Source organism: Apostichopus japonicus, chromosome 4, assembly GCF_037975245.1.
Source record: "Apostichopus japonicus isolate 1M-3 chromosome 4, ASM3797524v1, whole genome shotgun sequence".
NCBI lineage: Eukaryota > Metazoa > Echinodermata > Holothuroidea > Aspidochirotida > Stichopodidae > Apostichopus > Apostichopus japonicus.
Genome location: NC_092564.1, coordinates 6,041,657 through 6,113,745, shown reverse-complemented (window position 1 = coordinate 6,113,745; position 72,089 = coordinate 6,041,657). Strand labels below are relative to the sequence as shown.

Here is a 72,089-nt window from a genome sequence, read left to right as displayed (position 1 = left end):
CTGTAAGGAGTCTAGTGGAGTGCTCCCGTATAGAAGTCTTCTATGCGTGGCGAAATAGGGGAAAGAACATGTAAATTATGTTTACATGTCTACTCCCATGCATAGGCCTGCTCCCATCCCATACCTCACTCAAAAATAAATGAAACAAGAAATGGAATATTCAACACATAGTTTAATCATTTTATCTTAAACATAATGTAACCTCACCCCCCCCCCCACCAACCTCACCCCCAAAATTGACTGCTTCGATCTCATTTCTAACAAATATATATTTTTGGTTTTAATGCATATTTAATGGTTTTCAACTCATATCATTTAACTCATATCATTTAACTCATATCATTTCAACTCATATCATTTAAAATCTACACAGAGACCAAACAAAAATCAAGGATTAACTTAGCACCCGTTTTGCTCCTTTTTATGCGTTTCATACATGTCATACATTTTACCTCCCCGTTTTACTATGTTTCATATCTGTATCATTTTAAATATCATCTTTTCTACTTATCTTTAGAAGAAAAAAATTGCTGTTTTTCAGACAGTCTGGGAAACGTAAAAAAAATTGCTTTGAACTATTTTCATCGCTACATATTAGTTACTAACAAATGCCATAGTATAGTTTTTGACTTGATTATCATGACAATAACCTTAGTCTTCACCCTTTAGTTCTTGTAATGTGGAAATATAGTTAAACCGCTCATGCATGTTAATGGAGCCAGCTATCCTAGCTTTAATTAAACCTGTAGTATGGGCTACGGATCCGTGTCGTAAAAGACTACAAAGTGCAGTTAACCCAACAATTTCACACGAACTCTTAAGTGGATATAGTAGAGTTAATTGGAACGTTATTACTGACGACCCTCAGTATGCCATTATATGTATATGTATATATATCTATAGATATATATATCTATAGATATATAGATATATATATGTATATATATATATATATATATTATATATATATATATGTGTATATATATATATATATATATATATATATAAATATATTTATTTATCATATCTAGGTTTCGGTGACGTATACTGGATGTACTATAAGGTTAAACTACCCAAACTTTTTCCTCGCCGCGTGATCTTCTTCGCCTATTACGGTCCAGAGGTTTCCTTTGATGTCATTATATGATAGGTGTCGCCATGTAACATTCTCGATATGTAGATTACTCGTGACTTTGTGACGTACGGTACTCTAGAGAAAATGCTTCTTTCATCGAACAAATTGACCTTGTTGCAAGATGATGAATAATTAAATGTTAGCCCAGAGGCGTAGCCGGACCCAGTCGGTTTTTGGAAGGTGATAGAACTTTTCGGGTGAAACAATTGTGATGTTTTGGTACATACATGTATCGTGATGTCAAGAACATGTATTCAATTAAATCGTTAGATTACATATTATGTCTTTCGTTTGCTTTATACGTAGCTTAATTTACATTCTCAAAATTTCTAAAGTGCTGATGTTTTGACAACTTGGTTAATATTTAAGACTTTAATCCAAAAGCATGGATTGCCACAAATGTGACAACAAATCCAGTTCATAACACAAATTTAAACTATATATCTGGCTGTGAATATTGTATGTATATATGTATTTCAGATCCTCCTGCAAGCAGGAACTCGCGAAGAAGCCATCATTGGCTTATGAAAGCCGCAAGCTGACCGAAGTCAGTCTCTTAGATTCATATTTAACATCCATAATTATGAATTGTCAATTGTCAACAAATCTGTAACTGGACGACATACATTAATCTTGGAGTGACTCGAACTCGGGACCTTATAATTGAAAGGTACCGGCGTTAACCACTGAGCTAACACTCCTATTAAGTTGTATATTGCCTTGCATAGCGTGTTCTAGGATACCGTGACATTTATGGTGTCCTCCTCGTGTTGTGCTTCCCGACTTGCATCGAATTGTGGATTACGGCATTGCATCCCTTCGCGGTTTAATAGATCGGGTTACAATTTTGTCTTATAGCGTATTGCAGTACATTTACGTTCCCTACATTGTATACCGTATACTGATTCTTGTTTTATTGTACTACTGCGCACTGCATTGCATTCCACCGCATTGTTCTACATGGCTTTCACCTTATTGAGTTATACCTGAATTGCATTGCATTTCTTCACAACGGATTACATTACATTGCATTTCTTCACAATGGATTACATTACATTGTATTGCATTGCATTGCATTTCTGCACAATGGATTACATTGCATTGCATTTCTTCACAATGGATTACATTGCATTGCATTGCATTTCATTCATGACTGGATTGCACTTATTGTACTATGCGGGATGGAATTGCATTGAAATTCCGTTGTATTATATTACATTGTTTTGTGTTCTTGTTCTTTTATTGTTATTAATACTACTACTACTTAATTAAACAACAAACACTCATTTGTTTTTACCACCTTAATGCTCATGTGCTTTTAGCTGCAAAATATTTTCACATTATGAGGATACTTTTTCAAGTAAGCTTACTTCATGGTTACTTTAGTCATTTCAAAACAAAATACCACGGACTGAAACAAAACTTTTTACAACTTTTGATAAGCTAATTAGAGTTACTAATTTGGGACTGTCTTGTGTCATAGGTCAAAAAGTCAACCGTATCTACGATTTTGCAAATTTTTAGACACCAGTCTAATGGACGCTGATTATGGCCTATGGCCGTCCGTCAGTTGTCGAGATGGCGCCCTTTCCCTGCTTCAAACTTCCGACAATGCCAGAAAGCTTTTTAGCAAAACAAATTTAATTTCCATTAGAGTTTCAGAAACAGGAAGTTTTAAATATTTCATCCTATCAAGAAAGTCTATTTGATGTCAGTAATAGGGTAGCCAAGAAGTCTGTCCACAAACCCGAGAAACTGTTTTTCAAGATATCGTCCCTTCTCCTTATATCCCCATGCATATCAAATATATAGAAAGCATCAAACCGGCGTGAAAGTTTTTAATAGGACAGACAACATTTAGATTCAAGTCCCATCTGTGCGGGTAATAATGAACAACGTTTAACATGTTTGCTCTTCTTAGCGGTCAAAGGAAATGAACACTTGTAAATTAAGAGGAAGACGGGTTATTATGAGGCAAGAAAAGAAGACGTCAAAGAGAATGAGAAGACTGAGATGAAGACTGAAGAAGAAAGAATAACATAGACTAAAATATAACCAGGAACTTTCGACAAAAGATTCTACACTTTAGTTCTAAGCATTGCGTTAACATTCACAGGTTTAATTGAGAAAATGATTTCCCCTATAATATATTCCATAGAGAAACAATATAAGTCGAAACAGACATTCCTCCCTTATTAAAATATGTTATCGTCTACTACGGCATCTGCCAAGAAGATTTTTTTTTTATGTTTAATTGTTATTGTTCACGGTTTCTTAATGATGATAATTAGAATATCGGACAAAAGCATGATATCATCTTAACGTGCGCTATCCGCCTGTGCTCTGTAACAATGTGTTAAATGACTTAATTATAAAACAATAAAAAAAGATAATATACGATAATTTCACTTTATTATTTTTATAATTAATATCTTTTAGAGTATAAAGTGGTTGAGTTACATAAATAATTGCATTCTAGCAGAGTGCATGAGTTTAGAAATATTGACTGCTATATATATATATATATATATATATATATATATATATATATATATATATATATATATATATGAATACACCGTGGGAGTTTCACGCTATTCTCACCTAGTATGTTACTTGGAGCATGCGTTCATTCGTTATATTTATTTTCCCTCTCATTCTCATGCTCTTTCTCTCTCTACGATCTGCCTTATTGTTGAATAACCAACCTTAGAGGCTTAATGTAATCCTCGTATCGGACATTTTCATCTAATATTTTTCTTGTTGGACAATGAAAAACCAAAGACGGTCTTTTTTCACAATTTTCGTTATAAAACTTAGATAATCTGATCCAATTAAATATTCATTCTATTTTGCTTCTGTGATCGCACTTTTAAAACGGATAAAGTTGTGAAAAATGATCTGCCGTGCACGCTATTAATGCTCCCGTAGTTGGATACAAAAGATTGCCCACGCTTTGAAATGAAGAACGTTGGTAACTCTCATTACTAATTAATATCTCTAATATTTGAGAAAAAACTATGAAGGACACCGAGACAGGGGAAAGAAAAAGAGGAAAGAAATAAAGGCTTGACTTTGATCGTGACAAAAGTCATTGCTAAATTCTACAAAGTGAAGAATAGTAAACATTCCTCTCTTTTTAATCTTAATCACATAGAATATTTCTTCTTCTTCTTCTCTTTTTTTTTTGCTCTCTCTTTTCTTGTTTTTAGGAAATTTTGGACTGTAAATATACAGAATACATTCACGTGGTAAGAAACAATCTCACAGCGTGCATGTGCCTTAACGCAACTACGAAGCTGTATATCGTCTTTGTCCTGGCGATCAGACATATAAAACACTGGCAAAGTGTGTTAAACGAAGCTGATATAAGCACAAACACACACACGCACACACACACAAAAACAGAATAATATTAAAAGGACCGTGAAAGTTATGATTCGTTAACATTTTTGTTAAAAAAAAAATGACGGATGAATGTGTCTTTGAAGAAAAGTTTACTGTACTTTTTTTTTCAATACCGACAGTTACAGAACAACAGATGTCGGTACAGATTTTCCAAACTCTCTTTGTACGAACCTTTGTTGTGTAAGCAAACCTTTTGACACGTTTGCATGCTGATATAATCAACACTAGTTATTCTTCTCTTCTATGTTGCGAATGTGTCTCAGCGGAGGAAGACGCGGAACTCCCAGAGCTGGTTCGACAGACTCTATGCCCTACACATCAGGTACATGTACTTATGGCTTCAATACACAATCCGACTGAACCACTGGTTGAGCTTCTTTTTTTTTCTTTTTTTTTTAAACTTTCAAAATGTGAGATGGCGGGTGGGGGGGGGGGGGCAAGGGGGTGTATCGACTTCACTTCATGACTGAAAACTAATTAATGATATAAACTATCGACAGGTTAAAAGTACAAACCATTCGATCCGGACGGGCAGTGGGGAGCGGTATAGGGACGGGGGTGGGCGCCCTACGCAATGTGACAATAGTTGGTAAGCTTTCTTGTTTCATAATAAGCATCAATGACATCAGATGCATAGTAAATCACGGTATGAATGATGCGTCATTTAATTATAGGTCAAAAATATGGCAACGGGACAACGAATTCAACGGAGTGAACTGTTGAATTGGAGAAGGGGAAGGGTTCGCTGTGCAAGTATCAGAATGTTACGTGACCTTCGTCGCATAGAATTATGTGGCAACCGTTTTCTGGGAATTCTCGAGTTTTCTATGGTCTTTCGGCGACTTGGAAATTGCAGCTTTTCTTCATCGGATTGCGACCTTTCTTCGTATCAATAATAGCATCTAGGAGCTGAATTGTGTATCCCTATTATCAGATGGTTTAAGCCCAAAAGTAAAAAGCAAAATTACTTCTAATAGGAGAGAAATATATGATGTTTGTCAAGTCACTGCTTGCATGCCAAATGAAATTCTGAAATGTTACGGACTTGGGACTAGGTGCAGCTATGATGCTGCCATTATTGACTCCAATAACTATGTATAGCTATATGTAGCTATATATATAGCATCATATAGTTATATATAGCTATATATAGCTATAGGCTATACAGCTATATAAATTCACGGTTTCCTCTTCATCTTCCTCATTTCTTTTTCTGTATTCTTTACATCTTTACAAAAGCTTTGTTATGATTTCTTGCAAGTCACCGAAATAGTACAAATACACAACCATACCAAGATTATCATATAACTAAAAAGAACATAATTATATACTGCCCTCGATATAAAGAATATATAACCTTTTTTGTTAGTAATCGTTTGCACCTTTCATTGAAATAGTTCTCGGAATTATTTCTCACTAATTATATTTCTTTTCTGTTCATTGGTGGCATATATTCACACTCTTTTGTCTTTTGCGGTACCGTTTCGGGCATTATAGCTTCTTATTATTTTGCTTATATTTGCGGTGTTGCTTTGTTCATTGGAGGGAATCGCCCCAAAATAGTCATCTTCAAAACAAGGAATCAAGTTTTCTTTTTGGTCCTTTTCCTTTCATTTTTTTTTTATCTTATTAGATTCACAAAGAGCAAAAAGATATAAGTCTAAAAATTTTTCAAAAGAAGTAATTATTTTGTAACTTTTGTTCGAAAACGACTGACATATGCCTGGCGTTGGTTGATGAAAGAATTCAATTTTGTCGGTAGTCGTTCTATAGTAATTGCAGTGTTGCAAAGCTGCGCATGACGTTTCAGAAATAAGTAACGGGCCTCACATGAATAAAGTGGGCGAAGGAAGGAAAAAGAACGCATTTTTGCACTTTGTTAATTATCAATATAGAATATATATATATATATATATATATATATATATATATATATCTATATCTATATCTATATATATATATATATATAGTGTGTAATTTATAATTGAAAACGTAATGAGTTGGAAAATTTAGAACGGTGAAAACACTTCCAGCCTCCACCGGGATTCGAACCCGGGCCTCCCGCTTTATGTGCGGAGACCCTAACCACTAGGCTATGGACGCTGATTATATGTCCAGAGGTTTGAAACCGGTATAAGGGAGGTCGTAATTCACCTGTATCGAACAATACTAGTTCTGTTTTTGGTGACATATTTGCCTTACTGTAGAGATCAAACATGATTCTAACCAACTCGAAATATTCGTACTCTTTTTCTGTTGTTGTGTCTTATTTTTCATCTTCTCTGATTATTCTGTCTGTTTCTTTTGTATTTTGTACATTTTTTCAGTTTTCATTTATGTTTCATTTTTGCTTGTACCTTTTTTCTCGTTTGTGTATTTCTCTTTGTTTTTATCCTCTCTCTTTCTCCTCCCATTGTCTTTTTTCCCGTTTTTCTTTTCTTTTTTTTTTATTGTTTTTGTTTATCTTTGTTTTTCTTCTTTCCTTTTCGTTCTTTCTTTCTTTCTTTTTTTTCTTTCAGCTTATCATTTTTTAAAGGCCATTCATGTTTTGAAAATTATTTATTATTAAAGATGTTTTTTTTTTTCGTCAACTGACGTAAGATGTCCTAAGGCGCATGCTGCAATAAATTCTTAGCTTCTTGTTGTGCAATACATTTACGATATAAGAATATTTGACTTATCAAATATCACTTTTAAAGCTTGGTCTACGTTTGAATACTCTGCAGTCATATTGTGCTATGAAAATAGGAGAAATTATGTAACATAATGAAATACCACTTTAACAATGCTTTTAGTCTATTATATATTCCTATACCTATTTTGGTTTCCAAGGGGCTAAACATGGCACCTTTTAAAATATGTTTAACTGTCTGGAACTCTCTGTGCTAGCAGTTCGTTTGATGACGTCGGTTCCCTTACGGGTTGCATCAATAATTCATTTCGTCAAAAAAACAATTCTAATAGCTCTGTCAATATATATTCTCCAAAGTTACAGAGTTTTGTTTTAAGTTAACTATACGACTGATAATACTAACCTTCAAAGGTTTGCCAACGAACCAATAAACCAGTTCATTACTACATGTGTGGGACACACACGTTTTCTGGGTTGGATTCAATGGTTACAAACACGCTGATAAGGAACAAATCGTATGATTGAAACATAAACTTATCTTTAAGTTTGATTCAGCATGCCTATAGTTATGCTAAATGTCCCGTAGTTTGGTCAGAATGGTTATGTTAAAACCTAGGAGGCAACACACAGCTTCCATTACCATACAGACATCACGACACACAATAATACGATATTATCCTTTTATTTGACAAGTTTGTAATTCAAATTTATAAATAGTACGGCATTTCGACCAGTGAAGTCAAAACGTTTGTTTTTTATCATAAGGTTCCGATTCGAGACAAAAATTCTTTGATCCTTTTCCAGTTTCCTTTTATTACTTCCCAACTACTTTGCTTTATACTTGTATCAATTTACTTAGTTTAATCAAATTGACTTCGAAGTCATATTTACTTATATGCATGTTTGTTAAGCATTGGAAAATATTGGTAATGGTTTGCGTATGCTAAATTTAGTAGTTCAACCGCCTAGATTGATGAATGATTTTTCGACATTCAAGTTGTTGTGTGTTTTTTTTTTGGGGGGGGGGGAGTGGGGGGAGTTTTTCAATAGTCTGTATCAAACTTAGCTCCTTTTTTTTGCTATACTTCATTCCTTCAAACACCCCTATGTTTAATACAAAAAATGTGGATAGATATTTCTAGATATAAAATTATTTACTTAAATTGATTCAATAATGCATGTCGAATGCAAATAGTCGTTACTACAAATTCATAACTGACACTTTTTTTAATACATAAAGGTATTTTACTATATAATTTCGATCCACATTCAGACAATACACGCAAATGTTTAATATACTTTTATATATATATATATATATATATATATATATATGTATATGTATTTGTATATATATATATATATATATACATATACATATATATATATATATATATATATATATATATATATATATATATATATATATATACTACTAAAACCACACTAATGTCATCCTTAAGTCAACTTGTACACGGAGTTAATATAGAAAAGTAAATTTTCACTATTCCGAATTCAATCATATCCATATAGACAGTAAACGGAAAACCGCCTATGGCATACTTTTAAATATATACATCCCAATAACCGGTCAATTTTAAAAAACTCCGACACAATTTAAGTTTAAAAATTCTCGTCTCAAATTACAGGAAACGTGCTCCCCGTCTAATGATACCCTGTTGGTTTATTTATTGTGGTTTTACTTAGCTCGTAGAGAATAGAAGATTTTTTTATATTATTATTATTATTATTTTTTTTATTTTCGTAAATTAATATCACCTCATTCAAATAACGCTTTCTATACAAATGTCATGAAAATGATTGCTTAAGGGCAAATAGATGTGCCCGATCTGTGGGCAAAGGCACGTGGCTAGCTTCGCCTTCGTAGCTTACCAGCCACGTTTCGACACTGTTGCATGCGCACCTGGCGTTAGATTGAAGTTAGCGAGCAGAGAATATCTCTGCCGTATACATACCGGTATAGCTGTAGCAATAACATTACTACCATAACATCAGAGGGCTAACTGACGTCTAGCCAGCAATTAACAGGAAACAACTTTTGAAGCAGCAACATCGCCAATGACGTCTTTACTAGTTCTATACAACCTCGGACAACATTTCTAACGGCACCCTTCCTCGTATCCAACATATCTACGTCATAATAATTTTACGAAACAATATAAAAGAAAAGTTGTCAAGCTTTCATTCAAAATACTAAGATAAGGAAAACAAATCGATTTTTTTAAAGTATCGATTGCTTCTTCTTTTTTTTTCTTTTTATTATTTTATTTATTTATTTATATTTGAGAGAGACTGAGTTAAAATAACATCATTCATAATTCTATCATTGGTATTTATTTCGTTAAGAAATTTAGTGAGGTGCTTTGGTTTGATTAATTGCAATGATCCGGTACGGTATTTCACCGATATATATATATATATATATATATATATATATATATATATATATATATAGTTGTATATTTGTATATGTAGTTGTATATTTATTGTGTGTGTGTCATAATCTTAACATAATCTAACTGATAGTTAAATCACTAACGTTGAATAATTGTCGTTAAGACATCAGCTTGAATTATCATGGCGCTATTGCAAATTACTTGGTTAGTTTGACATCGTGATTTTTTTGTAGCACTGGCTCACGACGGATGAGCTAAGGAAACAGTAATAGCATCTTGTTGTACTCTTTAATCAAAAAAATAAATTAAACTATAAGATATGCAAACTTAGTAGTGGTTAAGAGGATGGGGAACAACCCAGGGTTATTGATTCGTTTCCAGGAGGTTTAGAGGAGCAAACGTACCGATAGTAAGCAGTTCATAAATACAACAACACTTTATCAGAAGCCTACACAAATTGGGACAACCCCTTTAGCGACTTTTAACTTGCTTAACCTTAGAGTTCACGCTGTATATTTTGCTTTGTTTTGTATATGTTGCATTGTATTCTAATGTTGTGTATATTGCATTGTATTATAATGCGGTATATGTTGTATCGTATTGTATTGTATATGTTGCATTGTATTTTATTAATGTACATGTTGCATTGTACTATATTGCTGTATATGTTGCGTGGTATTGTATTGTATATTTTGCATTGTATTGTGTTGAACATTTTGCATTGTATTGTGTATATTATTTTTGTAATTTGTATGATGCTTTGTGCTGTTTATGTTGCAGTACACTGTGTAGCTTTATATGGTACAATAAATGATGTGATAGCATTGTACCGCACGGCCATTACATGCAACATAAAGGTACATGAAAAAAATAATCTGTTACTTTAGTCGAACAAAAGGGCACTTTAGTCGAACAAAAGGGCACCACGAATGATGAGATTAAGGCATTAGGTATTCTAAAAAAATGACAATATCAAACATAAAATCAACTGTATCGGACACATAATATTCAGTGGTTGCACTACATGTTTAATATAGCTCGCTAATATGAATATCCAAATGTTGAGTACAACCAAACCATGACTATAAGTCTATTTATACCTTAAACGTTTCAGAAGTAACTTCACAAGTACAACCATACAGAGTACACTGGAAGACAACATATATATTATCATCACAGATTTTGCGATAGCCTTTTGCAAAAGGTCAACATTTATATTTTGAAGAATACATTAAATGGTTATGGTGCCATCAAAGCTATTTTATGGACTTTGCACCTGGTAGACAGAAGGAAGTTTGCCATCTAGTGTGTTCTCCAGGCTTATATCGAGGTAAAGTGTAATTGTAGGGATAACACAGTTCCAAAGTCTAAAGAGGATCAAGTTGACAAAACACTTAATATGTATTACATAAGGTTATATACCAAAGCCTTTCCACAGATCAGTCGGTAGCGTCAAAAGGGTAACTTTTTTTGTACCTAACGAGCACTTCCTTCTCATCAAGCCAACTGGTATAATTTTAGAAAGACGAACTGTGCCTTTGCAGAGGCCATCATAGTGGAATCACGTAAGTTATCATTTCTCTTTTATGAATAAATCACAACAGAATAGTCTCTGTATCTTCAGAGACACTTTCCTAGTTGCTTGCTGACGGAGTACAGCATATCTTGTCAAGTATTTTCACGTTGCTGAGCTTATTCTAACGCACCAGTAGAGAGTTCAAATTAAACGTTGATTAGTAAGGACAGTTTCTAGCAATATGATTGATGGTAATATGACATACATTCCTTCTAACAATAGACTAGGGTGTCAACTATGAAGTAATCCAGACCTTCTCAGCACTCCTCCCACCCCCCCCCCATCATCAAACCAACCTCACCCCTACACTGAAGTTTATGTAGAGTCAGGGATCCGGATGGTAACATTTGATTTATATTTAAGTATTTATGAAATCTATAAATAAAATAGGTTTTAGATCTTCTACGTGTCGATTATGTTTCTGTAGTTTGGAAATGAGGATAATAGAAGTCTTAATCTGGTCCAAGAATCCCTTTTTAGATGCACGAGCATACCCTATATATATCGCTGGAATCGTAAACTATAGTGTTACTTATGAAATCAAATATCAGTTCATACTGTTAACACTTTCTCGTTACGAAATCAACCTAGATCAAGTCATCCATTCATGTTGTCATTCATCCAATCCAATAATAAATTAATCCCATGATGTATACCAATGGTCCATCAATTAACTTATCCACGCAACATCCAACAATCCACGCAACCCTCACAACCCATCTTTTCATTCTTATATCGATGGATCAAACCATATTTATCCTTCTCTCTTTTGAATCTCTTTTCTTCTTTCATTTATCAATAGAGATCAATTAATCAATGAGTAAACTATATTAATTTTCATGATTAAAATATTTCCACCTCTCTACAGATTGAACACAAATTAAGAAAACATCCAAACGTCATTATGGAATCTTGTTCTGGATGCGAAAATTCGGATGAAACGGTCAAGTTGAAAAGCCTCTCGTGTGGCCATGGGTTCTGCTCCAAATGTTTGTTTCAAATAACCAGGAATCAGTTTGGTTTCATGCCTTGTCCGAGTTGCAGACATTCTACCCTCTATGCTCTGGTTGCTAGTACTCGCTACCAACAACTAAGTGGAACGCTATGCAAATACCACGCACAGCCACTTGACATTTATTGCCATCTGTGTGCATCCATGATCTGTAGGGTATGCACCATGCTAGAACATCGTCCACATTTTGGTCACATATTGCTCAACAAGAAGAACGAAACGGAAGACCACTTTAAGGACCTCTTCGAAGCTCTCCAAGATGTCCATATCGCACACAAACGGCTAGAGGATACTTCTTACAACATTTTAAGAGGTCTACGGAAACAAACAGATATAATCAACAGAGAAATTCAAGAGATATCTGACCGTATTGTTGACCAACAACACGAAATGTTTCGAATATACTTGTCATCGGAGCAGTCAAGACTCAAAGACACCTACAACATAGTCAACGACTTGAAGAAAAAGGCTTCGGCTGGTGGGATTGACAGTAAAAAATCTACCAATTATCTGAGATCTGTCATCGAAAAGGAGTCTTCCTCGGAAAATCTTCCAGCCACCGGGTGTAAGAGATACATCGAGAGACCATTCTCCTCATTGAGATGTGAGCTACCAAGAGTCAGGCTGTCCGTTACCATGTCCACACCACCGACACATTTCGAAGACTGGCTTGGTAGAGCTATTGGAGTTTTGTGGGCTTTACCAAAACAGCTGTTGCTGGTAGTCGATGAGCGTCTAGGTGGGGGTGAAGACCTATGCATTTATTCATTCAACGCCTCTGATTTAAATAAGGTGGAATGGTCACACATCGTTAAGTTGGATAGTGTTAATTCTCGAGCAGTTCTTTGCCATCAAAGTTATCGACTGTTAGATGAGCTTTGGTTTTGGGTGGGAGTTGGAGACAAACTTTTCCAATTCAAGCTTGATTTGAGAAGCGATGGTTGCCCCATGAAATCAACAAGTCAATTCTGCCTTCAATTACCATCTACTAATTCTGGTATGACCGCCGTTGTTTGTATAGGTAAGGAAACTTACATCGACAACAAATTTATGGTCATAACTTCCTCTACCGGTAATTCGATGTTGACCGCGTTTGGATGGAATGGTAAGCATGAGGAGGATATTGCTTTAGGGAGGCTGTCAAACGTCATAACTGACATGGCAGTTCGTCCCATAGAGATGAGTCTTGTCATTTGCGATGCTGGTTCGTCAATAGTCAGATCATTTCATGAAGTGTCCCTGAGTAGTCTGGAGCAGTACAATTTCACATTAACATTCGGTAAGTCTGATGAAGCTATTCCGATATCTGTGACAAGCAACAGATTTGGAGATGTGTTTATCCTTTGGTTGTCATCTGAGATCCGGAAAGAAGATGTCGTCTACGCAGTATGGAACATCACCGCTCAAGAGCATGAATCTAAACGCACGTTTGTCGTTGCTGTCGGCAGCAGTCTGGAAACAGGAATTCCAGCAGGATTAAGCTGCTGGGATCACGATATCGTCGTCTGCTTCCAAGATGGTAGACTCAGGATATTGAGGAACTTCTCCTCAATGAATGCCAGGGGTGACGATGCCGGTGAAGCAAAGGCGTTGCTCTCAACTCCGAGGAAGACGTCGAGAACTGCGAGAGTATCAACACTTAATTATTCTGCGTCGCTGAAAAGCCCAATAAAATCAACTAAACTTAACTCGAAACTTCGTCTCGGTGAAAGTTTTGATTAAGAAACGCCAAACAATAAGAAATTACCAGTAGTGTAGTTAGTAATAATATCCATGTTGATGAACAAATCCTCACAAAATAAATAAGAAAAATCTTGTTCCGTTTGGTAGATATCATGATTTAAACATTGTGTCAATGGGGTTGCCATTTTCTCAACTTTTGAGGTGAAATGCCAACATAGTGTTATATTAAAATTCAATGATATTGAATCAACATTGGCAAAACCCGAATCCCGTTCGAACTTAAACTTTGTCATCTTTATTTCTCCAAGCTACTTGTTCATTTATCATTTGTTTATATTAGGCAGTCATTTAGTGTATTATAAAAATATATATATATATATATATATATATATATATGCGTCCATGGCCTAGTTGGTTAGGGTGTCCGCGTACAAAAACTGAACTAGTAATGTTCGATACAGGTGACAAACGCATACAGTGGAATAACGACCTTCCTTACCGGTTTCGAACCTCTGGACATACAATCAGCGTCCATAGCCTAGTGGTTAGGGTGTCCGCGTACAAAGCGGGAGGACCGGGTTCGAATCCCGGTGGAGGCTGGAAGTTTTTTCACTGTTCTGGATTTTCCAACTCATTACGTTTTCATTTATATATATTCATTTGCCTTTGTCGTTTACCTCCATTCCATTAACATAAAGTCTGTTCAAAGTATCTCGTTCGAGATCTGGCTTTAGGAATCACAAATGATTTCGAGTTGGTTAGCATCATGTTTGATCTCTAGAGTAAGGCAAAATATGTCACCAAAAACAGAACTAGTAATGTTCGATACAGGTGACAAACGCCTACAGTGGAATTACGACCTTCTTACCGGTTTCGAACCTCTGGACATACAATCAGCGTCCATAGCCTAGTGGTTAGTGGTTATATATATATATATATATATATATGTATATATATATATATATATATATATATATATATATATATGTATATATATATATATATAAATTTATATATATATATATATATATATAGTGTTATTACGTCGCCTTATATATATATATATATATATATATATATATATATATATATATAGTGTTATGACGTCGCCTTATATATTCCTCCCCCCCCCCCCTTCCCTTCCCTTCCTACCACGTCACATTTTATTCCATCCTAGCAAAATTTGGGGCTTTTTGTTTGGATACAGTGGTTCACGATTTATTATTTACTTTTTGTTGTATACTCAGACAACCTAAAAACAATTTTCTTTTTTCTTAAGTAGAATGCGAATGATTTCATGTATATTCGTTTTATTTTGTTTTACTTTATTGAGCGTTGTAAATCACACGAAAGCACTCTGTTTTCTCCTATACCGAAAAATCATTATACCTGAATCAAAATACAAAACATTTCATCTAAGTTAATAAAAAATATATCATAAAAATAATGTATCCCTTAGACTAAGTTACTCTCACATTTTCACGGAAATTTATATGAAAAAAGAAGATATTTGTCAACACCATGATCCTAAAATTACAAGAGAATTTCTCGTTTGGTTTCAAAAAGGCCTAATATTAGGTACACGACGATCAAAACTCTCTGCATTTGTTGATTATCTCCATGACGACCGTATCGTTAAATTTCAGTTGATAAGATTAGTGTTAGGTCTAGCTGGGCTTTAGCTTAATCTCTTGCATCGGTGTATAGCAAGATTATCCCAATCACGGCAGATATTATCCTTATTACAGCTCCTTCGTTATAATCTATCATGAGCAAAAGTGACGAAGTTATATTCATGCGACGTAACATTGCCTGCAATAATGATGTTAAATAAATAAATTGGATACTTATTATGAAATGTTGGTATATTTTGTTATTATTAAAGCCAGAACAGCTTTCGCCATACAAACGTTTTCCAAGGTTTTAGGTAAACTTAACAGAAAAAAATACAAGGCAAATCAGAGAGATGATTCCAAATCTGAGCGAATATATGTTAACTTTTGCATGTCATTCATTGGCCAGAAGCTAACTTTACATCCATTAAAACTTGGGGTTGTAGCATATTAGAGGCTACATAGGGAAATTTAAGCAAATTTGCAGCCGATACACACAGATATTACAGTCACTACTATAAATCTTAAAACTATGTAGCAGAGTAAAAGCTGGATCGTGCTGATAAATCTGATAAATCAGTAGCACGTGCTATTAGGATTCCAGTAAGAACTGAGGATATGTGTAATCCGCAAAAATGCATCAAATTGGATTTGTTGCGATTACACATATCCTCAGTTCTTACTGTAATCCTAATATGCACATGCTACCGATTTTTAGCACGATCCAGTTTTTACTGTGGTACAAATTTTAAGATTAATAGTATAGTTACTGTGTTCTCTGTGCTGTGTATCGGGTGAAATTTGTGGGTAAATCGTGAGTGAGAAATAGAAATGTGAACATTTATACGGAATAAAATGTGTGTACGCACATAATATCGCTAAATAACCCTTACAGCAATTTCGTATAACTTATTAGTATAGTTATTTCATTAAGTCAACTACATTTTGTAGTTAAGAAAAATGACAAAATTAAACATGAGTTGGTATAATGAATTGAAAAATATTTCATGATATTGAAACCAAAACGTAATAGCGGGAGTGCATTTTTGTGTATCTATATGTGACTCTATGAAACGATGTTGGAAGACAAAAAAAGTTGTTGATCCCAAGATAACTTTATTAAGAAAAGACACTCATTTAAGAAAGGATTTGGACAAGAAAGACCTAATTAACGTTACTTCACCGAATTGATCCCTTGTTTGTACCTTATTCTCTTTTCATCGAAACTGTAATCACGGGATGAAGAACATAAATTTGTCTAGTTCAGTGTACCTAGATTCGAATAGAACAGTTACTGTACATCATAGAAGCTGGAAGGCCGAGCAGAGAACGAAATGTTGATAATGAACTTAAAACTCATTCTCATATCACGTCAGCCATTCTGTACTCGTATATCAGATAATATCTTCATTTTAACAATGGTCACTGAACACAAACCGTGAGCTAGAAAGATAGGTCCGATATCACGTGTGCACATGTTGGAGCGTTAGCTCAGTGGTTAACGCCGGTGCCTTTCAATCATAAGGTCCCCGGTTCGAGTCACTCCCATATTAATGTATGTCGTCCAGTTACAGAGTTGTTGACAATTAACAATTCATCATCATGGACGTTAAATATGAATGTAAGAGACTGACTTCGGTCAGCTTGCGGCTTTGATAAGCCAATGAGGCTTCTTCGCGAGTTCCTGCTTGCAGGAGGATCTAATATACATACATACATACAATGTTGCCAGTTATAAGTCCGGCCCCTATTACGTCCTTACCCGCCAAGATATGGACGATTATATATCTAGTGAAGCATCATATTAACTAAAAGACAAAATCACTTGTAAATATACGGATTAGTATATTTTAATTACTGAAAATTATTATTTCCGTTTTCCTATATCAGCGAACTTTGTACGCTTATTCCTGACCGCAACTCTCAAACACAAAACATGTGATTTCATAGTGTGTACTCGAATACGTTACGTACTAATAGAATACAACGGAGTCAACAACACACACAAATAACAGAAATACCGCAAAATATGTGAAGGAGAAAACAACAAAAAAGCAGTTTAGTCAAAATAATAAAAATTATACGGTTACCTTTTTCCGTCACCAAAAGATAAGAAAGGTGTGTTTATTTCATAATTTTCTTTTCTCATAAACCAAGACGTATGAAGTAAACTGCGAGACATCGTTGTTTATTTATTACATAAGATGTTACAACAAATCAATGCAGAACAATTTCTCTGTGATTGCGAAACTTTAAATCAAAACATGAATCCGTCTTAAAGCAAATAGAAAAACAATCTTTTACTGTATGTACATCAATTTAAAGATTAGAGAGAAAAATAGGCAAATGGACCAGTTTTGTTCCTGTGCTTCTTGAAGTTTGATAATAAGTGACCATCACTGTGCTTCCTTAGCCTTCCTTGCATATTTGTCGACTTTCTAGCATATTTCTCGATATAAATATCGTACCGATGATCTTCAAAATGTAACTGAGATGATAAATCTGGATCCGAAATATAATTCCTTTGATTCAACTGGATGTACTTTTCAAAGCGAATGAATTAATTACTCCTGAGTTGTGTAAGAGAATGGACCCTTCGCCATCTTCATCATAGCAAACATCCCAGCAGAAACTATCAGCATTCCAAGGAGTAACATACCAAGGGCAAGTCCAACAACGCCACCTGTTAAAGGAAAATTGAAATCAAACATATTATATATTAAAACATTTATATAAAGTTAACGAATTTTTACTGGTCACAAATAAGTTTATGGACATATAAGAAAAAAAAGCCGTTATTGTTTGAGAATTGAGACCTCCGAATTATTGTAGATAATGAAGAGTGTGACATTGCACAATTGGTTAAATATTTATCGCAGTAGAGCAAGGGAAATACTTTGGAGCAGGGAGTCAAATGTTTCTTGAGTTTTGAACAAGAGAGATTATCGTTCGACTCTCCTAGTATATTTAAGGGCAATACAGATGCCATTTAAAACATCGGTATCTATTTCCCTCAAATATTCTGGATTTTACAATACATTTTTAAGGTACAGTGTTATATGGCATATACACAAGTTTCAGTTATTAAGTAAAAATATGACTGACGTATCGTAATGAACACTATGAAAACGTCAATATATACCTGTGCTAATACCGCTACTAGAACCGGAATTGTCACCGGGCAAACCACTCTCTTGCTTCAAACTATTTGTCTTGACGTACAATTGTGTTTGCTGACGTAGAAAGAAAATATAAAACATGATAAATGCAATGACTGACTATACTAAGACAACAAAATTTACTCCTTTCTTTTTGTGCGTGTGTGTATATAGGCTATATATAGGCTATGTATAGGCTATATATTTATATATATATATATATATATATATATATATATATATATATATATATATATATATATATATATATATATATATATATATATATATATATATATATATAGTCATCGGTTGTCCAGATAGAGTGTCAAAATAAAGAAGGAAGAATCAGTATGACGTAACACTGCAGCTACAACGTTCTACATATTATGTTCCATCAAAAGACATCAATCCAATGTGGAGCTAGAAGTTGTACAACTGCACAAGGACATGTGCCAGGTACAGATCAGCTCCTGCCTTTGGAACATGGTGTGTTGTTCTTAGGTAATACTTCATCAACAACCTATCTTCGTTGACCTTAGAAATTTGCGAGTCATCTCCCACTCAAGTCAGAAGTAGCCTATACTATCCAGAACAAAACATAGTCGAGTGCGATTTATAACAAAATTTACATAGGTTTGATACACTTTAGATTAATTGAACACGTTACGCCTTACAGTGACTTGTGCACTTTTCATAGGAACACTATTGTGAAGTATCCTTTTTATTCTCTAAGTCAAATGGATGAAGTTTGCTTGTTGTAGTGTTATAGTATAGCTGTATGGATAAGTGTAGATAGTTCTGATTCAATATGTCCATATTCTCGTCTGGTTTTGCTTTTTTCTTTCCTTAAGCTTTTTGTTCTGTGTTTTGACTTAGTGGAAAAGTAGAGACAATTTCATATTCTAATCTTCCTGTTTCTCTTCTGTTTTGCTTTTGGCTTTATGGACAAAAGTGGAAAATATTCCAGATAACGATTCTCCCAAGTTTCTCATCTTTTCTGTTTGTTTTATTTATTTATTAATGTAATTCTATTTAAGTTTTACTGTTTAGTTTTTGTTATTCATTATTTTTTTCTTTTTGCTGTTGTTGTTGTTGTTTTGTTTCATATGGATACTTAGAGGAAATTACAAAGAGTCATATCTGTATCTTTTACCCCTCCATGGTACTTGAACTGTATGGCTAGTCCTTCCGCAACGGCTAGTTGGATGTTATCGTTGGCTTCTGCTAGTGTTGGTTGAGGCATAGGAGTAGCTGCGTCCCCCTCCACAGACGGGTTTTCCAGGAGTGTGTATGCTATTACCATGACTCCATCGTCGTTCTCACTTGCCTAGTAGCAAAATAAACAAATAACAATTTCAACAACAAAAAAACAACATGGACGAACTGAATCGCTAACTTCTCTCATGGAACCAAGTTATGAAGTAAGTCGATGCTGTTCATAACGTCATCCTTTCATTGTATATAAACTATCTTTGCTTCATAAAAGTATTCTTAATTTATGTAATTATTCTTAATTAATTTAATTAATATAATTATCCTTAATTATATTATCATGTATTTAAGGTTATTAATTATCCTTAATTAAACATTCAAATTAAAAGCAGAACGCGTGTATGTGTGTATCTATATATATACCAGAAACAATCTCGCATTTTGTCGTGTTGACTCAAATCGATTGCGTCCATTCGTTATTTGATTGTTTGCTTGTTTCTTATTTGCTTCTTTGTTTGTTTTACAGTTTCTTCTTTCGTTTGAAAACCAAAACAACCCTTACCCGCAACATGGATACTCTTGAGGATGCCACACCAGCTGCCTGAGCAACACTAGCATGCGCACCAGCATAAAAGTTCGGTTCATTGTGAAGTACGTAGTCGTCATACAAATCTAGAAAAAAAATAATGGGTACATACATGGTTGTAGGTTCTTTATTGAACCATTGTCCACAGCAATGAAAGCACATAAAAGAATAGACATAATTAATAATAAATTATCGTTATTATTGTCTTAATCCATGGTATTTACAAGTTTAAATACATGGACGCAAAAATTCTTTCTAATCTTATTACTTAACATTTCACTTACATTTGCCCTCGACTTCCATTGATAAATGTGTCATTTCGTCTTCTTCAAAACAGGAGCTAACGTCAAAATGGCGGTAATTGACCGGCTCGTTGTTAAACATAAACAGATGGCTTTCATAGTTGAATTTGGTTTCGACTCCTGACATCTACATGAGTAAAACAAAAATATTATGAAATCTCATTAAACCCGAGAAATATCTTCGAAACTGGAATCGGGTACTTGTAACAACTTATTAAATCAAATAATGGTTGCGATTTAACTGAGACACAAGTTTCATATTAATTTCTGATTTTTCTCCTGTAAAAAAAAGTCTGCCAATTTTACAACTAACTTAGCCTATTTGAAGTCCAAAACTGTGAAAATTGACAATTTTAGATATTTTTAGAAATTTAGAAATACAACCTATGGGCTAGTATGAATTATCAATACCACTGTGAGGTGAGATCAGTTACCACAAACAAAGGACAATGCCCAGCGGGGCACGATGTTTCACGATACCAACGTGATATAAAACAACATTGCTTGAAGTAATACGATAGTTTCCAAAAACGTATACGATGCGATTCAAAGCCAAAATTATGTGATACGACACATGCTGGTATTCACAGGGAAAGCACCCCCCCCCCACCCCACCCCTCCGGTGCGGACACCCAGCCCCACATCTCACCTCTCTTCATTTAACTTCTGTCCTCTGTTGTAGCATTTTTATCAGCGTTTGTGTAAATATTGACCTGAAAAGTGAATTTTAAAATACCTTCATGTTCATTTTCAATCGTAGCATAACTGGTATATGGGTTACACCATGGTGATAGCTCGCCTCCGCTGTCCAGTTACCCTATAGTGTTGAAAGAACGAGGCAAACAATTACATAACATATACACAAGCTTTTAATATCTATTTGATATTACCTTTGAAATATATTCATAGTTTTCAACCAGTGGCGGAGAAACAGGGGGGGTTGGGGGGGTTTTAACCCCCCCACTTTTTGAAGAGGGGGGGTTGGCCCACACAATCAACCCCCCCTAGTTTTTGCCAGTAATGTTCTGTTATAGCCTATGTTATGTGCTCCAAATGGCATAATAAATCAAATTATTAAATTTGAAATTGTTAAAGTCATTTCAACCTTTTACCTGGTAGGCTACATCAACAATTAACGACAGAAAACCGAGTTAGAATTGACCCACACATTATTTCTAGCCCCTTTCCCCCACCTTGCGCATTGGAACTTGTAGCTCATAGCGCTAACTTCACCCCACAACAGACATACACAAAATAACGTTTTGCTGTTGAATAGCTTTGGAACTGTATACACTTGCCAACTTCAACGAGGTGAAGGAAGGAAAAGAAAAAGAAGAAAGAGAGAAAAGGAGAAAAGGATGGAGTAGAAAATACGGCAAGAAAACGGGAAGAGAAAGAGGAACAGTGACAAAATTATTCGAATTTGTAAAGCAAACAGCAGATATCACATCATATCAGTGAGCATGAAAATGGCGTTCCACGATAAACAGCCTCCAAACCATGGGCGCAGATCCTAGTGAGGACAGCGGGACGCGTCCCCACCAACTTTTTCAGTAGTGGTGACATGATATACCGTGTCCCCACCAATTTTTCTTGACCAATAGCTGCATTTCAAGTTCCCCTGTATTGAACTTTGGCGCAGTTTGATCCAGCATTATGCAAATGACATGCAGCAGTTCTCATTTTATTGTATTTTATCCAGTTGTTAAATATAGGACGGAAATCGCATTTGCGGCAGTCTATAATTGTCTCTGAGGACCCTAGACCCATCTACTTGGATTATTTGTCCCTGATTTGTTTTCTGCAGACGCCCAAGTATTAACCCAAACTAAATTTCTAAGCCATGAAATCTAAAAGTTAAGGAGGTTTGGGAGCATTATTAGGTCTGGGAAGTGTTATTTCCGGCGATCTGGGAGGTATATTTCCCCCAAAAAAATCGTACGCTACGCGCGAACCCATGGTCGCGCTCCGCTTAGATAGTAATACGCGCCCCTGGGTTAGAAAATCCTGCATACGCCCCTGGTTAAATGCAGCTTTTCAAGGCTTGGGCAATGCCATTTACTGCAATCTGGGAGGCAATATTTGCCAAAAATTTCTTGTGCACTTCGCGCCAACTTATGGTGGCGCTCCACTTAGATAGTGAGCCAGCAGTTATGACTTTTTATTTCATCAATGGCCTGCAACCCCCCCACTTCTGACAAGAAATCTCCGCCACTGTTTTCAACCATCATTTGTATTGCCTGCAATTTTAGCAAACTGAAGAAAAAGTGATAAAAATAATCTTTACTTGAAACAATCAAAACGTATAAGTATCAAAATTAACACACCTTCCGTTTCCCACGCACACACATATATATATATATAAATATATATATATATATATATATATATATATATATATATATATATATATATATATATATATATATATATATATATATATATAACCCTCTCTCTGTCTGTCCCCCCCCCCCCCCCCCTTGTGAAATGAAAGGGAACTGGTGTACAAATCTCACTCTTGTAAAGAAATATTCCCAGGTAGAGTTGACTTCTGTGCCGGGTTGATCAGTGAGGTAAGATGGATAGTCTTGTCGGAAGGCGATCCAGCCCTCTGTTTTCATCCCTCGAACTGTTTCCTGAGAGAGGAATATTACATCGTGTTAAACAGAAGTGAATATAAACTATTGTGTGGCGTGCGTAAATTTGAACATTATATTATTCGACTGCGATATTTTGCGTCAAATTATCTATACGATTACACAGAAACTTCATGTAAAGTAACCCATAATGAACGCCAAATAGTAAAGTCACGCAGTTGTATATACATTCAATATCTGTGCATCACATAGAGCCTATGTGTTTCCTGTATAGTCACTGGCTTCAAAATGTGTTGCTTATACCACAGCCATTTGTCTCTTTAGTATATAATCCGCTTATATATACACAAAACCCCATATTTCATTAAATCCATAAACAAAGTAGTTCTTTGTCGCTCCTTAGTTTTTGTTTTTTGTTTACGATTGAAAATAGCATTTCATGAGGCTGGGCGATACGGAAGGTTACAATGGCTTCTGATAGACACTTTCAGCTAAGGAATGGTTCATTACAGAATACCGCCAACTAAATATTCTGGGTAGTCCAGTTAACAGTATATGAAGCATATATGTATATATATACATGACGTTTTATTGCTGAGGCCGCTATATATATATATTTCGAATCCTGTTTGTATCCAATAATTTCTTTGATCTTCCAAAACTGCTCGTAATTTCCCGTGTGATTCTCTGCTCATAATTTAATTATTAATAATCTGAATCGATTAGAACCAACTACAATCAGTTATAAAGTTAAGAGAGAAAAGTGGGGGTCATAATCTGTTCCCATTGTGTCTCATTGTAACTGTCCCGTGTTTAGAGGGTCAGTATTGCCCTGTTCCTTCCATTGTTTTCTCTCTTTTTGTTTGTATTGGAGATGGGACATTGTCTGTCGTCTCCTTAATCCTATACATCCCCTCCCCCACATCCTCCTTTTCCATTTATTGTCTGCGGGATTACAGTATTGTAGAATAATCTACCAATTATAGTCGCGTGATAATTCCTCCAAGGATGTATAGGGCCATGTCCAAAGGATTTCCTCTTTGTAAACCCCCTATCATCCTTTGTCCGAATGTATCACATCTGAACCACTCTCCGCATTCAAAAGAATAAAATCCCTGCAAGGCACTCTTCAGTAACGACAGAAACCAAATGAATATAGTTTATTGATTAATTTCTAAGTCCTCCCCCTCCCTCCTCCATTTATGACGTCAAACGACGCTTTTCTTTCGAGAGTATCAAGAGTGCAAATGAACATGAGAGAAAAACAGAATAATCGATCACAAAATCGATAACTAATCGAAAGAAATTGTGAGACGGTGTTGTTAATCCTGCACAATTGCAGATTAAGTCTGTTCGGTTGGACATTTGTATTCTCCAGAGAGAACTTAGATGATAGAAAATGCTTTGTCAGGCTGTGAAATTGTTTTTTCTGTTCGCTCGAGAACAGAACAAACGAAGAGCATGCCAGACTTGATTACAGAACATCGCATTACGTTCATCAACAAAGTACCCCTTTTCAACAATATAATTCCCCCCTTGTTAATGACAAGTACCCCGTTTCCATTTTTGTAATGAAAAGTGCAATTTGTTAAAAGTGACATCTTGTTCTTTTTTGAAAGAAATTAAGAGAATTTAAATAGAATGTGGCCTTTTGCATGAAAAATAAGGAAAACAGTTTTGTTAAGATGTGCCGTTTTGTCGAAAGGGAACTTCATTCAAGTTTTTCAAATGCCGGAATCTGTGATACAGAATTCACTGCAGAGAGTCCGTTTTTGTTGTCGGGACGTTCTAAGTCACCCGATACACACAGAGAACACATTTACTACTGTAATTCTTAAAGTTTTGTACTGCAGTAAGAACTGGATCGTGCTATAAATGGGTAGCATGTGCTATTAGGATTACAGTAAGGACCGAGGATATGTGTAATTCCAACAAATCCGATTGGTGGGATTACACATATCCTCAGTTCTTACTGTAAACCTAATAGCACATGCTACCGATTTATCAGATTTGTAAGCACGATCCAGTATTTACTGTGGTACAAGATTCACAGTAGTTACTGTAATCTCTATGTTAATCGGCTGTCTTAGTTGATATTTGCGGTCTTGCGACCTCAAATCAAAGTAAAATGTCTGCTGCCCTTCGAAGTGTCTGCTCTTTATCCCACCTCCACCCAGATTGAATCCTCTACCGCCCCCCCCACCCCTGGTGACTCACCTCTCCTTGCCAAACCCAATAAACTTCATCCAGAAACAAAAGTGAGGCAGAAGATCTCAATGCCACGTGATCATCAGGGGTGATTTCAGCTTCACCGGAGAACTTCGAGATATTCGTTATAGTGCATTCGTCAGTTAGTCGGTTCATCTGGTAGCTAAGCCCTAATATATTATAAACACAAACACACAAACAGACGGACATGAATTCACTCAACAAAAATACAGAAGTCTAAACTAAGAAATTTAATATGCTTAATATCTGTAGATTAATATACCAAAACCTTGGAAATTGCATGCGATATTCAAAGTCAATTTGGTTTCAAGAACACCTTTATTAATCTATGTCAGTTTTTTTTTTATAGGATGCAAATGTTAAGCAATCGATTAAATTTTATTGTTTAGTTGTATATGGAATTTTTTGGACCAATCTAATTTCAACATCTCCTTTCAATGATATCACCTATCTTTTCAAGTAGTAAGTTAATAAATGATAAAAATAAATTAACTTCAAATTATAAAGCGGCAGAAATTATGCCGTTAAGAGGAATCCAGTATTTAATATTATGATGTACGGTAAGCAAAATCGCCAAGTATGTATGTAATAAAATGAAAGAATTCAACAAACAATTTAAAACTTTGAAAGAAATAATCAAATTTTACAAGCATCTTAAACAGATATAACGAGAGTAGCATAATAACATTCTAACACTATTTATGTGTGAGAATGTCCGAGAAGACAACGTTGCTACATGTGGTTACCGATTTTTTTTGGCAGCATTATGGGCCTAAAAATCATAAAATACACTGTAGTATATATTTAGTAGTCTAATTATTCGTCAATGAAGCTTTAAATTAATCAGTGTCAAAATATACCCTCACAATTTATCATTTCTCCTCACCTAAATTATAATCATGGACTTCTCGGATAGGGTCTTCAGGTGCTCCTACTGCACCCCAAGGTTGATACTCAAATGCCATAATCTGAGCTGCATAATTGTAGTATTCCTGTCGGGAATCAAATGTGAAAAGCTGTATTAAAAGGATAGTACACCCAATTGTATTATAGTTATCATATCCTCTGAGAGGTGCGCATGCGTCGTTTATGTGTCATGTTTTGTATTACAATATTTTCCAGACGTTTCCTGCCCACATTAATATTCTCCCTCCTATCTGAACAGGGCAATGATAAACCGCTCCCCTCAGCTCTTTTTTCTTATACACACAACCGTACATGTATATAGCTTCCAATTCCCCATTCCACGCCCAACCCTCCATATATATGTATTGCAAGACTAGCTGAGCAATGATCAAATTATGGTTAGTATAGGAATCAATCAAGTTGAAACATTGGGTATACCTAATGATGCATGATGGATGTCATATATTCGCTAACAACTGATAAGAAATCCGTGATGGAGAAAGAGAGGCAATGGACAGGTCAAGTTGAATACCAGTTCTCCCACTGACGATGAAAATGCGTCCCATATCCCCTCCCCCTTTTTTCATCCCACCATCACCACCTCCACCTTCTCTTCAAAATGAGGAAGAGAAGAAAGGGGGTGGGGGTAGATATATAACGATCGCTACAAACTAGAGACTGGATGGCTCAGTTGGTAGAGCAAAATGATTGCAATGCTGGGGTTACAGCAGGGTTCGCATCCCCTTCTGGTAAAAAACATCCCATTTTTCTTGGTTCATTTATTGATAACAAGCAACAGTTTATGGTAAAGAAGATATTTTATCAAAGTTTTCCTATGTAAACGGTCTTTATCCCCCAACCATCACCCACCCTCCCTGTTCCCCCCCAACTTTTTTTTACATGCGTTCTCTTCAGCTTAACTACATATTTATCGCATATTATGTGATGAGAGCTTACCCGGAGGTTATAAGTACGGTTGTATTCTGGGAAATTGACTTCCACGTTTACACTGAATGCATCTGGAAAGGAAGTATCTATTTCCTTATCAGTGACGCGGCCATCGCAGACGACTCCAATGGGTGGCTGTTAAAAATGAATTAAATGAAAATATTAAAGAAACATGGAGGGGTAGGGGAGGGGGTGATGAGAGAGCTACACTTTATAGAAGTATAGATCTAATTGCATACGTTATGTCAAAGAGTAGAGTACTCTTGCTTCGCATTTGCCCCTCCCCCTTTTTTCGTTTTATTTTCTTGCTGCCTCTAAAGAGAGACAAATTAAAATGACTATATCACACACGACTTGGAAGTCTTCATTCTTTTCAACAAACTTACTTTGAATGTCTTTCTATCAAGATACTATACCCTCTTTCAAAAGCTGAGCAAATGTCGTTGCACTCGATGGTAAGCTCCCCCCCCCCCCCTTACCCCAACATTCCACCTCCCTATATGGCGTGTGCTTCCGTCTATCAGCAATGAAGGAAAGTAATAGAGGGACACGATTACCGTACTTATCGCACATCGTACTGCAGATACACATATACGGTACACATATCTAGCGACTGGCGGACAACTTTTGCCAAAGGTTACCCATCAATAAGAAATTATCAGGTGCCGCCTCAGCCCTTTGTTTGGTCAATGCATTCCTTCTTCGGAAAATAACTATCTATGAGATGCATTGTAGAAAACATTCTTCTCTTACTGACCTCAAATTCTCTATCCGTGAATATTGGTTTCGTATCCACACCGATGAATTCGTAAACGTGATTAAAGTATCTCTTTGGTATAATGGAACCGGGCCGATTGGACCCACCTGTGAAAACAATCAGTATATTCCATGAAAAAGAAAATCTAGAAGACTTTTCCGATAATCGAAGTAATATTTGCACACACATGTATCTCTTACAGATAATTCTGATATTATATAGTATCTTTCATATTTATAATTGTTTATGTCCATACTATAAAGATATGTCTCCTGTACCCTCTCTTCCTACTCTGCTTACATGAGGTTTAGACACAAGCCCGTTGCTAGGGGGTGGGGCGTGTCCGTCCCACGTGCAGATGACTTCCCCCTCCCCATCCCACCTGTGACACCATGCGTATAAAAGTTTACGACTTACAGGAATATGAGTATTCTGCCCGTCCTTAACTTATTGGTGCCCCTCCCTCAGAATCCCTGGGTCGGGGCTTGTTGAAGCAACCTTCCCTACCCACAAATTTTACCGTTGGTTTTACTGTCAAGGGAGGCGCTAAAACAATCACCCCCCCCCGTAACCCCCCACCCACTCCCTTTTTTCTGCACGTAGCCCTGTGCATGATACGGTTTAATCAATAGATACATCTCCTAAACGAAATGGCGCCTCTTCGTGTTTTATACTAATGGGCATCATGCGTTTTTCTATATCTTTCAACAGTGATGTGATAACATTCTGTTAATCTGTCGGGGGATGGTGGAGAGATGAGGGGTCAATATCTGTAAGCTGTAAGCTTTTACTTTTCAATAACGTTTCTCAGTATCAGCCTCGGTTCTGCAACCCCTATATACAGATCACTACTCACCTGAGCCATTTAAAGCCGCCCTAACAGGGACCTGTTCTGCTCCGTTCGCCATTTTGTAGCCTGGCTTTGAAAAGTAATAATCCAGAAGGAATGTATCTCCTCCCTGTTCGTTATAGATACAACTCTGCCATCGATCACATTGAATACCACGTATCACTTCCTCCCCCATGTAGGTCTCGCCGAACTAAAAAGACCAAAAAAAAAAAAAAACGGTGACGTCATCACGATAATTATAGACTTACTTGTTGCAAATTATATCTCTTCTTCAGTAACATCATTATATTACCTCTAACTTTTGGGAGTCAGATAATATTGCAAGAAGTTTCCAAAACTAAATGTTATGGAAGATCGAACCGCCTAATTATTCCAAGATATTTGGTAAAGGAGTTTTCTTTACGGCCCGTAACGTCTTAGACTTGAACGCCCTACCCATGCGCATTGCTGGTTTTATTTTGTGGGTTCTCTCAGGGCCTTCTACTCCAATCAATATTTCTCTCAAGCCCTGGTTAAAAAAAATTACTTCAGAACCCTTGACTATAAGATGGTAAATTTAGACAATTTAGTGAGGTAAGATCTAAGGTTCTCGGTGAAGTAAATTCTCTTCAAAGAGGCAGTGAAGCAATGCGTAGAATCTTTGAGAGAGGCTGACTACAAGTTCCCGCCCATCTGGCATGTGAACGCGGACGAGCAGATATCCTCTAGGTTTGTCAAGAAGTATGAACAGGGGGTAGGAAGCTTCCAAAAAGTGGGGGCACAACATCAGAGGGCACTTTCTCATTCCACAACCACCACTCGTTATGCTATAAACCGATACACACCAACCATATCACTTAAATATATATGATGTGATAGTATGCTATCAATACTTACATGGTGCGCTGCAACACTATTTTTTTATGTATTGAGAATGTTTATTGTTAACCGTGCTATAAAAAGATATGGGATGCCATTTTAAAAATAGCATTTACAGACTGAAAATAAATTATTAAAATAAAATATTGAAATTAACAAAGGCTAAAGATATCCAATAGACAGTTCTTCATCAAAGGAGCACATTTTATTTGCCAGTAGGGCACATTTGCTATATTGCAAAAAAAGTGGGGCACGTGCCCCCAGTGCCCCCCCCCCTGGCTATTCCCCCATGAGTATGCATAAGCCCTGTTCTGCTACTTTGCAATAAACCAAATATGCACAGACACATGAAGAAAAATTACCTAGAAAAGGTGTAAAATGTTTCCCCAGACATGTTGGTGTGTTCTTTATTAATTTCAAAGAACTCACCTGTGAACCGAAGGTAAATATATCTTTAACGCCCCCTATATGGCCCGTGCCGTTAATGTTGACGAACCCATACAGGTTGAAGGGAACATCAGTCATATTGTAAACGAAACACTCGTCTGAGAAAAGAGAAGAACATTTTGTTGTAGAATCAAATTATCAGTATTTAATAAAAAAAATTAAGTACATTTTGGAAAACAACCTAGAAGGTTTGTCTTTGTTTGATCCAATTCCAATCTTTTTTTGAGTAATAATAACAATATTTGACGCAGTTCTTTGAAATCTGATTTAATCATGTGATCGAATGCATGTTCTTAAACTGGATTAATTTCCTATCTTTTCGTGGTGTTGTCCATCGAAACTTTAACAGCAGTCCTATAACGTGTGTGACCAGAAATTGAAACGATAGCTGGGAGAGATCGTTTATGGGAAGAATGAGTGAGTTGAACTGAAGTGTGGAGGAGGTGAAGATGTTTGCAACGAATTATCACATGTATAAAACCCAAACGAAATGTCTTAAACTTGTCGTGCTTTATCCAAGGGCGGCGGAACCGGGGGGGGGGGCACAGGGGGCACGTGCCCCCACTTTTCCTCAGGTTAAAAATGTGCCCTTTTTCTACATAAAAATTGAGGTGTCTCAAGTTAGCAAGAGGCCAGGGAACCAGAATGAACACTCGGGAAGGGCCGTTTCCGGCCATCTAAGGGGTTTGTAAAACTAAAAATTTTCTTGTACGCTCCGCGCCAACTGATGGTGGTCCTCCGCTCAGATAGTCGTGCATACAACTTCGCAAATCCTGGCTACGCCCCTGACTTTTAATGAATTTCTGTGGGTCAAACTCAAAGCGATTTTGAATGGAAAAAATTGTTAAGATATTAACAATAAATAAACTCTAATTGGGAAGATACATTAGCAACTAGCATGATTTCACCTCATTTTGTCTCAAAAGAAAACGTGTTCCTTGTTTCCCAATTTGCACATTGGATATTGCAGTGCTAGTATGCATATTTTCCTTGAAGGGGGGGGGGGGTGTTGCTGGAGTGATGTATATACGCAAATAAGATAAAACAATAAGAGTTATAAAGGGTACTAAATATAAGGCTGCATCAGTCTAATCGACTTTGTCGGTGCCCCCCCCCCCCCAGATTAAAAGTGCTTCCGCCTCCCTTGGCTTTATCTTATACTTAATGGAGAAAGTCAGCCGGATCACCCACATTAACCGTGTAACGGTAATTCTATAGCCGAGATGGGGTGGGTGGGAGTAGGGGGTAACGTGGGGGGGGGGGTGACGACTCAAAGAGTATAAACACAACTTCATACCCTCAACTTTTAACTTCTATCACCAAGGTCTAAATATAATGCTATACCATGCAGTAAACAGGAGCCATTATTAGAGAAGTATACTACAACTTTAACGATTGTTTTGGTTGTGCTAAGAGGAAAATGTAGCGTCATACCGTTTGTCGGTTTCAGAACGAAGGGTAACTTGTTGATAATAAAGAGGAATCTATGGTCCAAAGGTGAACTGGATTAAATGGATTCGCGTAATCACAAGGTTAAAATGAGGTTGGCTTTGTTGGTGATTTACACGATTATGGCCTATTCAGCGATAAAATTGACAAACACGTGATGGAAGATCAGGTGTTCAATCTGCCAGTGAGCTAAAAGCACACAGGATGTAGAAAAACTGGGGGCGGAGCGGGCGGGCGGGACGGGGCGGCCGGCCGGGGAGTGGTTTTTTAATCGACCGTTTCAATTATATTTGAACAATAGAAAAAGGTGTTGAGATCCATAGAAGGGGAGGCCTTTTAGCCCCTTGCACCTCCTCCCGGCATTATGATAGCAGCTGTCTTTAAGTATATTCGAAAGATATGTGTGAACTAGCATTAATATACTGCTGCAGGAAAGTGCACAAACATGATGAACTTTCAGCATGAAACAGAAATCAATTTATCTTTCATTTTAGGGGTTCATAGGAAGCAGATAATATTATTCTTGAAGAAACTTGCAACCGTCCTGTTAGTACCATGGCATGACTATTTTCGTAAAACACAAAAGTCTTCCATCGTTATTTCTTGAAATCTTTGGTAACTTGTTATACAATATGCTAAAACTTTTCAACAATTCCTTTCCTATATGGAGGTCATGACCCTTCCAGACATCGAGGAGGGTCAATTTTGAGAATGGAAAGCCTCAGTAAAGGAACAGTGTTGTGTATTTGGGACGTTAAAATGCGTGTTAAAGTTAGAAAGTTTTAATGCCCAGTCTCTGAAAAGTTAGCATATTTGAGGTAACTTAATTTCAATCACCTCTTTGTTTATATGTATACTTCTTATACTTACTTGTGAAGACGTCAACATTGATACTTTGGCCAGTGTAATAATCGTAAGTGGAGAAGATATACTTCGAATTGGAAATAGAAAACGATGAACCGCGGTTACCGGGCCCGTCATACGTCTCTTCAATCTCGGTACTATAATTCCGGTTGGCGATGTTTGCTTCTACGAATAACCTATATCTGTCGGGTAGCACGGGTAGAGGTGGTCCATCAGTTGATCCGGGACCAGGAGTACAGATATCGGGATCTGGTTCACCGGTTATGCCGAATATGACCGAAGCAATACAAACGAATTTACAGAACCAGTTCCACGTCATCTTGAAGGCTAGTCGTCTAAGTTCCTTGGGTATTATATAGAATGGTAAAGAGTTTAGTTAGTAATACAATTGTGATCCAACAAGCTTATATAAACTCTTTACGAAGTTACTTAGACTTTAAATTGACCATGCACCGAACATACGACAGAAAATGACGATGAGAAAAAAAAGGTATCACCCCCCTCCTCCATTACCCCCACCCCACACCCCTAAAAGTAGAATAATGCGTTAGAATGTATAAAATTTACAGCATATTATTAAACACCGACCCAGGGATTTGGAATGGTGGTAGGGGTCAGGCAAAGGATAGGTTTTTATGTACAGTAACTCGCGAAGAAGCCTCATTGGCTTATCAAAGCCGCAAGCTGACCGAAGTCAGTCTCTTAGATTCATATTTAACGTCTATGATTATGAATTGTCAATTGTCAACAACTCTGTAACTTGACGACATACATTAATCTTGGAGTTACTCGAACCGGGGACCTTATGATTGGAAGGCACCGGCGTTAACCACTGAGCTAACACTTGATGTTGAAGTTGTCCCATGCGACGGCACCATAGACACCGGCTTTAAACTTACCGGAGCCAAAGGCTCCCCCCCCCCGTTACACCATACAACACCCTACACAAGCATAACGTAACTTAATGACACGACCCTTGTTCCTAATTGGCAAATAATATAGTATTCAAGATTCCGTGTGCTACAACTTTTACCTATATAAGGGTATAGGAACAGGTGGGTCAGAAGAGTTACTACCCCCCCCCCCGTCCCCCATTACTTTGAAAATATGGGGGCAGAAGTATGTTTCTGCCACTGATTTCTAATCATGCACCCACAGTCTTGACGGATCATTATGATATGATCCTTTGTATTACAACAAAAAGAGTGCCGAACAATAAAATTATCAATTTTAATTACCGTATGCCTCCTTATCCGTTGAAATTTCAACAAAATTTTGAGAAAAAAATGTCGAACTATAGATATCAAACATTCGGGATATCCCCCCCCCCCACCCCGGGAGAAAAAAAGAAGTAAAACTTACAACCAAAAGAGGTCCAGATTTAGAGGAAATTGTCAAATATTTGTGAGATCAAACGTTCGAAATTTGAGTTAAATATGTGAAAAGTTCAAATGCCCCGTCTTGACCATTGTAAAAAAAAGTCTTCTGTGAAAGATCCTCAAAACCTGCAAGTGTTCTTTCATGCCTCATGTACTATCTAAGGCTTCTTCTTCTACGTCACCACTGTTTTATAATCCAAAAATTACGATATCTTGATCTCGGACTTGACCCAGAAAGATAAACAAAAAAAGTTATTATGAAACTAGGCATGTAAAGTAAAGTACTACATGAAACGATACAAAATAGAACAAGAAAATAACATAAGAAAATAAGAAGCCTTCAAGAAGAGCTTAAGAAAATAGGGTATACTCACCTCGTGTAAATCAAAAGAACTTATTCCGTTTATTTCATGTATATACAATGTATCATCCCCTCGTGACTGCAGAGTATATCACGCAATGTTTACAAGACACGTACAAGTGCTATAAAAGCATAGGATAGTAGTATAGAATCGACTCGTGATTACCAGAGAAAGAATATATAACTCTCGAGTAAACAAAACATACGTAATATCAGCCGATAAAAGGGTTCATGGTCCATTTGTACCGCAAACGACACAAAATCGACCTTTTAATTATTTCCCTTTCTCAACCATTTGGCAGTTATATATCGACAGGACGGTGGACTAGCCAAGCAAGGCGAGGGGTGGGGGGGGGGGACATATAACGGGATATATATATGGCACATTTCTCTGCAAACTGTCCTCATCCCGCAAAACCAGTAGTTGAGAGAATTAAGCCGCCCTGCAGTGTTGATCGTCTATGGTGCATATTCGAGATTTTTTTTCCATCCTGATGTTACGTGACAAACTTAAAAGGGTGACTTTTGGCACAACATTAAACCAGTGGCGTCGCAAAGGGGTGGGGAGGAGGGGTGCCCTCCCAAAACAAAGCGTCCCGCAGGTGCTCCCTACCCCAGATACGACATGTAGTGTTCAAGAAAATACTTAAACAAAAACTTTTTTTACACAAAGGACGAAACGTATTATGTTTTGAAACTTTATTCCACCCACCATCACAATTACCAGTTGTTTTCTCACTAACAAGATCACAGACTCGGAGGCCCAGGCGTGAACCGCTAGTGCTTCAACTTCACCACAACCCTGCATGCTTACATGCAACAGTCTTTTTTTTTTGTTGAAAACATTATTAAAGCAAAAGGGTTAATTCTTAATTAATAATTTTTTATCCACCGAAATTAAAAACATAAATATCGGCGGAGAGTCTAACCCCGAAAATTCTTGAAAATAAAGTTACTACAAGTTACAAAATATAGCACCAGATTGCATCAATAAGGACCCTTAATTCATCAAAAATTTCTCAAAGGGGACGGGGAAGGTATGTAACGGTAAACCTCACATGTTTTGGTTGAGTTAATAGAATTAAAAAAAGTACTGACAAAAATAGTCATTGGTAAACATTAACAGTTAGCAGTGGCGCGCGCAAAGGATGCAATCCGCCCCCCCCCCGCCACCTCCGATAGTAAATCGGAGAGAAATGGTCCAGTCGGGGGGGGGGGGGTTATTGCATATCAGCCGTAGGAGAATTGAACCACTACTTCAGGTATAGCGCCCCCTTCTTTTAAACCTGTTAAATCCTACTAAATAGGAGATGACTTATATGACCCCAGGGCAGCACCCGCGCCTCATTCAACATCCTTGATTCGCCTCTGGCCCTCCCATAAAGGTTAACGCCTCTACCTAAATCAATTTGGGGAATTTAATTTTCCGAGGTCAAAAGTTATTTCTAATATATGACGAGTCAGTCACTCAGAAGGGTTGTTTTTTCCGTTGTCTTTTCATTTATTTTGAATAAGCTTACACGGGTTCGTGATTAATAGGAACAGAGTCACGGGAAACTTGGTCAATGTTCCCTCTCCTCTTCCCCTTCCTTCCCTCCCTTTCATTCCCTCAATTCCCTACCCTCCCCATACCCTCCTCTCCCAGGCTCCACCTCCCCCACCCCTTCCCTTCCCTTCTGACCCTTCCCTTACGACCCACCTTCCCCTTCCATTCCATCCTAACCTTCCCTCCCCACCCTGCTTCCTTTTCTTGCTTTAATTTGTACAGAACGTTTACTAAAGGAAAGGGCATAGCATCTTTATTTTCAAGTTTGCAAGGATAAATGGTCACGTACGGAGTGGTAGGCGTTTGAACTTACTACAAGCTGTTTTATTTGTTGTCATTTCCCGTGTAGCAGTTTTAGATTCTAGTATACCGATCGTATCGTGTGTCTGTGTAAAAGAGTACATGCCCACCACCACCACCCGAGTCCAAATTGCCACTGAATGTTGAGGGTGAATCAATTTCGAGTTAAGGATCACTTCTACCATTAACAATTACTCCTGAAAGGTAAAAAGATACACTAATTTGTGATAACCTAGCTAAGTTATAACGTTAGGTTTAGTACGTGATCGATGCTGTAACACTGAATTAGGCTACTCGTCTGTTTTGACATTTACACTTAGGCCTAGTCATCAACAGGCCAAGGTAAGGTCGAATATCATTTGTGTTACGAGTTGCAGTACTTAACATACGGAGGGTAAGTTTTGCGGAAGACGACCCATGCGAATACATCTTATGATTTCGTTTAAAATATCTGCGTGACCTAGAGAGAGATTACAAAGAGAAATTCCAAAATCGTGCCAATATGAAATAGGGGCCTATAGTATAAGTAAGACTTGGGCAAACTTAGGGCTAAGTCCGTCATGGGCCCTAGGCTAGGCCTATGTCTAACTTACTGTAGATCTACCCGCTTTACACTATTACAGCCACAATTTAAAGGGCAGAAATATCACCACTCGTATCAGTGGCCACAGGTGTGGAACATTTTCCTAAGAGAGTATGCTAAATGTAAAACAAAAGACATGTTGCATTAATTATCTATGATATTTCAAATTGAAGATCTGAGATTTAAAAAAGGAAATTGCTTTCCTTGAACTTGAAGTACAATGTTTTTGGAAGACAAAGTTAAGGGAAGGTGGTGGCATACCAAGTGTATTTGCCTTTACGGAGTAACGACGCTACATCAGAAGCTGGGAATGCATGATCTGCAGGCTTCATCCTTTACACTATGGTAAGGAGTCAATTGGTTGGGGGGGGGAGTGAGGAGGAGGGGACGGAAAGGAAGGAGAAAACAGGGTTGGCAATCTGATCTTAACATGATAGGACAATATCATTTCCTACCTGACATCTACTATGAACAATGATATGTCTCTAGCTCAGCCATTGCCAGATAGTGACACAATGTTATACCAGAAGAGCTATCTTCACAGAAAGACATGGCAACGAGATGTTGTCAACCAAAGATTACATCATAGATTGCATTAACAATATGCAGCAAATGTTGAAAAATGTCAGCTAGTTACCATCAGACAATCTCTTTAACAGCGTATTAGGCTGATCAGCAATGTCACAAAACAATTCAACCACAGTTTTTGTAATCCATCAAAGTAATGATTGTAACACATTGTGTGGTGATTGTTAACCATTTTGGTGAATATGTTCTCCATCAATCTTTATTCACATTAAGGGCGATAATTGTTAAGTCCTTGATAAAGTGTTTTGGGGTTAGGGAAACTGCATTTCATGTTCATGCTGATGGAACTATAATATGATTACTGTAGGTGGCTAAGTCTGCACTTCACAATGCTAAATAGCCATATTTCCAGACTGAATGTGCTGACTGGCTTATATGCTGACTAGCTTGTACCTCTGTCATGCATTTGGTAATACAGGTAGTCCAATTAGCATATTTTGAGGATTACATCACAATTTGCAAAACAGTTTGCTAAGATGTCTTCCTACCGCCTTCATGCACTGTGTAGTTTTACTGCAAAGGCAGCAAAAACTGGTTGGTTTCACATCCCTTTAGTATGTTACATGAATCAGCAGGATTGGGCATGTTTATCACTCCATGTTTTGTGTGAACTGCAATATACTGTAATCATAGGAAGAGCACAAGTGTTGGGGGGGGGGGGGAGATCGCTTATACTAAATGGCAGATCCTAGGAAATTAATTATTTCTTGAAGACTTATTTCTGAGCTAAAATTGTTGATGAGAATTTTCCTGAGGAAAATAAACCAGCAACTTCTATATCCTCCAACGTCTCCCCTCTCCACTGAAGGAATTGAAAGACATAGATAGCATTCCCCAGATCCCAGGCCAGTGATCCAGGTAACCTACATATTAATTACTGTATTAATTACACCCCAAGACAAAGACATTAGAAACCGAATTCATGAAAATATATTGTAACTGTTTGAAAACATATTCTTTGGGAAGGTAAAGTCAAGTTGAGTTAATACTTGAGTGAAACATGGAAGGACAAAACACATAGACTTTTATTTTTTCAAATGAATGATTTCAGGAATAAGATATATGAGTTTTATTGCTGACATAAGGATGGTCCTTGAGTGTACACTTACAATTCCACATCAGTGTACAAGCTGCAAGAGGTCCCTTCTCGATTCATGAAATATTCTAGAAGCCTCTTCTTTCCTCATTTTTGAAGTCTTTAGCAGAGTTTAATTAAGCGCCTACAGACAACTTCGCAAGCTCTTGTATATATTCTGGTATATGGTTTGTATATAGTACCCATAAAGTTCTAAGGACACCTATGTGAAACATTGCCTTAGTCACTCTAATAGGAATTAGAAATCATGAAAATAACTGCAACTCCCATCAAAATTCATCATACTGTAGATTCACCATTTTAGGAGTCTTTCATTAATTCTAGTTTTATTTATAAATACACATTAGCTAATTATGCACATTGTCGTGTATAGGGAGTATATATTGTCTAGTTTTCTGTTATGTTATCCCTTGGTTTTCACAACCTTTGTTTTAAGGACACTGAACACAGGTTTGTGGTCTAAGGATGATTTTTTTGAAATATTTTATTGTCTTCTTTGAAAAGAGGAACATGACATTATTCAATTGATATATGTGGGCTTGTAATTAGGGGTTCACTTATTAAGGGCTAAAATAGAGAAATTTTGATGAGCGCAACACTCCACATCATAGTTTGCACATGTATGTATTTCATGAGTTTCCTAGATTTATCAAAACTTCAAATGTTGGAAACGAAAAGAGCTTACAAAAAATTTCAACAGATTTTGTATGAGATTATCAGACACAACAAGTGTGTCCATAGTACTTTAAAGTACTTGAGTATTTGCAAGGATCTTGGTTAGTGCTATAGGTCACAAAATAAGACTACAGTGCATTATATTCCCCTCAAAGGAGTGTTGCATTAGTTGAATGACAAACCTCAAACTCAGAAAGGTTGCAAACGATAACAGTCATATTAGCTTGGCAACAACAGAGGAAAGTTTCTAAATTTGGCGACGACTTTTGTAACATAACAGGGCTGTTTTTATGCATTTATCAGATGTTATGTGAAACCTAAAGGCCATAAGAGAGTAAAGTCTTGAAGCTCTAAAAGTACTGTTGGGACTCAAGTAGTGATAATGAATAGAATGGTTAAATTATGGCTTATTGCAGCGAGCCATCATTTTGATAACTGCTGTTAGTTTCACCTTACAATTGTTACATAAAATCACTTTCATTCCTTTTTTCTTTTCTTTCTTGGACAGAGAATTTATTACCAGACTTTCAGAGTGACATAAAATATTTAAGGGAAAAGCCCTGTGTAGTTAACATTTGTTGCCATGACGAAGAAGAGCCCATCATCTGATGACATTCATGAGGCTTTGGATTACTATGGCAACCAAGAAGACATTGCAGGTAGCATTGAATTAGTTTCAGTAACGTAACATGTATGTTAAAACCAAACTTTGATAAGTACGGTAGAGTGGTCTACGATTTCTCTGGGAAAGAAAGAGCACGATAATCAGAAAACCCCAGTAATAATAATAATAACAAAACTTATTTATATAGCTCATTATACCAATGCGCTTTACTGGAAACAAAATGAGTACAAAAGTACAGCATAGTAGAACAAAAAACTTAAAGATACTCAAAATGATCGAAAAAATTACAAGGTCCAAATGAGGGTAGCTCGTGAATAAGTGAGTTTTTAAGACGCTCTTAAAATTGTCTATGGTAGGGGCATTCCTAATGTGGGTGGGGAGAGTGTTCCAGAGTTTTGAGGCCCAAAAATTGGAAAGAATGCTCACCCTACGTCTTAGTTTTAATATTTTTGTGGCTTTAGGAGAATAGCACAGTAGAGCAATATAGGTACAGTAACCCATTCCCACCCTCATCATTTGCACCCTTATCTTTGACATTATTTTCAGCAATTGTTACATACAGTATTAGCAATGTGTGGCAGCTGTTCATTTATCATACATGTGCCTACTGTAGGCCTGCCAATAGTAGCAGAGAAACAAACCTGCCTTTCGATGCACTAAGAATCACCTCATGTTGAACTCGATAAAAAATGTATGTATAGTTCGTCACAGAATCTAATGACTACCTTTGTTCACATCTCTACATGTATATACATTCTAAACCTAGCTATGCATTCCAGCTATTTAAACATACATCTATGTCTCACGATGGATTGACAATTTAACCAATTGGTCCGGCCGTTCTGCAGTCCAGCTACTCGAAAATGGCAGGCACCGGATTAACATTATAAAAGGTTACAAACCTAAGATTGTTTATAATCTTCGGGGAGGTCAACGGGCCAATTTGGCTTATGACTATTGACTATAGGTCTCACTTCTTGCCCTAAGTAGCACAGTGACTATTATACAAACTTTACCTGTCTCCTCACAACCAAACTACCAAGCCTAGAGTATTAAACATGGTAACATTTTAAAACTACCCCACTGCCCAAACCTGGCCACTTTGCGGTCTAAACTTTCCTCATGTTACTTGGAATAATCAGACAGCCCACGGTACCTCTGATGAAACTATGAAGCCCCAAATACTGTAAGCTAATATCAAAAACCAATTGAAAATAATGCACGATCATAGATGTACAGTGATTATTATCACTCGGTTTGTTTACATTCCATAACAGTCCTCCATTACTTACTGTATCTCTATTTTTCAAGATGCAATGAAGTCCACCCTGTTACATATACTTGGCAAAAAGTGACAATATGACTCACCTTTATTTTACTAAAACTGTGAAAAACTTTGTACCATGTGACTCTGCCATAAAACCAATTTTTCTGTGCACATTGGCCTGCCAGAATTTTTTTTGTAATGAAACCACCAAAACAATTTTCATGCAATTATAATTTCTTGGGGGGGGGGAATCTGCAGACTTTGTAAATATTTTAGCCTGTGACTTCATTTTCCACCTTGAACCCTTCTTCCAGATCCGTTAAATGCTGCAAGCGTTCGTCCAGATGCGTTAAACGGTCTTAAAAAAGGAGACAGCGGCCTACTAAGTAACGACGACGGGTCAGACTTTCTCGTCGACAACGAGGAAGACAATGATGGAGGGAGTCAGGAAGGGACCATGAGCAAGAGTACATCCACCTCTTACCAGTAAGTACTCATCATTGTTTGTTACAAAACAATGATTTATGTGTGTGGGGGCAAGAGGGGGGAAGGGGGGAAGGGGGGAGGAAGACCTTAGGTGTTTTTAGTATTGCATCAATACTTAAGCAAGCTAAATGATGTTAGAATTTTCTAACTGATTTATTTCCTGGAGGCTCTAACCTTTCAAAGTATTCCTGCTTATTTTATAGGAATGAGAAGGTAAAGCACAAATTACTCAGTGAGGTATATTGTTGTGGTAATGACTGCACAATGCTTGTAAAAGTTTGGAAATTTTGACCTGAAATGCTATTTTTACCGAACTTGCTGTACTATGAGCTAAAATGTCCATGCACATAGTCCATAGAAATTGTCAAAAATTCTTGAAGCTTATAGTCTGTATCTCATATGTGGAGCAAAGTGCGCTCTTCAAGCAAAGTTTGGATGATTTTCTAACTACATACTGAAATAAAATTTCTCTGTTGAATCTCTTCTTCAGTATCGGATACTCCTGTTAGATTTATAATTTATACACTCAAGTTAGCAGATATCTAAAACTTACACTGTACTTAGTAAAGTCCATCCAATAGTTTGGAAAAACTGTTACAAGCCCATTTGGGATGACTTTGAAGGTGTACATGCTTATTTCTCTAAAACCTAAATTCAATAAGAACACAGGATTACATTGAAAACAGCAATTCTAAGAACCCATTTTGAATATAAATGGCTGCTCTGTAGATAAATGAGTTCCTTAAAAGCATAGTTCTAAAAGTTGGCAAGATAGTAGGATTACGTAGATTGTACTTGTTGGTTAATGCACAGAGAGATCAACTCGGAGTGAATAATAATAATAATAATTAGCAAATATTTATAGAGCGCTTTATGCAAAGGCCTCAAAGCGCTTAAACAAGTACACAAATATGCAAGTCAAATCACTGTAAATTTTTGGAATAAATGAGTTTTTAAGAGACCCTTAAAACAGTCAACCGATGGTGCATTGCGAATTGAAGATGGTAGATTGTTCCAGAGATGAGGTGCAGCAGAGATGAAGGCTCTTTCTCCATAAAACTTTGTGTTTGGGGTATGGCTGGTGGCAAGAAGACACTTTGTAGACGAGCGAAGTTGGCGTTGAGGATGATACTGAGGAATTAAATTTGTAATGTAACCAGGGGCAAGGGAGTGTTGTGATTTGTACGTTAAGAGGAGGAGCTTATAAATTGACCGTTGTTTTACTGGAAGCCAATGGAGTGATTGAAGCACTGGAGATATGTGATCATGACGCGATGAACATGATATTAACCGGGCAGCAGAATTCTGAACAGTTTGAAGTTTTTTCAGTGTAGAGTCAGGAAGGCCAAATAAAAGGGAGTTACAGTAGTCAAGCCTGGGCATTATCAAGGAACATACAAGTTTTGTAGTTATATCGTTGGTTAAAAACTTCCGTATCCAGCTGATCTTCCGTACGGCGTTGTATGATGATTTACAAACAGCACTGACCTGTTGTTTCATGCTTAGATGGGGATCCAGTACAACTCCTAGACTCTTGACGTGCGTGGACGGAGTGATGGTGGTCTGATCAATTTTGACTGAAATAGGTTTGATTGTTGTGGATTTAAATTGCGAAGTAGCATGGAGGATTTCAGTCTTTGAGTCATTGATAAAAAGATTGTTTGATATAGCCCATGATTTTACATCTGCACAACAGTTTTGGATTTTTTGAATAGCATCTGCACAATGATCAGGATGGAAAGATGTGAATAACTGAATGTCATCAGCATAAATAACAGTTTGCATATTAGCATCAGCATAAATAACAGTTTGCATATTAGCTGAAATGATTAAATCATGCAATGGAGCTACATACAAGGTGTAAAGTAACGGCCCCAGAACTGAGCCTTGTGGGACTCCAGTTGCAAGCGTAACATCCTTTGACAGATTTTGATCCACAATAACACATTGGGTACGGTTTGCTAAGTATGATTTCATCCAAATCAATGGAACTCCATCAACACCATATCTTTCATGCAAAGGTGTTAAAAGTGTTTGGTGATTAATTGTGTCGAAGACGGATGAGAAATCCAACAGGACTAGTAAAGCATCTTTATGCTCATCAAGGGCACAGAGAAGGCTATTCTGCACATAAAGTTGAGCAGTTTCTGTGCTGTAATTTGCTCGATATGCAGATTGCATTTTCGCATAGAGATCATTGTTTGAAAGATAATCTTGAAACTGTTTGCAAACAATACGTTCGATTAGCTTGGATAGATAAGGGAGGTTTGATATAGGTCTGTAATTTGCAAGATTATTAGCATCAAGCTTGGGTTTTTTAATATGAGGAATTATCACCGCTTGCTTCAGTGAGCATGGTAACTGACCTGAAGTTAAAGAAAGATTAACAATTTTCGTGATGACTGGTAGTAAGTCTGAAATACACTCCTTGAAGACATATGTTGGCAAAGGATCCAAAAAACACGAGGTAATTGGTGACGAAGTGGGTGATCTTTCGAACTATGTATATTCTTAGCTAGTCTTATGAATTCATTTCTAGCAGCAGTGTTTACTTTACTTGAATACTAGCGTTTACTAACTTGAATAAAAAGCAAGCAACAGGAATATACCATGTGCAATCCTATGAGTCTTGAGACTTTTTGCAAGTATGTATGTCAACGCTAAAATACCAAACAGACCAAAGTTAATTTATACTGTAAGTAGTGTATTTGTCCTCCTAGTTTAAACTTAATTGCACTGCTTATTGACTGCAAAATCCTGTGTAGATAAATGCATTATAAAACTACCGTATACCAGGGCCTGATAATTCCACGCTAGGGTGATTATTTTCAGAGGATGCATGGCGTTGGTAGTGCTTCCCAATAATTGAACTATAACGGTCACATATATGCTGACTTAATGCAATATTATGAGTGATACTGTATATATGTAAAGTAGAAAACTTCCTTTTATCAAAGAGAAAGTTCATCTGAACAGGATATTACCTCAAGGGTAAGCAAAGTACCTTAATATATATATCCTTTTACTATGTGAGGTTAAAAATGCTTACAGTGATAAAGACTATCACAAAAAGTTTGTGGCAAGTATATTTCAGAGAGAGAGAAAAACTTTGAACAAAATGGTTGTCTAATGCAAAAGGCCTCATTCTGTAAATATGTTGGCTGTCGAGACATTTCAGTCCTAGCAGGATCTTCTACAAAGATTGAGTACTGTATGTCAATATATGTTGCAATCAGTCATGGCTGAAAAAGGCTTGTAAGAGGCCAGTTTTTGCTTTGGCTAGTTTTTGATGCCACAATGTCACAAGCAGGTGCCAACTTTTATGATACCGTAGCAATAATTGTTGGGCTTGAAGTTTACCAATGAAGGAAGCATACTTACGAATACAAAAAAAATATTGCTTTGTGTTGATTTTCATGAAGCAGTTTCAATTGTTGGATACTAACCTCCATAGTAACGTAGATCAGCATCTGGAGTGACTTCAATTTCATTTCAGATTTAGTGAAAGTGAAAGTTGAAAGAAAATTTAGATTTCCCGTTTAACACGTTAAATGAGTGTTGTCTACTGTAGGTGAGGAAATGTTGCAGTTTATTCGCTCATCACATTTCAGTTCTGTGAAAAATTGTTTAATATTTTGTCAGTTACACAAAGTTGTTGTGAGTAATACTGGGCAGTTGGGTACATTTGAAAGAACTGCAGATCAAACTTAATGAGTTTGCTTACGATTCACCGTCCATAACACTCAACCATGGTCAACTGTTTATAATATGTACGATACGTACAGTTCACACAATAACTACATAGGCCAAACATTACTCTTGTATTTAGAACTTAAGCATGCTTTAAAATTTGCACTTGTCTACATTCTGTGCATAATTGTTACAAGAATTGCACAATCAACGATTATATACCTCTCCTTGATATGCAAAGTAAAAAAAAATCAGCCATTTAGTTAGTGCAGGTTCATATCTTATAGTCAACTTTAATAATAATTTTATCCACAAGTTGATTACATAGCATAACAACTTCGAAAGCTGGAAAACCTAACGGTTCCTAACCATGTTCGAAAAGCGGTAAAGTGTGGATTTTCATTCTCATCTTGACATAACACCGTTGGAACCGAATTCCTAAGAGGCATACAAACTACAAGACCTCTTGTGCTCAATTATGGAAAATGCAAAGTACCTATTGTCAAGCTGCAGCAAACAATTCTCCGAGAGTTACACAGTTAAACATCTAGACATTTCTACCTCGTTTGTATATTTGCTTCCTTCATTCGAATTATTGAAGGTACCGTATGCTGAGTTTCGTCACTTTTTCATACCAGTAAATGTTACCAGCTGGACTTGATAGATAAGCATAATATGGGAATGATAAATTGTAAAATGAAGTTTTTCTGGCATATGTGCTAAGTTGACATTGAGTGAGTTTGTTTCCCATTGAATGAATTCAAAATGTCCAGATGGTAAACGTCTACAGTAAATGGTCTGTTCAGCTATGTAGATGGAAAAGCGCACTTTATCCTATTACAGAGGGAACAGAAAGTTGAATTTTGGATTAAAAACCGAAAGGAATTTTTCGAGTGCAACAATTTTTTTACTGGTACACATGTACATGTACAAAGTGAAAGCATTTCCATCTGCAGTCTGAAAGTGTTAATCTTAACTGAATGCTTTCCAAGTATTTGGTCACAGTCACTCGTAGGATTTGGCATCAGCTTACAGCTGGGGAACTTAACTTACATCTATAGCACTTCATGGCTCAGTTATAAGAATGCACACAGCAGAGATCAAATTCCAGGGAAGTGTTCTACTTTATTAAACCTGAAGGCTTCATCGAACACTTCCTTACAAAAACAATTGTTATAATTATGATTATTATTATATGTTATGTATGAAGCAAGTAGAATGTTTATATACATGTAATATTGTTATGAGAACAAATAAATGAAAGTCTCAATGAATAGATGCTCTGACAGCTTGAAGAAAACGTTAAAGCCCAGGTTGATCAAGTTTTGAACGTGTTTGACTCCTTCTGCCGAAACCTTCCTCTCCACATTACAAGAAACAAAATGGCATCGCATGGTGATTTGGTTGAAAAGGCGGTAAAGGCGGTTTTGGAAGACATCGGGAAGTATGCTCCCGGGGAATTCAAGAAACTGAATGCAGAACCGGCCAAGAAAGAGAAGATTATCCAAGCCGCGAGAGCAACGGCTACCGAAACCCTGAAGCTTACCGATGAGTTGCGCAACCAGCCTGAAGACATCGCTGCACGACTCAGCAAGCACCTCTCCGACGAAAGAATTCAGCTAATTCGAGGAGGGCTTGAAATTCCCACTTTCCGATTGGAAATTGCAAAGAGAGATAATGAGAAGTACTGGTTGGTATTAACCAGGGAAGGAAAACAGTTTCTACCCTCGCGAGCAATTTCAACAGCTCTTGATGTCGATTGGGGAAGCGTCATGCAGTTGGCCAGCATCTCAGTTGAGGCAGTTTTTATCGTCGTGTCTACCGTCGGGATCGAGGTATCTCCGAGTGAAAGAGAGATGGAGCAGGCGGTCAACGAAGCAGCTCGAGCGATTCGAGCCAGCTCAAAACTGCAGAGGGCTCTTGACGATTTTGTGACAGCTTGGGATTCAGCAGGAAGTGCCTACAGTAAAGCTACAGCCCTCTTCTATCTTATCAAGGATAGCTACGCAGCTGGGATTCTGTGGACCATCATCAAATCTCTGTTTAGCAGCATGGCGTGGTATGATTGGCTGGAGACTGCGGCGAAAGTTACTGCTATGATTGTAGCAGTTCTCGCAACAGACGGAGTTGCTCTGATCACTGAAATCGCCCTCATTGTGCTCTATGCAGTAGACTTTGCACGGAAGATTACCAACATAATCCAGCTTTCCGAAATAAAGAAAACCCTTTAAATAAAATTTGTTGATTACACAATATCGTTACTACTTATATACACAACACATGTATCTTTTATAAATCAACGTGGGAACCATTTCATCTTCAATTGCATTAGAAATGTCGTTCATAAAATAATCTAAATGTTAATTAATGCTGTCTCTGTAGTATAGACTACATTGTCCAGTCACTTTAATTGATGAACCTCAGCTGTTTAAAGCATCATGAGATATTGAGATGGGGGTTTCAACTAATAATTTCAAATATTTTTCTCTGATTACCGAAAGACTGTGAAGGACCAAGAAGTTATGAATTTTTGTTTATTAAACAGACTGTCCTGGTTCCAAGGCTCTATGTGGGTCATTTTTCGACTAACAATAACCTTGTTTGTCTTATTTTTAATATTTCTTCAAAAATCCTCCTTTATGTTGACTTACTGATTTAATATACTGCAGCATATCACCCCCCCCCCAAAAAAAAGATAAAAAAGTGTGTTGCTTGTAAACTTTGTGTATGGTACAGACAAGACCCCCTCTTCCCTCTGCCCCCCCCCCCTCCATTTTTTTTAGCGTGATACTGTATGTTCGTACAGTAGTAGCCTACAATACAGATTCTTCAGGGGCAAAGTAGACACTTTAGTTTGCACCTCTTCTAACTGTTTGTAGTCTGCAGTTAGGATTCTCTCATCTACTGTACCTGTTCTATTTAGTATGAGTAACATTCTAGTACAGTGCCGCTTGCCCCAACAATCCCCTTCTTCCTCCCCCCAGCTCCATCCCAGTTGGTGTTTAGACTTTCTTTACCAACTCAGAATTTCACATTATTTTCGGACAAGTTAAAGGCCTTGGCTCACTATTTGTTTGTGCATGTAAACAGTTTCACGTCCGTTGGCTACGTAGCTCCACAAGTGTGTTAATTTGGTGACCAGTAGTTTATTCAGTAGATTGATTTTGTACAAAAGTGTAAACCACTTATAGCAGTAGTTTATACAGTAGATTGATTTTGTAAAAAAGTGTGAACCACTCACAGCAAGGACAAGTGTCCTACTTAACTCGGATGTGGAATAACGAACATTGGTAAACAAGCAAACAGATATCAAAGGCCGAACGACTTTCAATTATAAATATAACTCGGAAACAATAACTTGGTTTTAGTTTATACAAGTTTGCGTTTAAATTTTGCCTGTACATTTATGTGATATGTAAACAGTACATAGGCAACAGTTGCTACAGACTGGAAAACGTTACATACAAGCTAGGGTACCATGAGCAATTGAGTACTCACATTTTGTCTCGCCTGTTTTGAGATAAATAATATATAATAATATATATAATAAATAATAATATAATAATAATGATATGTATTTTATTTTTATATATGATCTTGTAGTTCTCTTACATCCCTCTATTTAGCCATACGTCTGTTGCCCTTTTGTAGTAATTTAGCTAATGTTGCCATTCGATGTACCAGATGAATAATTCCAGGGGTTGACTTCAAATTCCGGCCAAAAGCATAGCCGTTGGCCTACTGTTTTAATGTCTTTTTTATTTCAATTCACTGCTATCGCTACCGGTTCTGACTACTTTTGAAACCTTCCCTGCTAATGTTGCCTTCAAAGCCACAGAGGTTCGGTCTTAAATTTCTGCTACGTATCGTTTTAATTGCTTTTAATATATATCTGTTTCTTTCTTGTAGAGAGGAATGGTTGAGGTTATTTGAATGCAAACATTTTGACAGTTACATACGAAAGGAAGCCATGAAGGGAAAACTACGAAACTGTACGTTCAGAAGTTTGTGCTGGAGAGTGAGTCAAAAACGTTTTTCTTAACTCTATCTGACCGCCGAGATAAAGAAGGGAATGTTATGGGACCAGGTGAAGAGAAGCCTTGGGTTTGACCACGGTATTATGGGTAGTAATTGAATGATTAAAGCAGCTTGTGAAGCAATGTTGAAGTTGATACAATTTTGTGTTATCATGAAATGCTCACTATTTATGAAACTAAATGTATCCTATGATTTGTAGCATATCCTTAACCATAGCTTTGTAACTATATTTTGTGTGAAATCTATTCTCCTTTTCTGTCTCCTTCCCTTCCTCCTCTTTCTCTACTTCCTCTGTCTCCTCCTTCCCCTTCTCCTCCTCCATCTTGGCTTCCTCCTCTTTCTCTACTTCCTCCTATCCTGTCTCCTCCACCTCTGTTTTCTCCTATTCTGCCTCCTCCATCTCATCCGTCTCCTTCTCCTTCTTGGCTCCCTCCTCTTTTTCTACTTTCTCCTCTTTCTCTACTTCCCCTTCTCCTCCTCCTTCTTGGCTTCCTCCTCTTTCTCTACTACTTCTGTCTCCTCTTTCTCCGTCTCCTCCTTCTTGGCTTCCTCCTATTCTCCCTCCTCTGTCTCCTCCTCTGTCTCCTTCTATGTCTCCTCCTACTTGGCTTCCTCCTCTTTCTCTACTTCCTCTCCTCATTCTCTACTTCCTCCTATCCTGTCTCCTCCGCCTCTGTTTTCTCCTAATCTGCCTCCTCCATCTCATCCGTCTCCTCCTCCTTCTTGGCTTCCTCCTCTTTCTCTACTTCCTCTCCTCATTCTCTACTTCCTCCTATCCTGTCTCCTCCACCTCTGTTTTCTCCTATTCTGCCTCCTCCATCTCATCCGTCTCCTCCTCCTACTTGGCTTCCTCCTCTTTCTCTACTTCCTCCTCTTTCTCTACTTCCTCCTCCTATTCTGTTTGCCCACCCTTTGTCTCCTCCCTCTCTGCCTCCTCAATGTTAAGAATTATTTCATTTCCTTATCGATAGGTATTTCTGAAGTGTCTTTCAACCAACGTGTCTAACTGGGGAGCTGAAGTCAAGGCCTCGAGAGACAAATACAACAAACTTCTTCACAGGGTGATGAAGAGCCCTGAATCTGAACTCAAAGATGAATCCTTAGATGTGTCTCTTAATAATCCTCTCTGTCAATCTGAAGATGTAAGTATCACCATGGAAATCATTCTATCCATATGATCCCTCCAGCCTTCCCTCTGCCCATATCCCTTACCCATGCCCCCCCCCACCTACTATGCCCCTTACCATACCCCTTCCCTTCCTTCATTTATTTTTTGGAGGATTCCCTTGTTGCTCCCTACTATTTTATAATAACCTCACAGGACAGAGCTACTGTTGTTTGTACCATTTATGGCTCAATGCAAAATATGCTATGAACTAAATTGAATCTGATGGGGAGGGGGAGGGGAGGAGGTGCCAGAGGGCTCTATATTCTGTCTAGTTGTGCCATAAACACAGTCTGCTCTTATTTGGGATATTAAGAGCACAGTAAACAAATGGATGTTGTGTGCTCAAATTTGTTAAGCAGGAAATTCAGATATACCTCTTGTTTAGTTTTACCGTGAATATTAAACATGAATTGGAAAGAGAAAGTATAAGATACATAAACAAACCTTTTTGCACAATGGACAATTTAAAAAGGGCAAAAAGTATTTCTGTAAATTGATAACAAGATGAAGAAAGGGTAAAAAGGACACAAACGTCATAAACAATGACACTGTTTAGTAAACCTTTCAAGGTTCGATAAATCTGAAAGATTATATCATGAAGAAGTTGTTTGGTTATTGGCTCATTAAATTCTTCTGATGCTATCTTAGAAGTAATGTTACTTCTCTTGTGTTAAGTGTCACCAGTGTTGGTGGGTACATGAAGCACCATAGAGAACAGAAGCACAGAACAGTAGAGAACTTATAAAGAGTTCTTAGCATTCAAATAGGCCAGTGCCAGGCACGTAGCCAAGGAGGGGGGGGGGGGGTAAAGGGGGCGATCGCCCCCCCTCCTTTAAGCATATTTGTTTATGATATCGCTAGTAGTTTTAAAATAGAAAATACTTAGATGCAACTTTCAAGGCCTGGGAAGTGTCATTTCCAGCGATCTGGGAGGCATTTTTGGCCAAAATTTTATTGTGCGCTTCGCGCCAACTCATGGTGGCGCTACGCTTAGATAGTTTGCTTACAGGATTGGCCCCTTCCTTGGCAAATTCCTCGCCATGCCTTGGCCAGTGCGCTAGTTTCTCGAGTCGGTTAGTTTCAGACTCGATGGGTAGTGCACCAATGCTGTGAACTTTGATGGGTAAACTTCAATAACTTCTTGAAAAATTACAAATCTATGGTGATGTTTCAAGTAAAAACACCAGTTATTGTTTGGATGGTTTTAGAAATGGTTTTTTATCTTTTACTGTGTGTCAGCTAAATCAAAAGATCTAGTGATTTACTATGTACTTCTGTTATGTTATTACAGACTTGCATGCATTCCAAACTCCAATACAACTAAATAGTTGAATAAGTGACTGATTCTTGTTAAACATTACCAAAAATAGAGTTGATTATTTCACTTAATTGTCAAAGTGATTTCTGTTTCGATAGTGAGAAATTGTACGTTGGTTTTTCTTGAGTGGGATCTGTCGTAGATCCCTAGAGGAAATTAAATAATGCAAAGATGTACCGGGTTCGTTGACCAATCGATCGGTCCAGCATTCTCTCATTTTACTTAAAATTCACAAATGTCAGACGTCACATCTTTGTTTTTCTGCTTGAAAGAAATCCGGAGTTTGGAGCAATCTTGAAAAGCTAACCAGAGTCATAAAGGCTGAAAGTGGATCTATTAAAACGTTACCTTTTATACATGCTGTTCCAGAACCATGCATTTTACAAACTTAAATTTGGTTTTCTTTGTTTTTAACCCAGAGCCCGTGGCAAAGATTTTTCGAAGACAAGAAGAACAAGGGTGAAATCCAACAAGACATCGACAGGTGTTTTCAAGAGATAGCTTTGTTTCAGAAACCAGCCATGCAGACTATGATGCTAAATATTCTATTTTGTTATGCCAAGGAAAATCCGGAAACAAGTTACAAACAGGTACGTTTGACCTATTTTTATGCATGATTTAACAAATTTACTTCGTTCTGAATAAACATTTTGATATTCATACATGTGTCTTTATATCTCTTAATCTCCAACCATTGACAGAATTATATATGGTTATAACCATTCTACTCTGTAATTAAGGAACCATTTATAGCAATTTTGTCTCTCTCTCTTTCAATATTTTTTTTCTTCTGTGTTTTTTTCTCAGGGTATGCATGAGATATTAGCTCCTCTCATATTTGTTTTACATTCCGATCAACAAGCCTATCTTCATGCCAAAGAAATGGAGTCCCTTCTGTAAGTATATACACATATATGTCTACCTGTTAGAAGTGGTTGTTTCAATATTTATATATACCTATACGTGTGTTGATCCTTACATGTCAAGTGATTTATTAGTAGCTCCTAAATGTCTGCAGAGTGTGTTATGTTATGTTTCATTTCTTGTTAAAGGTTGATGTTTGTGTAGTATTACTTTCAGATAATTGCAAAGTTTCATGTCATTCAGAGGTCTTAATGTGACCTTCTTATAGAGAGATTCCTTTAGTGTGTCATAACCCGTGTTAGTAGTAACTAATAGTAATGGTAATTAGTAATTATTCCTTCTTTTTTTTTTTCTTTTTTTTTTAATTAAAAAATATATTAGTAAAAATCAATAATTAGTAATAGTAATTAAACTAGTAGTAATGCATAGTCTAAAATTGAACCTCCAGATAGCCACGTAACTGTACCAGGGGGACTTGTCCCCTTCACAAGAGCTCGAATCTGAGTCTGGCATTTTTAATGCAGCCCTACTGACCATTACTCAAAATATGAATGTAATTGATCACACCCTCCTTGATGTGTTCAACAAAACTGAGGTTAATGAATGAGTTGTTTATACAGTAATGAATTTAATGCTATCCTCAACATGTCAGCCCCAAGGTCACTTTTCACAGTAATATTAAAAGGATAGTAATCAGGAAAATTGATTTGTACGGCAGTCAGTGAAAAGAAAGACTGTATTATATTATAAGCAACCTGTTGAAAATTTGCACTTTCAAATCTTTTGTACGTTTTCGAGATAATAACAATTTTGAAGTTGACAAGTTTTTGTACCAAAAGTGAACTTGAAGCAAACAGGTGTCATATCATGCTTGCACACAGCCAAATCTGTTTGATGTGTTGCTTTTGAAATCCTCATCCAATTTTCTTCAGACTGTTTCAACAAGATATGAATTTGCACTATAGTCTCTGGGCTATTGATGGCTTCACATCCGTTGAAGTAAAGTTGGAACCTATCCAATCCATGGTCAAAAACAATATTAAAAGTGAAAATGGACAGAAAACCGAAACAGTTTGCTATCAATGTGAAACTGGGACCATGACACCTGTTTGCTTCAAATTCATTGAATCGTACAGACTGTGATGATTTCGACCATAAAGGTCTCCAAAAAAAACCCCCAAAAAAACACAATGTTAGGAAAACTTGCATGCAACTTTCAACATGATATTTTAGTGCATGTTTGTCTTGTTTTAGTGTGAACTAACCTTTTTAAGTGCATTTAAAAGCAAACAGGGAAATTTCTCAATTTTCAACTGTTACTAATCTATTTAATACTTGCACTTTAATTAAAATTAATGATATACAAAGGTATGAAATTTAAGTCTTGAAGAACACTCCTCAAATTTTCAAATTTAACTGAAAAAGCTGCTTTGAAGGTCTTTCTTGGAAAGTCCCTTTGATATAGCCAAAACTTGTTTTGCTTCTGTGCTGTTGATTTGACCCCCAAAATATGCCTGTAGCCTTATGTTGTTGTCTATAACAGTACCCTGTGAAGGTCAAAGTCCTCACCATGGTAAATTTCTTTTTATACAGGCTATTTGACTTTATTACTTTGTACACAGTGTAAACATTTCTTACGGATTTATAAATGAGGTAATGCAAACTTGAGTCCAAAGTACATCCAGTTAGTGAGAAAATCATCATAATAGAAAAGTATAAATGAAAAACAGAAAAGCTGCAGCAGTTATCAGTATTTCGTGACGACCAAACTATATTAGCCTCAGTAGTGCTAGTTTCAAACTGCACACTAAAGTGTTTTTTTTTGATACAACATTTGACAATTTTTCTTTATAAGTTATGATAAAAATCATATGCTCCATCTGCACAAGTTATTAATTATACAGTCTCATTCTGCATTCTGTTATAGACAGAGAATAATTAATACCCATCCTGCCAGCCTAAATGATCTATCTCTTAGAGAATGACACTTTGTTTTCCTAAAGTTGGCTTTCGCTTTTGTCAATAATGGGAAAATGCTTTTATGAAACAAAGTCTGACATAATAACAACAACACAGATTGCTTTTACACAGACAGTGTTGAGCAGTTTGTTATTTATTGTGTCTCAAACTTGTCAAAACTCTAGGTTTGCAATATTGGAGGCTTAGACAGACTTTCCCACAAATAAGTACGGTTGTGAATTTCTGGAGAGGTAATTTGTAATTTGTAAATTGTTTCTTTGTTTCTATCAACTCCCTTGTTGTGGAAGTTTGCCTCCCTGGCTCTGGTTTATAAGTTTTGCATGCTTGATGATATGTAGATTTCGTAATCAACCTGTAACTCAATGTTGTTGATTTTTTGTTGTTGTGTTTTTTGTTTTTTCATTCCTTCTCTCTGTCATTCAAACAGCATTGTTGGACCAGACACAAGGTATATTTCAGATTTGATGTAGGAATGGGGTCTTTTTCTTTGGCTTGTTTAGACGACAGCTTCTTATCAAATAATAAAACATGGAAGCAATCATAGCATGTTGATCATAATAGTCATTTTAAGCTAGATCTAGGACGTTTTCATGGTTGAGGTCATAAAGGTCAAAGGTCAAGAAGTAGTTTTCAGAAAGACTTTTACACACTTCTTAAAGCTGCATTATGCATTGCATTATCACTAAAGTGAAAATTTCATATGTCAATAAGCCGACACATACACTAGCTTGTTTCGTAATCCCACAAGACTAGTCTGTCTGAGTTAACAATTAACTGACTGGAAACATGTGTACAGTTTGTAAACATCATTAATACATGCTCTGAGCGTAATGCGGCTTTCATAGATAGCAGACCATTTCAGCTGTAGAACCATATAGAATAGAAGGGTGCATGCAGGTAAATGCTTCACCTATACTATACAGTCTAACAGTAATGTGAAAACATTATTGCTTCTTTGAAAACTAGACATCATAGATACTGTAGGTAGGTCTGGTTTAATGTTTAAACTTTAAAAATATTGACAGAATTCTTAAGAGGGTTAGGTTGAATATCTCAAGCCCTTGAGCGATATATTACCTTCACTAATGGTAATATAGCAAATCCTACAAAGTGTATTTTTAAAGGGCGGGAAATAAGCCAACGACAGCATTCAGCCATTTCACACTTGTAAAGTGAAATATTCACTGACTGATGTGGTAGCCGTTGTTTGAAAAGATCCCATTCTATCTCTGCATAGTTTTCTAATCATTAATAACTTAATAGCTTGCATCTAACCTACTTAAGCCTGAAGTAGTACTAAAGCACATCAATAGCACATCAATAACTTCTACTTTCCATTTGTTGTGCATGCTGTGGAAAATCACTATTACTTCCAATATATCCTGACTATCCAAGCTATAACTTAAAGTTTGTATGAACTTATGGTCTCATCATTGTATTGTATCATAGATTCAACAGCCTCAGTATAGATATTGTCATATCTTCAGGCATTTATTTTGTATATATATTTGTCTGTTTTATAAAACAGCTACTGTATTTCTGTGGCATGTCAATGTGACACATCCATGGATGAAAAACATATTCTACACTTTGAGTTGAAATGCACTATATTAATATCTTGTTATTCACTCGAGATATGGTTGGTTGAATGTAAACTATTTGTGCCAGAGAAACTCTTCCTTTCTTATGGATGTGGACTATAGTAGCTGATCTATAATGTCATCATGAGTAATTTGTTTATTGTTAGAAAGCATGATTTTCCTGTTACAAAGCTGTTGTTGACCAGTTCAGTTGCCATTCAATTGCCTTCAAGTTGCCATTCAATTGCCATGATGACAAAACAAACTTTGCTGTAACCAAATTATGCATTCATAAAGTTTTGCCAAATTTCCACAAAAAAAATTAAAAATTGTATCTCCGATTTTACAAAATGTTAAAAGGATACATGTGATTTTGATCTGAAGAATGCAAGCTGTTTTCAATAATTATTTGTTTATTTTAAGTATCCAATTAATTTCAGTTAAAACTAAGTTCATTGTAAACAAACATCAGCCATCAGAATACCCCTTTAAGTAGTCCATCTAAACATTCACTGTAGACAATGAGACATTTTAGCATATATACATATATACTGTGTGTAAAGAATGCTCTATAATATTTACGTAAATCTGATTGGCTATCATAGAAACCATTGTTAATCTTTAATCCACCATTCTGATTTTCTCTTTCTTGAACAACATATATAATATTATTTGGAAAAAAAAATTTTTCTTTTACCAAATTTTCTTCTCTTTCACCCATATGAAGTCATGTAGTTCATTGTTGTCATAAGTTTACACATATATCATATACTTCACTGCAGTATTACACATCTGCCTTTCCATAAGTTGTGAATAAAATCTAACTTTTAGTTGAACCTGTTCCACACTCAGCTTGGACTGAGGTGAGAAAAAGTTCAGTTTTATTTACCCAATATGGCATGGCATTTTTTTTACTTGGTATGATTGCCTTCATACTTTTCCACAGACCTCCTACATACTGTACCTCTTTTGCCTCACAGACCCCCTCCCTTCGCACCCGCCCATCCCAACGAGTACAACCAGAGACCAAAAAATTTAAGATCCCACATTGAGAAACATGGCATTAGTAGGCCCTTGAGTGAATGGTAAGCAGAAGTATTGCAAAATCTGCATGGGGCTTAGTGTAAGTGAAATGCACATGGCTGCCCTATTATAGAAAGTTCTCTATTCTCTTCAGTTTAAAACTGTATATACATACACCTGCTATTATTAACCAGCATAATTCCTTTGATTGTCCTTGAAGTTTTAATTGCAGTAGATGTTGGATTATGTAGTAGCGTAGTAATTGCAACCAATGCTCTGGCTATAAAAATAAAACATGATGGTAAGAAATTTGCCGTGTTGAAATATCGTTGTTTCATTCATTGATAAATAGCTGGAAAAGTGATCCCTTGGTCTGAGACTGAAGAGTAATGAGAAAGAGAATAATGACGGGATGTTGGTAGTTTTGTGGCTGCATAATGATTGCAATGGTTAACTGTAGTCTGTGCAATTCCTAAATATCAGAGGATCCCTGGTTAACTATCTAAAGAGAAAAGTTTAATTTGAATATGTAAGCAGTTATAAGCCGTTTTGATATGATTAGAAATAATAATGTGTTTGGGAATGATCTTAATTATTCTACTTTGTGATAGTCATTTGTTATTCCTTTGTCGAGAAGAAATAAAAAATGTATAAAAAATATAATCTAGTTCCTAGCAAGTAAGTAGTTCTGATGAAGCACAGCATGATGGGACATTTGCCCCTTTTCCCCCAGTTAAAAATATAAAGAGCTAGGCTAATCATTTGTATTAGAAACAGTTTCTAATACAATGCATTAATGTGAAAAAATGTCAAATGATAGCACCACTTCTATATGTTATTTTACTTGTAGAAAAATTCCCAAAGGGGAGGGGTAACCCCCTCCCCTTAGACCCTCTCCAATTTATCAGCGTTACATTTTTTCCCCCACCAAATATTTCTGGCCCCCTAGTTGCACTCTCCCCCCCCCCTCCCAGATTGCCTAGTATTTCACTCAGCTTGGAAATCAAAGAAAAGCTTTGGGAGGAATTTTCAGTAGAATTTTCTAGTAGAATTTTCAAAAGGGCAACAGCAGGACCATAACAACTTTTTGGTAATCTGCTCAGTACATTTTGGGAGGGGATGGGGGGGGGGGTGGAGTAACAAATGATGACAGGCAATAAGAAAGGCAATTAGTGCAATTAGCTATTAGTTTTATCATTTTTTGATTTTCAATTTGCCTTAAATTAGAAAATGTTTGTTCCACATTCAAACTTGATTTTAAGAACAAACTGACAGAACATTCCTCATTTGCACTTTAATAACAAAACTTCCATAATTGCAGTTTACTGCTCATTTTTGCTCTCTTTGTCTTTGCAACTCAGTTTAATAACTTTCTCACATCCAAATTGTTATTGTTCTAGCACGAGTATGTCTGGAATATTCATGTCGTCTAAAGTTTCATCGCTTACTCATTTTGTGTTTTAATCTGTCGAAATATCTTTTGAATTCTTTTGACTAATGGACACAAGATTATCTCAACAAAAAGATTCCACAAATCCTGGAGAGGGGGAGGGGGAGCCGTGGGTACTTAAGGTGAAGGGGGCAGAGAATTTCCATAATATTCAGAGGTCACCTAACTGTCAACTGGTGCCATTTAAAATTGTACCATACGATTCTAAAAAATCTGAGATGTTGCAATCATTGACTTTATCCACCTACCCTTGAGAATGCCCTTAACTGCATATGTAAAAGTTACTCGGAAACAGTTATTACCATATAGCAAGCCATAGTGTGTATTTAAGCTGCACAGCGGTACATTGGTATGTGCATTGTCTTGCTCATCATTACTACATCATTATGCATGATCTCATATTTAATTCATAATTCCATAAGTTGCCTTTCAATACATGCATGCAAATTTCAGGCTCATGGAAGCAAAATCTATGTGGTTGTACCTTCACAAACCTTAGCTCTAAATTTCTGCATAGAAATATGCAAATTTAGTGAAGAAATTCTCAATTCAGACATTTGCCATAATAAGTTGCATTGAAACATAGAAATTATACTATGTGATCATGTACAGTTTTTGAAAACGTTATCTCATTCTTCACAACACATCGACACAGTTCCCTATCAATATTGATAAACATGAAGCCTCACCATTATATTAAATCATGCAACTGATCCAAATGCCATAAAATCTCAAAATGTTATCAGTTATTAACTATTTATGTGATGGTAAAAGTTATCAGACATCTGAACAAATTCAGCAAACCTTGTGATGAAGACCTTTCTCTCTGTAAATTTATGAAAGCCTCTCAGGGGACATGTTACCTTTCTTAGTTCAACCTGTTTCTAGTACTGATGTACACACAATATCAGTATGGTTTCATACATATTTATACAGCATTCTGCTCCCCTCTCTACATAAAAAAAAAATCATCACTTAATTGTAGCCAAAAATAAATACAAGCATTTTTTTTCATTTTCGCTAAAGTAAACAAGTTGGTATTGAATTCCGAAATTGAAAGATGATCTGTTTTTTGGTTTTTTTTTGTCAATTAGATTAGTCTGGATTTAGTGAGATTAGACTGGTGTTTATCCTAATGCTGATTATGATGTAAATTCACAATAAATTCATGTAACACTTCTCGAAAGATGGTGAAGTAAAATCAAATATATATATTATCTTCTTCATACCCCAAAAATGATCACTCAACAATCATAGTACCCCAACCACCTCACATCTTTCTGAATAAAACTTGCAAAGGAGAGAGACTCCTTTATGTGGAAGGGAGGGGGCATGGAAGGGGGGGACTTGGTGGCCCCTTCTTCCTGTATTTTTCCCCATTGCATGAAAAATCATTTATACTAGTCTTTTGTACATGTTACATAAATTACACTCTTACAGAAGATTGTAAAATAATCGGTCTCCATTTATTCAAATGCCAGCAAATAGTATAAAATGCAGACAAAGTCATATTTTGTCTCCTTCCATATGTCATTTTGCTATCTCTATTCTGTTTCTTCATTCATGTTCAAGAAGTTTTAGAAATCCTAGAAATGATTTTACGATTAACAGCATCATTTGTTTCTCTGTCATGTACAGGCCTTTAGCCGGTGAAATCCTGGATCCAGCCTTCCTAGAGCATGATTCCTAGTAAGTAAAATGCTTGAATTTATACTGTGAATGGGCAGGTACTGGATGGGGAGGGATGGGGGGTGGGGGAAGGGGTGTAGGATGGGTCACTGTGGGTGCGTAATTCCAAGTCTGTTTTGAAAACCACAATCACGACATGATACACTTTTGCCACTAAGATTCATATATTTAACAATTTGAAATCCCTTGCATTTATTGTTTATTTTGGATTATTGTATTGATCAAGTTAGTTTGTTATTCTGTATACATATAAATTTATAAAGTTGTGGATGAGCAAAATTTCTGCTCGTGCAAAGTAGTAGATATTTATTTAATCATTGTTGTTTGTGTCCCTGTGTATACTTAAGTTCAAAAGAAAGGATAATGTAGTAAAAGTTAAAATAATCTTATGATATAGCTGACGTTTTTGGTAAACATATGTAGATAGCCTAGTGTCTTGTAGGTAACACAATGGGGGATGGAAAGCATTGCCATAGGAAGTGTTTAGACCAGCTGCCTCCACCAAACTGAAGGAGAAAGAATAAAGGAACAATTTTCTAGATACATTTGGGAAGAAAACTACCATTAACTGGTGGGAAGTGAGACCATAAGGAGCTGTGTTAACCCTCAGTTGATCCAGTCATATCTTGCTAACACAATCACCACTATTTTCCTATCCAAAAGTACACTGTTTTCAAGACTCATGGAAACCATGAAGCCGTGGTTCCAGTACGGAAAGTTGGAATCGGGGAACTCGAGACTCAAGAAGCCTGTTCACGCGGCTCCCTTTGCCATGAGCGAAGATGATCTGCTACCCTCCACGCCGCTAGCCATCAAAATTCAGAGAATATATGACGTCATTCTGAAGAAGAACGATGTCGAGTTGTACACACATTTATCTAGGTTGGATATACCGCCGCAGGTCTATGGCTTGTAAGTGATATAGAAACCGTAACCAAACTTGTATTGAAATTAGTGTTTACACGGGTCCAAAAATCGGGAACCAGGTACCCAAGAGCCGTTACCCGTCGGGTATATGGGAACCCGGGAAAAAATTGTTTACCCTTGTGTATCACGATTCTCAAGAAATTACATATTGGATGCTATAATAAATGAATTATATTCTCTACTGACAATGTTTTCATGTTCAAATACGTAGGTGTAAGTAATTTGAAATGCATCTATAAGGAGGCTGCTTGATATAGTATTGTACAATCAGGGGAGAACACGCCCACTTCATTTCCAGCGATCTCTCTTCCCAATCCACTGAAGAAAATAGAGGGATAAAAGAACATTTATCTAAAGCTAAAGTCTTTCTCCTCAATCTCTTACCTTCCACTTCAGTCTCTTTATCCTTACATTTACTTTCTGTTCACTTCCCTCTCTACCTCCATCTCTGTCTTCCCCACTACTTCCTGCTCTGTCTTGCCATCCTCTCCCCTTCCCCCCCCTCGCCTTCCATTCCTTTCCTGTCCCTTCTCACCTCTTGTAAAGAACGATTCTGCGAGTAACTTCTCATTCACAGAGAGTAAGTGGAGAAGCCTTGTATAAAGAGAACTTGACATACTGCATTCTTAGAATTGGTGCCATTATTGGTTCAATCTAAGCTACTGCCCGTTGGTATTAATAACATTCTTTTCAAACTTTGTTTCAGCATTGACCATGTCCTATGATTTCCTTTACTCCATGTTAAGTCTTTTCCTGTTTATCTCTTTTGCACAGAAAGTGGGTTCGACTTCTCTTTGGTCGAGAGTTCATGTTTCAAGATTTGTTAGTTTTATGGGATGCCCTCTTTGCAGATAGTACGTCACTGGAGCTTATTGACTACTTCTTCGTTGCAATGATGATGTTAGTGAGAGAACTCTGTAAGTAATAACCAGGACAGCTTATAAGTTAGGGAGTCTAGTAATGTAGCAATCCCCTACCCTATCAGGAAGGCTTATCAGTAAGAAAACTCTGTAAGGGAAACCAGTCGGTATGCGGCAACGGCAAACCTATATGGATGGATAGAAACAAACACAATCATCATTATTAACTTGGTATTAACATGGTAGAGATGCTTTCATAAATTAAAGATTAAAGTTAGTTTATTCTATTGTGGAAGGTATCATGATTTTGATATTCCTTTCTATACAAGTTTGAAGACTTGAAACAAGTCCAAAAATGACATGACAGGACCGCGATTTTAACAGTCCATTTTATTCAGAAAGTAATTTATTTTCCAAGCTTTGAAGGCTCTGATATTTATCTCTTATAAAATATAGGTGTAGTCAGATCTTGGTTTACTCTGACCATTGACATCAACCAAGATTCCTCTCTGGCCCTCCTCTGAGGGACATAATTGATAACCCCATATCAGTTGCATTTTTGTTTTGATTGCTTTTATCTTCTCTTTTTTTCTTTTTCCAGTACTGGGTGCAGACAGCTTGGCGTGTCTGACTCTTCTGATGCATTTTCCAACGTCGGGCGATATTCATTTTCTAATCAACAAAGCCCTCCATTTGAGAGACCCACTGGTAATATTTTCTACGAGAGACTGCTCCGATATCCATAACAAGTAGCTTGTTGATTTCTATGTGCCGGTATTTCACTATCACTAATAATGTCACTGATGGTGATCTACACTTCCTTGTACAGTCTGCCACATAGCCTTGTCTCGTGTGCTTTTTGATGTCATCAAATATCTATGGACAAATATCATTCTTGGTAATAATTATTTTATGATATACAACATATATATGTAGGTACACACATACATACAGGAACACACATACATAAACGCACACATACACCCACACACGCATATAAGAATATACGCATATACATACACACACACATTATGACACATACAACACACATGAATACATACATACACACATACTTACACACATACATCATACAGACATACACACACACATAGTCGTCTTTTCAGTGAGCCGAGTCTCTCACAAATGGAACTGTGATTTCTCAATCCAATTTCATTTTATATGTTTTACTTTTGATTGTATCTTCAGAACCATGCCAGGCCACACAATTACCAATTCAAAATTTTCCACCAATCCAAGAATGGAAATTACTTTGCCCAAACTCTCCCGAGGAGGATGGAATCTAAAAGGAGCCCCAGCCCGCAGAAGATCGCATTCAAAGATAAAACCAATGCCGCCGTCGCCTCGGGATTCAACAGTCTGAAACGGATGACCAGGACGTCGGCCAGCGAGAGACCTACCAAGGAGGAGAGACCAAACAGGATGGTCAAGTCAAGCACGTATGGAGGTCAGTGCCTTACTTACCTGCTACCTCCCCATCCTCATTATTGCACTCTTATTTTACTGTGCACCTCACTCTATTGTGTACCTGATACACTGTATCCATGACTATACTCCTCAAAGTTTTTTTCAGTCCAGATTTTCTGGGGTCTGTATCATTCATAGTTGTAATAACAGACTCCTTTTCTGTGCCCCATGCTCCCTGTCTGTGATATATTAAGTTTTAAACAAAGAGTCATACTTACTAGCATGAACAATCCTAATCAAACCATACAACTATTCAGGGGACCTGTATGCCTATTTTGGGGGGGGGGGGGTCAGGGGGGTGGCTATAACAATTTCACTTAGTATACCGTCTTGCTTTTATTGTGATATTTTACACAAATTATATGCTAGAAAGCATCGGTTAGTCTGGACTTGAGAGGAAGGGTACTTTTTGGGTACTAAAGGATATCAAGAGGGGGGAGATAAGCAATTAAGTTTGGTTCGGTTTGTGTAATTGAAGATACATCATCCATCTGGGGCTCTCTTCACGATGATCGCACCCTGACTGACTGTAAGTCAACAGTTTATAATTATATTGACCATGTTTGTTGTTTGTTTGTTTGCCCCTCCACAGATATACCACACCCACTCTTCCAGTCCACCGATGAGGATCTACAGGTACAAAGTAAACCATTATCCAAGAAGACCGTAGCAGCGCCTCTGAACAGGGTAGAATCGTTCTTTGGAAAGCCAAGAAGTAACAGCAAAACCAAAGAAAAAGAGGTAACGAATAGCACCACAATTGGGGAGAAATGTAATATATCGCAGATTTCAATTTATGGCAATCCACTTCAAAATTATCACCTTTATGTATCCTCTGACAATTTGGAAACTAACTTAATCTGAGGAACATTGGATTGCTTCTGGAGAAATTGCATAGACTAAACATCTTGCTTACACAGGTCCCCTGGATGCATGAGTTTAAACTGTCAACATTTTGTGGCTATTACCACCCCCACGCACTCCCCGCACTTTCTGGTGAAACCAACGGAGGAAATATCTGCTCCACACAATCCTTGTTCGTTTGTGGTTTACAAATTCATCTATGTTCTGGAGAGATGATACAAAACTACTTACCATTTGTAAAATTTGGAACAATTATGCAGTAGATACAAGTCGCCCTTAAGCGATCATTTACCATTCACTACTTGCATTGTGCTGTTAAGTTATTCTTACAACCAAGGAGCAAATGTCCCATTTTGGTTGTGTAAGGTAAACATGGAAACTTCAGAAGCACACCAACCTTTCGCCAAGATGCAGTAACTTTATTTGGATTAAATGTGTAAATTGTAAAAATCCAGTTCCAAGCTGTTAGCTTATATCGTACTCTGCCCCCATATTTGCCTGGTAAATGAGTTATTGTCGTTTAAAACTGAACGTCTGATTAAAATGGTGTTCTTTCTACGTTAAAGGAAAGCGAATCGCAGAAAGAATTGATGCTACTCAAGGGACGGATGAATGATACACAAAATATGTGCAAGTACTGCGCTACCAAAATGGAAGCTCATATATGTAAGTCTGGATTTATCATGAAAAATACATCAACTAATGATTCTAGATAACCAAAAAAAAAGTGATACTGTTTGAAGAATATAAAAATAATAAAACAAGTAACATGTATGTTCCACGTAAAGTGTATTGTAATAATTGTTAGTAAGCTAGAAAGTTGACAGGCCGATGTAAATCCCTGATGAAAAGGTTAAGTTGATTATTTTCAATAAAAGTATTAAGTGAAAAGCTTACCTTCTTTATTTGGCCCACAACGTTATTGCAGTTGATGCCTATCAAGAGCAATGTCCACACAAACAAGTGCTGTGTTGATAATGATAATGATGTGCAGAATTGATAATTAATTATGATAGTAATTTATGATTGGCTCCCAAGCATTTGCTATGTTTAAATATGTCAGAAGCAGTATTTATCTCTTGCCAGCTTAAATAATAAGTTAACATTAAACCTAGCTATGAGATTTGTTGCACAAAGTGGAAGTGAATAGACCCACATCATTTGGGAACCAAATCTAATCGTACACAGCATTTCAAATGAATAATTACCTGTCGACGCACATTTAGTTTTTCCAAAGACCTTTGTCGATGGCCTTATATTTCCTAGGTGGCATGGAACATCTAGCCATTTATTTTGTTTGCCAAATTTTAACTTCAACTCTAGTGTACCGTGTGTCATCTTTACTGTAGAATCTGTTTCAACTCAAATCACGCATGCAAACAAAATATAATTTCACTTTAAACCTCATAATGGAATTTTATATTCATGCTGTGGATTCTATGTAAGAGAAGCTAAATCTGTCATAAGTTTACTAAGACAGATGCCAGAAGTTTCATTGACAATGAGCTGTGTTTAATTAAACGCAGAGAATTGTTTCAACAGTAACATGCTACTCATTGTTGAGCGATTAATTAGAAAAATACCATATAATACAGGAATATCCATAACAAAGTTTTGGTTACAAGGAAGGTCTAATCACCCTTGAATCTACATATATATATTGGAATTTGTACCCTCTGTGTTGATATCTGTATTTTACACACTAATTTAATATGGTGCATATGTCACATTCAACTTTATCATTAATTTTCTTTTCAGTACAAATACAGGATGCATTGGAGAATCATAAGTTGCCTGAAGAGGACACTTTGCTGATGGCCTTAGCTGGCTTAAAACAGGTAAAGACTAGTAACTTTAGATTCCTTCTGATGGCCTTAGCTGGTCTAAACAAGTAAACATTACATCACCACTGGTGGCAGCTAAATACTACAAACATCGGTTATTTTCAGTTTCACATTTTGTCCCTTCATTGGATGCTACATTCATCCTTTGCCGACTTCCATAATTTGATGTCTGGATCCAGGTGGCTCAACCCCCCCCCCCCTCCCTCACATTAAATAATATCTTTGTATCACCTCTCCTACCTCCCCCCCCCTTTATCTACCTGGTTGTCTAGGTGTCGGATTACCTTTCTTCTGGCCTCCATATCTGTTTTCCAACCACTCTGCCTGTTTACCTATTTGCCTATTGTCTTTGTGAAAGGCCATTTGTTTTGTTTTGTGTTTAAACAATAAAGTTGATTTTAGTAAAACAAGGCTCTCATTTTGCAATGACTTTTCAGGTTAAAGACATCTTGGGTGGCACTCTCAGATTTGCTCAAGGGTCTCTAGAGGAGGACGGGATTAAAATCAGCGATAATTACTTCAGCGAAGAGAGCGACGGGGGTGCATCGGTGAAACATTTCGACCAGTCTAGAGAGACATTCCTCCAAGAAGACGATGATACAGGTGCTACCGACGAAGAGCCTCACGTCAATAGCAACGGACATGTAAACAAGGAGACAGTGGAGGACACTGTGGAGGCTGATCCACTTGGAGTCAATTGATAAAAAAATATATATATATGTAGAAAATGATATTAACCATTCAAAGAATGGTCATTGACACAGAAGCAGACATGCTGAGAGATTTGCATCCTTTTGTGAAGTGGGATATTATAGTGTTCTTCACCCAAGGGTAATAGTTCCCATTCTTAATTAGATGATAAGTTAGCTTGCCTAACACACAAACTGTATGAGGAAAGTGAGGCCTACACTTCACAAAGTAATACTGTAATAGACATTTATAGCTTGTAACGCTGCCAAGGCCATTTGCCAGTGTTAGTGATGTTTCGTTAAGCAGTAGGTAAGAAAATGCTGATGGCTGTTTGCAGAGACGCCTAGCTGGGTTTACTCCTGTGGGAGAACATTTCTGCATTGTTTTTCACCACTTTTTGGTGACATTTTTGTTAGAATAATAACAAAAAATTGTATAGGAAACTTGATGGCCAAGTTTAATGGAACTTCCATTTTCTGCAAATTTGAATGATAGCACAAATATATGCATAAGCATATTAGTGGCCATGAGGTGTTTGAATGTTTCCATAGAAAAGACTTTTTATGTGTTTCTATGTTCCAAGAAGTTGCTCAAATGTTTGTGTCCAATTGAGAAATTGTGATCAACAATAATACAGAGATATCATTATGGCAATTTCTTGGTAGTTAATTAATCTCTCATTAGCAGTCCTGAAGAATTTCTTTTTCTTTCAGTAAACTATTCACAAGATCATATATTAGAAACAAAATTGTTGTTTACTGACACAAAATGTATTGGACTGCAAGAGCCATAGAGACAATGTTTGTAGCCTAAAAAGGTCAATGTTGGGTCAGAGGTAATCAACAAATATGACTTTGTTCTCAATACATCCATTTCCAAATAAAAATCTTAAATTTACTTTATAAATAAAAACTATCACTACAGGAATTTTGGTTTTCACTGAAGTAGAAAAAAAGGTGAGAAACACTGCCATAAAATTGAAAGTATTATTTTGACTCAGTGGTGTTGATCAGTATTGAAGGAGAAATGTATAAAATCATTTGGTTTCACAAATCGTGAATAACAATAACACACATTATAGACAATGTCAAAATAGGAAAGAATAAAAATGTCTTCACATTCAGAAGAAATGTTGAAAATCAAATTACCTATGAGAGCTTTATTTATATGTTTATTTTCTGCTGCAAGGCAAATTTTTTCCTCGATTTTTGACATAACCAAAACTCTCCATAGAGAACAAAGAACAGGATCCTTTATTCATTATTTCAGTTTTATACAAACTTATAGAGAGGGGAATGTAGGGGTCAGGGGATTTATATCAGGAGGGCAAGTGAATTTTCCTAAAGTATTCAAAGGTACTTTCAAATCAATTGGAATGCTCAATTATTCACCTTTGCTTTGAGAGAAAAGGGAGGGAGGGTGAAGGTAGGAGCAGGGGGAGTGAGGGGAGTAGTAATATTTATCTTAGTTGCATTTCATGCATATCAATGTATTAACAAACCTTACATGAAACTTGGTCATGAAAGATCATTAATCCTACTTTAACCTCTTTAAATGCTTTTCCAATGTCCAGCAACGAAACTGAAAATTGATAAAACTATAAAACAAAGCTATCAGGAATTAAAGCAAACACAAGCATCAATTACGAATGTGTATATATAGCTTTAGTGGATTTAACTTCAAGGTTTTCAGCTATTTAATTTATTCTTTGTTAAGTTTGTAAGTGTTTTGTATCTGAGGAATGCATTGTACAGATTTCAAAGGGACTTCCATTAAACTGGGATTTTGCGTTAATATAACTGAAAACCTTATGTTTTGTCACTCTGGTTTATTCCATCCTGAAACATTTTTATATTTATCTTAGTGTTTTCGTGAGAGGTTTGACAATTTGATATACAGTCAGTTTGTTTTGGCTTGAATGTGGTGGCATCTAATAATGTTGACGATCTTCTCATCTTCTGCTTTCTTGCAACCTCATGTGATCGTTCATTATTGTGATAAATAATGATTTTTAGGGATAAAAAGGGAAGACAAAAAAAAAATCAAGTTGTGGTTGTTTAAGGTTGATCATGTCCTGAACATCCCAGCTAATAACATCTAATTATCCACAAAGAAAAAGGGAAAAAAATGTCAATTTGATATTATCTGATTTATACTTTAAGTGATGTCCAATTTATGTTGGTACAATTGATCTGTTAAGATTGTCCATGTGTTAGCGTAATATTCTAAGATTAAATAGAACCTTTCAACCACGAGGACAGTATTATAATTGTCAGTCGTTCTGGTTGGTGAGAGCTTTTAAATTATTTAAAAATGGCTTTCTCCCTTGAAAAAAACAACTTGTGTGTGCAGTTTAACTGTTATGAACAAATTGCATATTTTCATGTTATTTTCTTTACAAGAGGAGATAATAAGTTCCATGTTTGACTGAGTACTTCCAAGTCCTCAATCCAGTTCTTGTTTCATTAATAGAAAAGAATAAATAGGAACCATTAGATAATATATGTTTCAAAAAGAAAAGTGTATAGTTTATATAGGTACTATATTTTATGTGCAATCTTGTCTTTGTTTATAGTTCTCCGCATTTTCTCTCTAAAATAATAAAAAAAACATTTGGAATTATTTCATCTAAGCGTTTGGAAAAAGATGTAACATAGAATCTATAATAAATTTAAGGGGAAAAAATAATAATAATTGTAGTGATTGAGGGTGGTAAGATTCAAGGGTAAATCCCATTTTGCACAATGTGAAACTCAAATCTGAATCACTTTAATGACTTAGGTTTGATATCATTTCATGCTTCTTTTCCCAAATTTTGTTTTCGCTTTTTCTGGGACTTTTTTCACATCTTTGTTTGGGGGAATCCCCTCATGGAGGAAAATTTCTCACGCAGTTAGAGCACTAGCAACTACCACATGACTTTGAAATGAATAATCTCAAATCACTTTGTAGAAAAAAATACTTTTTATAATGTTTCTTACTTTTCTCTCTCATTTCTGTCGGTATTCTAACAGACAGAAATGTCAATAAAACGATCAAACAATGTTATGTTTTCACATTTCATTAAATTAAACATATTTTTTGTTGTTTCTAATGTATAGTCACAAGTACATTACTTATAGGTTAGATTAGTATTTATACTAGAATGGAGGGAGTTTTGCTACTATATCGACCATGGTTAATGTCCAGGCTTGTACCTAGGTCTCCATGAGTGGAAGGGTTAGATGAAGGAAGGGGAGAAGAGGGAGCCTTTATAGTGATTATAAACATCAGACAACTTGGACTGCCTTTCACTGTGTTTTATTCGTGTTGGAAAACGCATCGTTTACATAATAATTCGTAGTTGTAGATTCACGATTTCTCAGAAGACAGGACCCCAGTGGGGTGGAGGGGAGGGGGTGTAGGGGTGGTGGACAAGTATAGGTATAAACACCAAAATTACTACCAAAATGTTTTGGAGAATAGTAGATGATAATAAGGAATGCCTTCTTGTAAAGCATGCTAACTATTTCCACTATTTGTAGTCCAAATCTTTTCTTCAAAAGAGTGGGAGGTTGGTTCTGGTTCCCAACATACTTGTGCATTGTTGGTAATGGATGTAGCACAGTTAGGTAATGTCTCTGGAAGGTCCATGAAAAATGTCATTACTGCCCCAATGAGTGATGCGTTCATTTTAATACAAATCAGTATCTTTTTTTTTTTCTGCAAAAGAGTCAAAACATCTCAAATCTATATTCAATTTATTTCTTTTATAATCATAAAAACTTTCTAAAAGATGGGCACAAAGACAAGTTGACATGTTGAGAGGTTGGGCAGTTCTGAAAGAAGTTGAATTCTATGTAACCTGCAAGAAAATACTTTGGGCAGTTTTTTATCGATATTATATGTGCTACATCATAAGGACAAACCAACTGACCATTAAAATATTGGATGTATTGAACTATTAATTTGTAGTTACCTGAACTTTTGTAGGTTAAGGAAGGATTATAAGATTAAGACACTTATGAATGTTGTTCATCTTAAGTTCCGGCTATATCCAAACTTTTTTTTTCAATAGCACAAATAACAGCTTCGAGTTTAGTTTGTTCTTTGTATGTGAATCAATTGGAAATGTCTCTAGTGAAAGTTATTAAAATTAAAATTTTAAGCCCATACACATGTAGGCTTTTGCAAAGGTGTGGAAAATAGATGTTTAAATGTAAAAAAAATATCACTGAAAGAAACGATCAGGCTAGGAGTAAGTTGCATATGTCATAATAAACCTCTCCTCCTTACCCTTCACCAAAGTACAAATTTCATCTATTTGTGGCCCTACTACCCGACCCCAGCTCACACTTTCAGAGGAAAAGTTGTTGCACTCGCGTCTCGAAATAGAAATGAAGAGGCGTACAGAAAATCCTTTCACAACGAAAAATTGCCAAGATAGATATTTTTAAGATTATGATAACATGAATGAAGATGAGGTTTGTTAGTGTTTGTAACTGCAGGAATATAGTTCAGGTGCTGTCAAACAAAATAGCTGATTAATTTCATCTGTAAGTTAAATTCTGTTTATGGAAGGAAATAAATATTATTTAGAAATGAATTCTTTTCTCTATGTGTTTTTTTTTTCAATGTTCTTTTTCTAGCTTCACAGATATTCAGTTTAAAAAATTGACAAATAGGACATTACGTTTCAAGGGCGTAGGAACTGGGGGGGCGCCAGCCCCCCCAGTGAAAAATGTGGAGGGGCAGAAGTATCATTCCGCCCCCCCCCCCGGTTCGCAAGTCAGAAAACCCCTTTTTCATTTCTAAATGAGAAAAAAAATCTCATTTGGAGCACCAAATTGCATCTAAGGCCAGGTGAAAATACAAAATTAAGTTTACAAAATGGAGTGGGTGTTGAAGTGTGCTATATTGCACCAAATTGCATCTGAGGCCACCTGGAAATGCAAAAAAATCCAAAGGGGAGGGGGACACCCACTCCCCTTAGACCCCTCCCACACACCGGCCATCAGTCTTCAGCCCCCCACTCAAAAGTACCTACCTACGCCACTGTTATGTTTAGTGTCCCACAATTGGAAGGATAAGC

At 36.7% G+C, this 72,089-nt stretch overlaps 3 protein-coding genes across 5 annotated transcripts; 2 read left to right on the top strand and 1 right to left on the bottom strand.

Moving 5' to 3' along the window:
• The first annotated feature begins 10,947 nt into the window (after positions 1-10,947).
• LOC139966282 (uncharacterized) lies at positions 10,948-15,208 on the top strand. Its single transcript, XM_071969140.1, has 2 exons — positions 10,948-11,157; positions 12,037-15,208. The coding sequence occupies exon 2, from the start codon at positions 12,073-12,075 to the stop codon at positions 13,900-13,902; it is 1,830 nt and encodes a 609-aa protein (XP_071825241.1). The 5' UTR covers positions 10,948-11,157; positions 12,037-12,072; the 3' UTR covers positions 13,903-15,208.
• Positions 15,168-34,552, bottom strand: LOC139966281 (uncharacterized). Of its 2 annotated transcripts, none has more exons than XM_071969138.1 (15): positions 34,396-34,552; positions 32,649-32,985; positions 30,312-30,427; positions 29,031-29,214; positions 28,175-28,281; positions 27,427-27,552; positions 26,450-26,555; positions 25,552-25,712; positions 23,254-23,373; positions 21,474-21,554; positions 20,720-20,864; positions 20,412-20,521; positions 19,791-19,964; positions 18,619-18,709; positions 15,168-18,159 (listed from the first exon to the last, which is right to left on the bottom strand). In XM_071969138.1, exons 2-15 carry the CDS (start codon positions 32,959-32,961, stop codon positions 18,041-18,043), a joined length of 1,953 nt encoding a protein of 650 aa, XP_071825239.1. In that variant the 5' UTR covers positions 32,962-32,985; positions 34,396-34,552; the 3' UTR covers positions 15,168-18,040. The 2 variants fall into 2 exon arrangements, with proteins under 2 accessions (XP_071825239.1, XP_071825240.1); XM_071969139.1 differs by lacking the exon at positions 34,396-34,552 and adding an exon at positions 34,005-34,183.
• Positions 34,553-36,254: 1,702 nt separating this feature from the next.
• Positions 36,255-70,091, top strand: LOC139966280 (TBC1 domain family member 5-like). Of its 2 annotated transcripts, XM_071969136.1 has the most exons (17): positions 36,255-36,432; positions 39,679-39,829; positions 41,377-41,548; positions 49,148-49,256; positions 50,248-50,418; positions 52,182-52,352; positions 52,570-52,658; positions 55,034-55,054; positions 60,298-60,348; positions 61,012-61,260; positions 62,050-62,192; positions 62,737-62,843; positions 63,342-63,600; positions 64,213-64,361; positions 65,051-65,150; positions 66,243-66,322; positions 66,766-70,091. In XM_071969136.1, exons 2-17 carry the CDS (start codon positions 39,754-39,756, stop codon positions 67,027-67,029), a joined length of 2,211 nt encoding a protein of 736 aa, XP_071825237.1. In that variant the 5' UTR covers positions 36,255-36,432; positions 39,679-39,753; the 3' UTR covers positions 67,030-70,091. The 2 variants fall into 2 exon arrangements, with proteins under 2 accessions (XP_071825237.1, XP_071825238.1); XM_071969137.1 differs by lacking the exon at positions 55,034-55,054 and having other exon boundaries at positions 36,256-36,432.
• The last annotated feature ends 1,998 nt before the right edge of the window (positions 70,092-72,089 follow it).

Excerpts from the sequence above, each read along its gene's own strand:
- LOC139966281 (XM_071969138.1), bottom strand. The coding sequence starts at position 32,961 with ATGACGTGGAACTGGTTCTGTAAATTCGTTTGTATTGCTTCGGTCATA. Across the intron at positions 30,428-32,648 it reads CAATGTTGACGTCTTCACAA|ACGAGTGTTTCGTTTACAAT; the intron begins GTAAGTATAAGA and ends CTCTTTTCTCAG. Across the intron at positions 18,160-18,618 it reads TAGTAGCGGTATTAGCACAG|GTGGCGTTGTTGGACTTGCC; the intron begins GTATATATTGAC and ends TTCCTTTAACAG.
- LOC139966282 (XM_071969140.1), top strand. The coding sequence starts at position 12,073 with ATGGAATCTTGTTCTGGATGCGAAAATTCGGATGAAACGGTCAAGTTG.
- LOC139966280 (XM_071969136.1), top strand. The coding sequence starts at position 39,754 with ATGACGAAGAAGAGCCCATCATCTGATGACATTCATGAGGCTTTGGAT. Across the intron at positions 41,549-49,147 it reads AGTACATCCACCTCTTACCA|AGAGGAATGGTTGAGGTTAT; the intron begins GTAAGTACTCAT and ends TCTTTCTTGTAG. Across the intron at positions 62,844-63,341 it reads TCCATTTGAGAGACCCACTG|AACCATGCCAGGCCACACAA; the intron begins GTAATATTTTCT and ends TTGTATCTTCAG.